General features: G+C 28.2%; 1 protein-coding gene across 2 annotated transcripts; it reads right to left on the reverse strand.

Annotated features, from left to right (window-relative positions):
* Window positions 1-13,092: 13,092 nt before the first annotated feature.
* LOC135957983 (transmembrane protein fend-like) lies at window positions 13,093-51,624 on the reverse strand. Of its 2 annotated transcripts, XM_065508833.1 has the most exons (5): window positions 51,088-51,624; window positions 30,787-30,834; window positions 21,618-21,674; window positions 17,445-17,696; window positions 13,093-15,602 (listed from the first exon to the last, which is right to left on the reverse strand). In XM_065508833.1, the coding sequence occupies exons 1-5, from the start codon at window positions 51,214-51,216 to the stop codon at window positions 14,991-14,993; spliced, it is 1,098 nt and encodes a 365-aa protein (XP_065364905.1). In that variant the 5' UTR covers window positions 51,217-51,624; the 3' UTR covers window positions 13,093-14,990. The 2 variants fall into 2 exon arrangements, with proteins under 2 accessions (XP_065364905.1, XP_065364906.1); XM_065508834.1 differs by lacking the exon at window positions 21,618-21,674 and having other exon boundaries at window positions 51,088-51,616.
* Between the last annotated feature and the right edge of the window lie 20,465 nt (window positions 51,625-72,089).

Genomic DNA, 72,089 nt, shown 5'->3' on the forward strand with positions numbered 1-72,089 from the left:
TGCACTAAAACCCCGAAGATATGCTACACGTTTCACCCTCAAATTTATATACGTTCCTTTCTTATAATTTTCGGGATTTTAGATTTCCCGAAAATTTTATTTGAATTTTATTTTATTTAGCTGAAAGGGTATTTTAGGGATAATGGTTGCTTAGCGGTAATGGCAGCCATTAAGTCTTTTGCGACAAACATCTATGAACATTGAAAAGTTTTCGCAAACATGACGTAACCATGTTATTTCTCTGAATGAACAAATAATAATACATTTAAAATTTTAACAGAAATGGTGTACTTAGCCTTCCTTTTCCTGTGGGTTACTTAAATTGTACAAAATAAACACTTGGTTATGGTGATGGAGGAGTATAGCACGCTATACATCTATGTATAAATGTTTAGGTAACTAAGAAAGGCTTTATACTTAAAATACAACTCCAAAAATGTATATATGATGGAGTATATACTCATATTTTATGTTAATTTAAATCTACATCTATTCTTCACTTCTTATTTTAATATTTGGTACTTTGTTCACCACATACTCCTTTTTCATTTTGTGAACTTTACCCAGCAAGCAACATACACACTCGTATAAAGCAATTTATTATCATTTGTGGTGTTATAAACATATTAAAGCAAAGAAGAAAAGAAAAAAACAAAATTAAATTCATTTAACAAATGAAATTATTAAAGAAAAGGGGTTGTGCCACTACTGTAAACATACAACATTTTCTTAACCTCACAATTTATCTTAAAGAAAATTACATTTCAACTAAATCGGAAGGATTTGAAATTTATATTCATTTGTGTTAATAGTCTCTAAAAGCAACCAACATTTTATTTCAATTTCTGAAGAAGATTGTAAAATGTTATCTCTCTGTCTCCCTCCACTGTGGCATACATTTTCAAATGAAATGCATGGGTATGTTGGTAGTTGAACAGGAGCGCATTTATGATTCTATGGAAAATGGAAGAAGGGGATATTTCTTATACTTAGACATCATGTTACTCCATAATTTGCTTGTACGCCCCTGAAATTCTACACAGCAAAATAAGACACATTAACAATTTCGTTTTTATTTATGTTAGGGACTATTATTTTGTATCACTGTAATGAAGTAAAAAAAAAGATGCACATAATTTTATTTCCATTTATCAACCGGAAACGGAAAGTTCATTTCTAGCCAACACAACCCCAACATATAACCAAAACACAAACAAAAACCAAACTTCTCTTGCTACTACTGACCAACCGACCGACCAATATTGTCGACAGGACAGTCCAGACCAGTAATAAACAACATACAATAAATATTACATAAATACTAATATAAGGATTCCTACATACATACAAGTACAACACAATATCCTTGCCCGAATACATTCTACTAAAACAGCAATTTGTCATAATTTAGTTTACGACAATTTACAACCAATGAAATCCAAGGCAAGGAAGGAGATCAGGCTTTTGTAGTCGTATTAATAGAATCAAGACAAACCTAAACAAAATAAAAACATTACAAGGCTTGCAGTTAGTGTTTGTTTTTTTTATTTCTCCATTTTTAAAAAGAAATATCCTGTGAAATACGCGTTTTATTTTTTTTCATTACACACTATTTGTGGTCGGAAAACGCAATGTCAGCTTATATTTTCATTACAGCATTGTTGGTTTGCTATGTTAGTATTTGTTGCTAACTAATGTTGACAATAGTTTTTTATTATTCTTTTATTTCACTGGATGTTCAATTGTAATGATGTTGTGTCATTTATCAAGTATGTTTGTTCAGTTAATTGGATGGGTCTGATCTATAGAATTTATGAAAGACATCATTAGTGTGATTTATATATAAACATTCATTTATTTTGTATAAATAAAAAAAAGTTTTGCTTAGCCGGCGAATATATGCATAACTTTCAATATGTAATTTATTCCTTATGAAATAAAGTATTAATTTTGTTAGTTGTTTTTACTAAAATCATCCTATATTATTGCTATTAATAAATTATTTTTTTCTCTGTTTTTTCTTTTAGGCGAAAAATAACATTGATATAAGTTACGCGAATAAAAAGATTCCTATTATCAGAAATGTTTTTTATGAAATTTTGATTATATAAAGAAAATCATTTTCCGTAATTCGTTAAACCTTGTTAAATTGTGGATCTATTGATAGGATGTTTTGATAGTTTGGGATATAATGAAATAGCCTCTCATATAAATGTACACTATTAGGGTATTCACAGGGTAGTCATAAAATAATAACACATAAAAATATGACTTCTGTTTGCAACCCTCATAAGTTGGTGTACTATCTCAAATTAGATTTAGGTGATAAAAGAAAAAAACAATTATAAATATTTTTTATATAAATGCCAAAAACAAGTGAAACATTTGAGAGTTATTTATATTCGGTTGTGCAGAATATTATATGCTCTTCACCAAAATTAAATTTTTTATATCCACACAAATCCTAATTTACAGTGTGAGGAAGACATAGATAGGACCGTTAATGACTTCACGTCACTGATTGTTTCGGCTCTGGAACACTCTAGGTGCCAGATCCCTCCAAAAACTAATACGCCTATTTCAAGTTCGGATATTGAAAGACTTCTTCTCGAAAAGAGAAGACTCAGAAGAGAATGGCAACATAATAGATCACCTGCTGCAAAGCAGAGGCTGTCCGCAGCAGTACGAAAACTGAAAAGAGCCCTTCATTTAGAGGAGGATCGCATAAACGAAAAATATATTAAAAGTTTGACGAGTACAAAATACACAAATTTCTCTCTTTGGAAGGCAACGAGGAACATTAAGCCACCGGTAGAGGCACAAAGCGCTTTAAGAAAAGCTGACGGAACCTGGGCACGAAGTGCTATAGAAAAAGCCTCAGTATTTGCTGAACATTTAAGTGAAGTATTTCAGCCCAACTCCACGGCAAATGAGTTTGAACTAGAAGAACTGCCAGCTTCAACAATGTCTAATGCAGCCCAATTCGATATTAGTCCTGAGGATGTTAATAGAGTAATTAAAAATAAATTAGACTTGAAAAAATCACCGGGATATGATTTAATAACGCCATCAATGATTAAGAACCTACCAAATGTGGCAATAATTGTGCTATCTATATTGTTTAATGCGATCTTGAAACTAGGAATTTATCCAAAAAATTGGAAAATTTCTCAAATAATAATGATACCTAAACCGGGTAAAGATTTAACCCTGCCATCTTCTTATAGACCTATTAGCCTACTCCCTTGTTTGTCGAAGTTATTCGAAAAAATATTCCAGGAAAAGATAATACCTTTTTTGAATGATGGAAACATTATCCCAGTACACCAATTTGGTTTCCGTGAACATCATGGCACCATTGAACAGGTCAATCGTTTAACTGGAGAGATTCGAAAATCTTTTGAATTAAAGAAATATTGTTCTGCCATCTTTTTAGACGTTGCTCAGGCTTTTGACAAGGTATGGCATAAGGGTCTAATACATAAAATCAAATGTTTACTACCACTATGTACTCATAAATTGCTGGAGTCTTATTTATCGAATAGACTTTTCAGAGTTAAGTACAATGATTATGTGACGAGAGAATGCAAGATTGGAGCTGGCGTTCCACAGGGAAGTGTACTAGGACCTACGCTATATTTGATTTACACCTCCGACCTCCCTACGTGCGATAAACTAACAATTTCAACATTTGCTGATGATACCGCCATTATTAGCTCAGACGAAAACCCACTCATGGCATCTAGTCAACTACAGAATTACCTCGTACGTGTGGAGTCATGGTTGAAAAACTGGCGAATAAAGGTAAATGAGCTGAAAAGTAAACATGTTACGTTCGCTCTAAGGAGAGGAAATTGCCCACCTGTCACACTCAACAACGTTAATATACCGCAGTCTGATTATGTCACCTACCTTGGTATTCATCTAGATAGACGGCTTACTTGGCGCCGACACATAGAAACCAAGAGACTTCACATGAAGTTAAAAGCCTCTAGCTTTCATTGGTTAATCAGTGACCAATCAAAATTAAGCCTTGAATATAAAGTCATCCTGTATAAGACCGTTTTAAAACCAATTTGGACATATGGAATTCAATTATGGGGAATGGCTAGCAACACCAGTATTGATCTTATACAGAGGGCCCAATCTAAAATTCTTAGGACCATGACGGGAGCACCATGGTACATAAGAAATGAAAACATCCACAGAGACTTAGAAGTGACATTGGTAAAGGAAGAGTTCGAGAAAGTCCGTGAGAAATATATTGTGAAGCTGCGAAACCATCCCAATTCCCTTGCAAGACAACTTGTGCAGACCCAAACCCGATCCAGGCTCCGTAGAGCAGATCTACCACCCCGCTAAGATGAGTGACAGTTTACCATAATGGCTCTCTTGCTGAAGAGCAAATAGTTTTAATTTTAGTTATAAGATTTAAATACTTATTGTAAGGTCAAAATAGACAGATTCAATAAATCAATAAAACGTTAAAAAAAAAAAAAAAAAAAAGATTTATTTTTTAATTTTTAAACCATTTAAATAGATTAATATTGAACAAATGTTTCAAAATAAAAGTTAAAAATTGTAAAAAAGAATCCCGCATTTTTAAGCAAAACTGATGAACATTTTCAGTTTTGCACTATTTCAAAATTTCCTCATATAAGCATTTTTTAAAAAAAAATCGCAAATTAAACAAGTCGGTAAAGTCCGACCTTATGATATTTTACTCTCAGTAAATGATCGAAGACCTCTTGCTCTTAAACTTTCAATAATTTATTTTCGTGAGTGAAATTCGGATCAATTATATTTCGATCGTCATAAAATTAGGTCGTGTAATTTATTTCTATATGAAATCTCTTTATATTAATTTTTATTTGGAAACCAAAAGTTTGAGGAGATTTATGCTCGTTAAAGTGATTATCGGAACAGTGCCTTGTATAGGAGCTATGATCAATTATGGACCGATTGCCATGAAATTAAGTCGTGTGATTTATTTCTATATGAACATTTTTTCAGTTAAATTTTATTTGGACACCAACATTTTTATGAGATTTATGATCGTTTAAGTGATTTTCGGAAGTGACCTTGTTTGGGAGCTATGACCAATTATAAGGGCTAGGGCCACTGGAGGCATATGAAAACTCTAAACTGGAATCTAATTTAATAATGTTCGTCTCCTTAATACTTAAAAGAAAATTATAGACGTTTTGTAAGTATTTTTATCTGATTCAAGTTTTGTTTAAAGACTTCAAATTGTTATTGTTAATTAAAGCAGAAAAATTTAATTTTTACTTTAATCCTTTTTATGTTCCCTGAATGTCCATGTTGTGGTACTTTAAATCTTTTTTTAGGTTTTACCATTAATACGCTTATCAAAGTAGATACAATTTGCAATTGTCCAGTTTTGTGCAATTGACAAAAACCAATTCTTTGAAAATTGTTAGAACTCGTATATAGGTTTTTTTTTCAAATGTTGTTTTGCCCGTATTAGTTAACAAAAGCTGTAAAAAAAATTAGAAAATTGGTTGAATACTACGTTACGTACACACAGATAGATTTTAGCGTGTTCTCGTATACATACATAATCGCCTCTATCTATGAATGTATCTATGTTCAACTGCTGCATATTGTTGTGTGCGTTCGTACGTTGTTGGTTGACAAATGCAAGTGGAGTTTGGAATGTTCAAATTTTTGTTATGCCGTTAAAATCTCGCGCATATTAGCAATTTCACATATCGAATTTGCAGTATTTGTTATTTTGCGTTGTAGGACGTTGTAGTAACATTTTAGTGTTTTTGGTTCTTATCAAACCGTCAACAGGCTTGATTTTTCTCCATTTTTTTTGTTTGATGTTTTTGTTAGTTTGCGTAGAGTCTGTGTGTGGATGTGTACAGGACATAGTTTTTGTTTTCTATGCTCGTATTTGTATTCGTTGTAGCCTGCCAGTGGACCTGGAAACAATTGTTATTTTTTCATTTACCCAAATGGCACATGAAATGGGCAAATTGTTTTCGTTTCGTCATTTATTTATTTTAAATTTTTTCGCGGCCGGTTTTTTTAATCTTTTTTTTATTTGGTGGAATAATAGCTGCAATGATGAAGGGAGTAGTAGCAACTGTAGATTTCGTGGGATTGAGGTTGCTGCGGTTGGTATTAATGCTTTTTTTCAATTTGAAAATTTTATTTTTGAATTTACGCTGCTGTTGCTGCTTCGTGCTTCCAATAACAGCTATGGGTAGGTAGGTAATAGGCTGGTCCTTATTGTTCTTCGTTATGTAAAAAGTGAGTTGAAAAGTTGAGCTAAATGGAATATGGTTTAGCGGTTGAAGATTTTATTTGAAGTTTCGAGTTTTGGGCTTTAAACAAATTTAAAAAATTAAATGTTGAACAAAATTCTAATTTAAAATAGCTTTTTTATTTCATATTTCATATTTCATATTTCATATTTCATATTTCATATTTCATATTTCATATTTCATATTTCATATTTCATATTTCATATTTCATATTTCATATTTCATATTTCATATTTCATATTTCATATTTCATATTTCATATTTCATATTTCATATTTCATATTTCATATTTCATATTTCATATTTCATATTTCATATTTCATATTTCATATTTCATATTTCATATTTCATATTTCATATTTCATATTTCATATTTCATATTTCATATTTCATATTTCATATTTCATATTTCATATTTCATATTTCATATTTCATATTTCATATTTCATATTTCATATTTCATATTTCATATTTCATATTTCATATTTCATATTTCATATTTCATATTTCATATTTCATATTTCATATTTCATATTTCATATTTCATATTTCATATTTCATATTTTTAATTTTTAATATATAAGCAAATCTATTTTAGGTTATGGGATCATAATCGCAACAAATTCAAAATAAATGCCGCCCTAGTTGGTGTACTATTTTGTCGTTTCTGTTAGTGCTGTTTATATTCTATTTGTTTTATTGTTTCGGATGTGCCTTGTCGATTTATTCAAATGCAAAATCCTGGAAAATCCCTCAAGGGCTAGTGTGTTGAAATACACGTCTAAAAACGATGAGTGGAGAAGAGTATACAAATGAATGAATAAACGGATGAATCCCCTGACACAATCCGAGCCATCGTCGAATTTGCGAAAGTACAATATACGTATATACAACATTTATTTATTTTTTAAAATTTGTTTGTTTGTCGCTGTTGTTGATGATGGTTTGGAGGTTTATAAAAACATTAACGCTACAATGAATGTTGGAGTGTTGAAGTGTTTTGCAAAAAAAAAAAAAAAACACAGAAAATAATAAAAACAAATTTAAATTAAAGAAAAATAGTCCCCAAACTCCCACGCATTATCAACAGCATCAATATTATCAACAGCAACAGTAGCTGCAGCAGCAACACCAGCAAAATATCTACTTTCCTAATCGTAATAATATAAACATTAGCCTTGGCAACGTCAACGATAACGATAACTATGCGAGCAAGTAATATCACAGCGCCATTGGCGTTCAATGAGTGGATCTGTGTATCCATCTATATCTATATTTTATAGTGTATATTTATGAGTTTTGATGACAAACACGCAAATGTTGCATACAACACAGAATTTCATGTCCTGTTGTTGTCATTTAGCTCGTCCGTTTCAACAATTTCATTTTATTAAATTCTTTTTTTCCAACTTCTGCTGCTGACATTGTTAACGTTCAGCAGCTTCTTTGTCATTCTCGTTTATTTGTTAATGCAATTGCGTAAATTGTTTTTAGAAGCTTTTTTATTGCGTTGTGAAGAGGTTTTAATGGCAGCGATTCCGCTACTTTGCTATTTTGATGATAACAAATAACACCATAATATGTACTAACGATACGACTGTAGAGACAAAAAGATTCATTGGCAACAGCTGCTGCAAATACTCTATATCTCTTGTTAATGGTTGTACGTACAGAAATTGATGGCAACGGCAACGAATATGACATTTTCGTATTGTTTTGTATAGATGTCATCATAAAATTTTATTTTTTTGCTATTTTAATAATTTTATTAAGTTTTTAATAAAAGAAAAAATATTTACAAAACCATAAACTTATTTTACTTATGTACTACAAAAGTTATTCAAAAATAAAAAATATTTATTAACATTTAAACAAAATCTTTATTTCTGGTAATCCATTCAAAACGCCTAATATCGAATAATATTTTCATAAATATATCTTCATCTTGCAGGAATACCTTATAAGTAATTGTTGTATAATTATTGAAATAAAATATTAATTAACAGGGAAACCAGAAATATTGATTGATATTGGAACTCATGATTAGATATTTACCAATTTCTGAAAAATTTTGACATCGAATGCATTTTGTTATGTTGTTTCTTTAAGAACATATTTATGCATATAATAGCATATTTTGTATATTACAAACAAATGTTTGCAATTGTCTAATTATAGTCTACATCTCCAAAGTGGGCATCGCCTAATCGATTAAGTCGATTAGGCGATGTCCATCCATCCATGGCTATGTCTGTCAGTCCATGTAATCACTTACAGGTCGCAACTTCAAAGATAATTAATTTGGCACAAACTTTTCCCAAAGGACGAAGTCTATTGAATTTCATTAGAATCAGTCCATTATTTATCATAGCCTCCATACAACTCGATCGGTCTATAATTATTGGTTTATACTCATCATATAATCTGGTTTGAACGACTATACTTTCTTACTTGTTTTACATTTAAATCTATTTTTTACTAGCTTTTCCGGTACCCGAGTCGTAGTAAAATAAAAACTATGCAAATATTTTCTAACAAATAATTTTATCCAGAAAATTTGTAATCAAAAAATCACTATATTAGAGTCAACGGAGACATATACAGTTATATACCAATAGATTCGTATTGACGTGCTCTTTCAGAATCTATGATCACAACTCCACAATTAACAGTTATTTTTTAACGTAAAAATAAAAGTCTGCGTGAAACTCTTAAAAAAGACTTTTAAATATCCGTCATAAAAAAAACTCATTTGAGGGCTTTTTTTCCGTCATAAAATAAAAGTCATTTGAAGAGTTCTATTTTTCCCGTCAGAAAATAAAACTCTTTTGGTTTATTTTCTACCTTTTTTCAGTATTTTTCATTATTGAATATATTTGATATAATGAGTGTAGTAATTTATTTGTTTAAGAAAGAAAAACAATAACAATTTAATAATAGGAATCACACAATAGCAAATAAAAATCCCACATGTTTTTATTTTAATGACAATTTATTCAATTGCAATGCAAGGTGCTTTAGAAATTGTAATGATCGGCAAGCTTTAGGTGTCAATTTACATAAAATTACTTTTATTTTCTGACGGGAAAAAAGTCATGAAATGACTTTTATTTTATGACGGAAAAAATAAAAGTCCTCAAATGAGTTTTTTTCTGGAGGAAAAAATAAAAGTCCTCAAATGAGTTTTTTTTATGACGGATATTTAAAACTCTTTTTTTAAGAGTTTCATGCAAACTTTTATTTTTACGTTGAAAAATATGGATTTTTATTTTTAAAGTCACAAAATAACTGTTATAAAATATCTTTTTTGGTATCACTTATAACCGTTACGGTCCCTGATAATTTGTTTTATTTAATAAATTTTTAATTTTTCATTTATCCTGCAATTTTCATCCATCTTGATATTTTACATATTACATTCAAAATTATCCATGTTATCACAGTTATCAAATATAAAACGATGCATTGTTCTGATTCCTTTTTTGATACTTATAAAAAGGTATCGTTAGAAGAAAAAGTACCAATTTAACTTTTTCCTCTTGAATACCCGTCAAATCCTAAATTTCAAAATACACCAATTTGATGAAATTTTTTGGCTCAAATTTGTTTTCGTGTGTTAAAGAAAAAAATTGCCGAAAAAAATTACATTTGTACACGAATACACCCTGTTTGTTAAACTTTACATGACTGCATGTTAAAACAAGTAAGAAAGTATGGTCGGTCAAGCCCGACCATATAATACCCTACACCTAGTAAATTAGTAAAAATATTTTTCTTTTAAAATATCAATAATTTATATTTTTGAGTGATTTTCGGAAGTGGGCCTTATATGGGGGCTATGACCAATTATGGACCGATCACCATAAAATTAGGTAGTGTGATTTATGTCTATATTAAAGTTAACTATGTTGAATTTTGTGTGTATACCAACATTTTTAAGCGATTTATGCACGTTAAAGTTATTTTCGGAAGCGGGTCTATATGGGAGCTATGACTAATTATGGACCGATCGTGACAAAATTTAGTGACATGAATTTTGTATATATAAAACTTATTTGGAGCGAAATTTGTGTAGATACATAGATAAATAAAACGATTATGACCGATAAAGTCCAATTTCGAGGGGACATTTGTATGGGGGCTAGGTGAAATAATGGACCGATTTCAGCCAGTTTCAATAGGATTGGTCCTTGGGCCGAAAAAGTAATATGTACCAAATTTGGTCGAAATATCTTCAAAATTGCGACCTGTACTCTGCGCACAAGGTTTACATGGACAGCCAGCCAGCCAACCAGACGGACGGACGGACGGACGGACATCGTTTAATCGACTCAGAAAGTGATTCTAAGTCGATCGGTATAATTTAAGGTGGGTGTTAGACTAATATTTTTGGGCGTTACAAACATCTGCACAAACGCATAATACCCTTCCCACTATGGTGGTGTAGGGTATAATTAAAACGTGGGTGGGTCAATAAGTTCGCTACTTTTTTAATTTCCCGATTCTTAACCTCCCGTAATTTCACTGCTGCTGTCAACAGGCATCTGTCAGTTGACTCCTGTCAAAACTTGAACTATCTGCGTCATTTAGTTTGTGATTGCTCGCCATTTATAGCAGACTACCTCGTGACTTGAGGAGTAATTGGAAAGAAGTGAATCGCGTGTGTTTTTTGTGGAAAAAACCATAACTCAAATAAAGCTTGACAAATACTATGGGAACACAGTTTACTGGTTTACTGACTGTTTACTGACTTTCGTTGTGGCCGTACAAGCACGGAATATGCCGAATGATATGGACACCCAGTAGAGATCTCTACATCCGAAACAATTGGAAAAATCAAGAAATGGTGTTGGCCAATCGGAGATGATCACTTGTAACTGTAAGCTTTTAAACACTTATCAACTTGAGGATAAAATAGAGTTCATGGATGTCAGTAGCTTAAAAATAGGTTCAGCCATTAATATGCGTTTAAATAAAATTATTATGCATATATATTAGAGTGTCCCTTAGAATTAAATTTTTTGAAATGTTGAAACGGTACCCGCTGAAAACTTTCGTAATGACCTAAAATACCACCAACAAAATTTTTAGCTTGTTCTAAGAAAGGCAACCCGTGCCGACTTTCAATCTAGTTTTGAGGTTCATTTACAAGGAGAAAAATGCATTTTTTTCAGTTTTTTTTTAAAAAAATTTGCAATTAAGTAATTACTTTCGCTATTTATTTTAAAAGAATCGAAATGTGTACGTAATTGTTTCCAATGAAATATAAAAGACAAAAATTGGTTAAAAAATGTTAAAGTTATTAAAAAATCGCCAGGCCATTAACGTGTCTCAGGCCACTAGAACAAGAAATGTAGGAACAAAATTAACATATTTTGAGAAATATTAAAACAAAAGTTTATTCTAACTTAAAATACATATATCCATATTTACTTGTATATGAGTTTTTATCTTCATAGGATACAGTTAACCTATTCGCAGGTATAACCAAAAAAAATATTTTTTTTAACGGCAGTTTCAAAACTCCAATTTCAAATTTTTAAACATTTTGTTAAACAAATTTCAGAATTTTTTGATCATCACTTGGAGATTTATTGACAACATAATAGGAAATAAAAATGTGAAAAAAGTATGTCAATACCTCCATAGTTTTTGCGTACCTGCGATTTAAATTTTGCGATTTTCGAGAAAACCTATTTTTTTGGCCATATTTTGGCGAATGAGCCGAATTTCCTTACTGTTATGATTTTTTATTTATTTGGTGAGTCAAAAAGGTCTTCCAGCTTATTTATATAGAAAAAATTAGGTTTGATTGGTCATAACTCTTAGTTGGCTTGATGGATGCCCATTACGTGAGTACTCATTGGAAGCCTATCGAAGTCAGCTATTTGACAAACTAAGATTCATTTGACTCTGTCTTATAGTTTAATGGTAATAAAACGATTTGCACTATATGACGCTTAAACATTCGCTTACGGTAAAGGTATTTATAGACGGCAATACTGAGTATTAATATTTGTCAAAAACTCAGGTATCATAATATAATTTCATCGTCTAAATAAAATTTGTATTAGATTTTCAAAAAATACGAATGATTTTTTTGATTTACGGTCGGTATTCAAAATTTGTTTAAAACAATTTAAAAACTATTTATTTTCATATATATCGGTATGTATTTATAAATACAAATAAAGCAAACAAAAATGTCAAGAAAATATAAAATAAAAATAAAGTTTGCAGAAAAATATCAACCAACAAAGAAATAAAATATTTGTAATAGTATCATGTAAACAATAAATGTTTTTTTCGAAACGATTTCTTGGCATACCGAATGCTTTCAATAATATTTTAATTTTGAAAAGTGTTAATACTCAGTACTGCCGTCTATAAATACCTTAAGCGCTTAAAAATTTGACAACTTGAGCAATAAGTAGAGTTGATTTGCCTTTCGTGGTTACCAACATCTTAACCGTTTAGAAGTTGAAAGCGTTTAATGTGTATAGTTATTATGCAATTTCAACCTACTACTCAATTATGTTCTCCTGGTACTACCAAATTTTTCTGCCAATATTTTTAAAGTTTTTAAAAAACAATCCAGTACATATTTACATGGAAACTACTATGTTTGAGTGGTCACAACTCTTACATGACTCGGCAGATTACCATGATATGGTTACTCATTGAAAGCGTATGGAATTCAGCTATTTGACTGACTTCAAATTTAAATTTTTAGCTTCTTTTTTACTTACCTTTGCTGTTTCATAGTTTTTTTAATTTCCATTAAATAAAAACATATTAATTTAAATTTTTTAAATTTCGCTTTATTTTTGTTTTTTATTTTATTTCTTTTTTATATATTTTTTTTGTTGTTTTGTTTTGTTTTGTTTGTTTTTAATATTTATAATATAACTACTAATTACAATTGTTTTGTTTTGTTTGCTGATGAAACATGAATAATGATTTATTTTAAATTTTCTGTTTGTTATATTTTTTTTTCTTTTTATTTTGTATTATTTAATTGTGTAGTTAATATAAATTAAGCCTATCTTAGCCTGAAAGCCAAGTCAATTAAGACATTTAAGCAAAATAACATAAAAATAAACATAAATTCAATAACAAATATTTTGTGGATCAATTTAGATTACAAAACTAAATAGAATATGGTACAATAGGAAAAGAAAGATAAATGGGAGGAGGGGATAGAAGGGGAAAGTAGAACAAATTAATAGTTAAGGATATCAGTCTTTAAACGTGTGCCTCCTTGGGGGAAATATATAGTAAAAAGAAGAAATCAAACGAACTTAAAAATTAAAGATGTTCGTTGTTTAAGAAATTCAACAGATTTTGTTTTAGTTACAGATTTGAATTATTTATTATAATTTTGTTTAGTTTTTGTTTTCTTATTTTATGTTGTTATTATTGATGATTGCTTGACTTTGTTTGAAACACACGCAGACATTTTATAAATAAATATTTTTGCTTTTTATTTTTTGTTTTATTAATTATTAAATTTTATATGCTAATTTGTATTTTTTGTTACAAAAGAGTTGCATTTTACCGTTTGTTTTGTATGGCTGATATTTACATGATTTAAAATTAATTGTCCTTAATTTATTTTATATTTAATATTATTTAAATTAAATATTTATATTTTTATATATAAACTGCTATAAATTTTATACTAATCTGATTATTTGTTTTGATATCTCTAGACAGTTGTTGGCTTATTTTACAATATTCTTCAATTTGCTTTTGACTGGAAGATATTTTTGATTTTTTTTCATGTGTTTATTGAGAAGTTTATACAATACAAACAAAAAGTTTTAGCTAATAAAAAAATCAAAAATTTCTAAAATCAAAAACGTTTTTTTTAAAAAGAAAAGAAAATCAACTAAAGATTTTTAACGAAATCAAGTATACAAATTTTTTACACTGGGAGTTTTTTTGTAAGCGTGTCTTAAAGAAAAACAATTTTGCTTGTTTTTCAAAGTTTATTGTTTAATTAAAAAAATAGATTTAAACATTTATTCGTTCACATTCATTCATTGATTCATCATTATATATTTCTTACACCAAAGGACTAGACATCTTACATGCTAGTTTCTAAACACATTTCTCAAATCTCACTCACATTAAGTTAAAAAAAATTGTTTTTATTTTATTGTGGTTGGTAATATTTTTAAACAAATACATATTATTATTGTTTAAAAATGTTTTAACTGAAGCATTTTGTATTATTTGTTGGTTTGTTTGTCTGTCTGTCTGTTTGCTTAAGTTTTGAAGACGATCTGACCTTGTTGTAGACTTAACTTTACATATTTAGACTTAAAAAATAAATCAACAAAAAGCTTTTGAAGTTTAAGCAAATAAATTAACACTGTCAGGTAAATTTGGCCAAATCGCTTTTATTTCTATTCTAAATTGAAATACAAAACTTCAGTTTTAGTCTATTTATTTATTTATTTACTTATATATTGCTAACATACACACTTTCACACGATTTAAGCTTAAAACGAAGTATTAAGCAAAATAAATATTTACACTGTGAGTTAAAAGTAAACTTACACGTATCGTTTAATTTTAATTTCTTACTATGCTGTATTTACACGATCACATACACTCGCAAAAAAGTGAGGAAAAAACCCTAATATTTATTTACACAATTATACAATTAGCCTTAAAAAATCACACCTAAATTTACACATGTAATGTGGCACGCTGATCATTGAGTGCTGATGATTTTGCTGCACTGTGTACAGACGCTGGATTCAGGGGCAATTGGCTGGGCAGCACTTCGGTTTGTATTAACATCTGCTTATCAATGACTGAAATTTGTTTGCGTGTAGGACGCATGATAAGGTACAAGATAATGATGCCAAAAAATAAGACTATTGAGCCGACCACAGCAAATACCATGGACTGGGTTAGAAAACTAGTGCTGGATTCGGACACTGCTGGCAGACCTACAAGCTTTGTACGTTTGACATTTAAGCTGGGTACTACTTCGTTTTCAGCTGGATTGGGTGTTTTAACTTTGATGGAGCTGCTGGTTTGGGTGGAGGCGGTTTTGGTATTAACATTGGGATTGTAGGGTGTCAAGAAATCTTTGGAACTATCCTTTAAGATGCGCATTCTGGAGTCGGCTTCACCAGATGAAGTGGGCACCGATTCGGCACCATAAATGTGGGGTAGATTTTTGCTGCCAAATGTGGAATCCATAGCAATGGCTTGCAAGCCGGTGGCCGAACTATCGCCTAGTTTATGAGTGTCCACAATCAATTTGAAAGATCTGCGCATGCCACCAGTTTCCTAAAAAAACCAAAGAGAGGGGAAATATTGGATTAGTAAAGTAATAAATATTAAATTTTTTATAATATGTAAAGAATGATTAATACAAGAAAACTATTTTTATTTACACAAAATTTCTTTAGTATGAAAAAAAATGTCGGTAAAAAAATCTGGAGAAAAAATATTTTTTCTTTTTTTAAGAAACTCTCATGGAATGTTGAATATTTTTGCCTGAATTCTTGGAACTTGTTTAAAAACTTTATTAAATTTTTATTTTTAACAAATCGCTATCGCTTTTATTCTGTTTTTATAGCAAGCTTTTCTTTATCTTCCAATTCCTTTAGTTATTGCTAACATATCAATTTAGAACTGACAAGATCAATTGATTGTTGCTTGTTATTATCATCAAATGTCAATACTAGTTTAACAAACCACCTGCAATATTAATATTGCCACAGTCGGTTTATTGTTTTTGTCTTTCTTTGTATTCTTTAAAACTACTAAATACCACAAAACATTGGAGTATGAAGACAAAGAAAAAACATCATTAATAACAAGGATTTCAAGAGTGTTCATATGGAGTGATACTTCTAAACCAAGTTTGCTGGTTGTTAGTAAATTATTTTATAAATTGTTGCGTGTTAATGTCAAAAACGTAGGCTCCAATAATCTTAGACACGCAAAATATATACGTTTAACAATATTGATAAAAAGAGACAGAGGCAGACAGACAAATATAAAAAAATACTCTTCACTTTTACAAAAAGAAAACCACAATAAATTGTACTTAAACTTTAAATGAACCAAAAAGCAAAAAGTATGAAGAAGAAACAAAAACTATAAAAATTAAAGCGAGTGCTATAATATTGAATGTTTGGTTTTGGTATACAATAATATGATTGCATGCTATCATGGAACCTGACACGCTATAAGGAGGACGACTAAAGTCATCATGCAACGTTTTTATGGCAAAAGCTTAATTTAAGTTTTTATATTTCTGTGCTGTTGCAAAAATCATGTTTGAAGTTTGTAACAAAATTGTCAACAGCTAGAAGAACATTGATGTAATTAGCCAATTACTATGGCTTTCACACCATACCCCATATAAAAAGCCTGAAGTTAGAGATTTTTTTTTAACAAACTCCAAAATGCATATGGTCAGTCACTAAAGAAACTTTTTTTTTCAAGAAAAACAAACAATTGGTGGTGGTGGTCTCGTGCAAGCTATGTATATTGAAAATAAAAATTGAATAATGGAATTTTTAAGCTTAATGTTGCAACATGATCATTCTTTCAGCTAAGAGAAAAATATCTCTGAAAAATTATGATGATCACGATCAACTTTTATGAAGAAGTTTTTTTTTGTTGTTTATGAACTTAAAGCAGAGGTAATGCATACAATAAAATTATATTGTTGTTGCTTTTGTTGTATTTTTAGTTTTTTGTTGTCTGTTTAAATGGCTATTCTTAACTCCCAGATGATGATCATGCTTTTGATATAGCTTTATTTTCTTATAAATTATACAACTGGCTGGTGGTTTACCATGACGATGGCTAAAGAAAATATAGAACACAGAGGAAATCAAGAGAAAAAGAAGATGTTTGCACTAATGAAGCCGCCATCACCAAAAACCACCATCAAACAAACTAAAGACTTGGCCAAGGTTAGATCATCATTATCATAATCATTAACTTGATGATGATGGCGCTTAGTTTAATGTTACCTTACCTAAAACTACAGTAGAGGCCAAAATAAGCTATAGCTATTTTTTTTTGGTTTTTAATTCCTTTCTTACAGAATCTTGCTAAAAACCATGTGGATTTTATTAAACTTTACTGTTTAGTAGTTGTTGAAAAACTTACCTTATGTTTGCACGTAACTTGTACGTGATATACTGTATCTGACCAGAGGGATAATTCAACAGTAGAACTATCAGTCAATAGGTTGCCCATTAGACCGCCTCCAGAGACCTCCCAAGTAACTAAACATTGCTTGGATGCATTCGTGATGGCTTGATCCCAGGCAATGTCTGTTATCACCAACGATCCTTGGCGCAAAGCTGAATTGATATTTAAAGGAAATGGACCCAATTGTTGATCACAATTATTCCAACACTAAAAAAGAAAATAATAATAAAAAAAAGCATTCATTAGTTTATTTATAAATTAAATAGAAATGTTATAAATATAATAAAGCAAATTATAAAGAAATTTTTATGAAAAAAAAATGGAAATGGGAAAACAAACAACTGCTTTTAAATAGGTAAGAATTGAATTAAATTTAATTTTAAAAAAGAAGCATTTTTTTTTAAATTCTCCACTGAAAAATTATTTTAAACTTAATTAACCTTTTATTTCAGTTTTGCAATTGCCACAAAAATCTCAAGAGTTCAGGCCAAAAACAGCTTTTAATTCCATAATTATCAGCTAAAGAAATTTAATTTAGTTGCTGTCTGTTGCCTGCTGTAGTAGATTGTAAAGAAAACTAATTTTATAACAATAGTTTTTGCGCTTTTAAACAATTTGTCGGCAAGAGTTTTTGTTGCGGCGATATTTTCAAAACTTTTAGTTGCTAAAAACACATACTCATAACAGGGATGGCATAGGAAGTATACAAATTGTACCAACTTTTATTAAAAATAGTACTTTTTGGGCTCTGATTGTACCAAGAAATATATTAAACAAATTGCACAAAATCTGCAAATATTTTTTAAACTTAATCTTTAATGAGCTTTAAGCTGATTATTTATTACCATTTTGCAAATCATTTGGAATCGTTTTTATAAAAATAGAGGTTTTTAATGTGATATTTAAAAAAGTTTGCATGAAAAATCACATCAAAAAAATCATGTCAAAAGACACTAAGCTATTAGGCGCGGATCCAGGCGGATAAAAAAAAAGAAATTTCGCCTTCCCTTCAAAAAACGGAAAATGTTTAATATCAAAAAGGAAAAATTAATTTTCAATTCTTCCACCTCCAAAAGGTTGAGCTGGATCAGCGTCTGATACTGTTATAATAATTGTACCAAATCCGTCATTGGAGTACTATTGTACATTTCAGTCATGAATTGTACCAAAATAAAGTACCATTTTAGCAACTTTGCCATCACACACTCTCATACTCATATTTTCGCCACAGAAAGATGTACATAAAAGAAAATGTCATCATTTTAAATGCACATAATTTGAAAATGGGAAAAACATACGGTTTAACATTATGGTGAAATAAAACAACAAATCCAGCAACAAAACCAACAACAACAAAAAACTGTATCTAAAATAATTTTTCGTGAGTAAGGGAAAATGAAAACACTTGATAACAAATTTAAAACCTATTAATTTTAGTATTTATATTTCAAAAATTTTCTAATTTGCAAAGAAATTAAACTAAGAATTTTAGGATCAAGTTTTCTGTTGACATTCAGCTGTTTCAGAGGCTAACTATACTTTTGTCTGCTGGGTGAAAATGTATTCGTTTAAAGTTTGTTAAATTTAATATTCCATGAGTTTGCAAATGTGTGAAAAAAAATCTTCACATAAAAAAAAAACTAAACAAAAATAACCCACAAAATGTGTCTGTAAAAGAAGGAAAATGTTGTTTAAAATGAACGTTTTGCCTCACATATGAGGAATGTTTTTGTAGTTAAAACGAAAAATATGTATAAATGGCGCATTTTCAAACCCCATGCCATGAAGTTTAACAAAACAAAAAACGACAAAGAAAAAGCCGGGAATACTAATGTTAAAACATAGAACATAAAAATGGCAAAGTTGTATTTAACAAGTTATTCATTCTTTTATTTTTTTATTTTTCTAAAAAGTACCACATATAAATATGTACTCAAACAGGCAGAGAAAAAAATAAACATTTACATGTTTACCAAAACCATTTCAAAGTATTTTAACAATATTATAGTCACAGTTATTATATATATTATTGCGGTAACCATAATATGTTTAAGATTACCATTCACATGATTGCAGTAATCATATATATGATTATTTGATATTGTGTTGTTTTTAGATTATGGTTATCATACGTTGAGAACCACATATTATGATTGAACATGATTGTCATAAAAATATATTTATTTACTACAATCATATATATGATTGCTACTAACATGTGAACTATAATTATATAAATAATTACAGTGACCATTATATTGCTAAAAAAAACTTGGAAAATTGTTGAAATTGTTATATTTTTTCTCGGGTGTACATACAAGTATAGAAGAGCGTTAACGTTATTTTGCCGAAATATGGCAACAGTTGTTTCAGGGAGCCCAACATTTTAAACAAAAAAAAAATAAATAAAACCAAGTATATGTCTTTTTACTTTATAATTGTTTGCAAAAAAAATGATAACATGTTTGAAAGTTCTTTTTTCAAAACTTTTTTTTTAAAGCAAATTGTTGTATTATTTTTGTTTTGCTATTTTAGCTGTATACAGCAAAACTGTAAAGGACTTTACAGTGAAAAAATTAAGTTTTTAATGAATTTCAAAAAGAAATATTCTTGTAACTTCATAAATGGCGCCATTTCCTACAAAAGTGAAAAATATATTTAATTTTTTTTACATAGAAACATGTTTTAGCTTCTATTTTTTCTGAAGAAAAATAAAAGGCAAAAGAAAATTCTAAACATATTTGTATAAAGTGTACAAGTATAACAAAGTTGTCTGAAATGTATGCATCTTTTATCCGTCATAGTCGTTACTTTTTATGACACCATTAGGATTGCGATTACTTTAAAATTCAATTGTAAGCTTATTTTTTTATTTTGAAATACGTTTATATGCATAACAAAAATTATATGTAGAAAATACACAACAGACTGCAAGAATTTTGTATGCATCAACAGCCATAAAAATGTTTTATAATATTTATCAAATTCCATGAAAAAAAATGAAAATATAAATATAATATATTTCTGAAAATCTTTTCTTTTAAAGTCGTTCTATACGAGAAACATGAAAGAGTTGAAAAAACATACAATTAAGATATTAGACATTCAAGTGACATGATATGACTGAAATAAATGAAACGGTTTTAGCAATAAAGGTTGAGAGAACTTTCTAATTAGAGGTAAAAGCAATAGTGATCTCTTTTAAATCAACATCATACATACATATGTATAAAACTTAATGATTTTTAAAGACTATTTTATTAAAAGCTATGTTTGTAGCTACATTTTAATGTTGCTAACAGTTTGTATACTTTTTTTTGTTTATAAACATTGTTGCTACAAACCAATACTTTGTAAGAACATTATTCCGTAATATCTTTAGAAATTAAAGAAAAATCATGAAACTTAAGCTTAGTTGCAACATTGTTGCTAAGCAATGTTGGGTATAAATATTATTAAGAACATTAAAAAACATGATTTATTGTTAAGAAGCATTACTTAAAAATCTAAAATAAAATTTGACAACATTTTGAATATTTTGAATTACAAATCTAAACTAAAATTAGCCCAAAAATTATTTAAGAAAACCTTATAGCTACACAATGTTGCTTTAAATATGTTGCCCAAACAAATTATAAAACTTAAAATTTCATGATTATTTTTAAATATATTTTTTTTTTTGCTTCATTAAAATAATTAGTAAAAATGTAGACTAAAGAATTTCAGGATATTTACAGCTATTTCATAATTATTTTTAAATATTTTTTTTTTGCTTAAAAATGTTGCTAAACAATGATGCTAAGCATTGAAAATGTAGCCTAAACAAATTTCAAAAGCTATAAAGCAATTTCTTGATTATTTATAAATATTTTATTAATTAAATTAAACATAAACCAAAAAGCAAAAACGCAACCATAAATTTAAAGAAATAATTTAAATGAAAATAAAACATAAAAAGCAGCAGTTGTTTTAAGGGAATGAAAGGATGGATGATCAAAATGAAGGATTAACAAAGATATGAGGAACGAGAGAAAAAAAAAAAAACAAAAAAGCCGTTTTAAACTTTTATGTAAGGATTTTGCACAAATAAAAAGCTTTTATTTAAATTCGGTTATTATTGGCACTCACCAGAAAACTGAATGCTTCTGGGATATAACTATTGATATTAGGTGGCGTGATGCACATCTGTAACGTAAAAAAGAAGATGTTTTGATTGTCTTTGAATTGAAATTATGCTTAATTGATATTATTTTATGGTTAAATGTTTATTTTTTTTTTGTATAAAACATCAAAAGAATATTATAAATAATGATATGCATGATTAAATAACAAACAAAACAAAAAAAAAAGTTGAATACAAAGAACACACACATTAAATGAAATTGCAGCAAATTATATTGTATTTATAAGTAGTGATTATGTATGTTTATAAGTTATATAAAAAAAATACATAAAACTAATTAAATAAAATGAATTAAAGGTAAACAGATAAAGTGCAGGACATAAATGGGAATTGCAATTAAATGAAAAAAATAAAAGACAAAACAAAGGCATGCAATAAAACTTTATAGAAAAAAAGCCTTAAGCAAAATGGCAAAGCTAAATTAGGGAGTGTTGTCTAGACTTAAGTTGTTGTTTTCATTACATAAAAAAAAACTATTTCTTAATAAATTTTAAATTTCAAAGATGAGCAACAACACAAATTTTAATATTGTCTAATTTTATTAAAATAATGCAGTTTTATTGCAACATAATGTGGCTGGCAACATGTTGCTTTTATTTTCGCCATATGTTCTTATGGAAATTTTTAAATTTTTTGTTAAAATTTAATATAAAAATTGTTTTATAAAACAATAGTACAATTAATATTTCTCAAAAACTATTTATAATTAAAAATAACTCAATTATATTCAGCAACATGTTGCTAGCAACATAAACTTTTTACTAATTATTTTTTAGGAAAATGGGTTCATAAATTAAACTTGTTATAAAATAATGCAGGTATTTTTTATTAAATAATGCAGGTATAATGCAACATAATATTCTGGCAAAATGTCGATTTAAGTTTTTCAACATGTTTTAATAGAAAAATTTTATTTAAAATTTAATTTAAAACACTATTTATAATTCAAAATAACAAAATGTTAAGCAACATGTAGCTGGAAACAAAAATGTTTGTAGGATAGAAAAATGGTTCGAATTATGTTAATATTATAAACAGTGTGCAAATATATTAATGTATAATGCTGCTGGCAACATGTTGAATTAAGCTTTCCTAAATATTTTAATTATTATTTTTGTTTCCAAAATCTATTTATAATTCAAAATAACTCAATAATGTTAAGCAATGTTGCTGGAAACAAAAATGTTTGTAGGATGAAATATTTTAGACATAGTGTTCCTGTTATGTTACAGTTATAATTGGTGCAGCTATATTAATGTATAATGTTGCTGGCAACATGTTGCTGGAAACAAGAATGTTCATAGGTTACATTATTTTAGAGAAATTGTTCGTTTTATGTTACTATTATAATCGGTGCAGCTATATTAATGTATAATATTGTTTTTATAAAAATTGTTCGTATTATGTTAATTATATAAATAGTGCAGCTACATATATTAATGTATAATGTTGCTGGCAAAATGTTGCTTTAAGCATTACAAAATATTTTAATTAAAATTTTGAAAATTAATTTAAATTTTGTCTCTTCTTTTTGAGGAAACTCAAATTTTATAAAAAAATATTTTAAATTATTTGGAAACCAAACTTTATTTCTTAGAAATATGTAGCTCTTACAACTATTATTCTAAAAAGATTACCGTTATTCTAATGTTGTTAAATTTAATAGCCCATTTCTTAATTTTTAATTATTTCAGTTTTCGATTGTATTGGAAAACAAACAGAATCAAATTTAAAATTTTCAAGCCAGCAGTAAATTAATACCTTTCAGTAATTATAACAGAAATCTACAAATGTTACCAATATTTTACCATGAATTTCAATAAGTTTTTCTCCATAAATTTGTAACTGTTTAATAGAAAACATGTGATCAAAACCGTTACAAATTAACTAGCAAACTACTAGACGACATCAAATATAATGGAAAACATTTAAAATTATTTGTAAAGAAATAAATTTTAGCTACAAAATAGCTATTTAAATTTGATCATTTTTTTACAACGAAAAATCCCCAAAAGACCTGAGTAACATTTGATAACATGATTTGTTTTAAATGAAAAACAAACAAAAATATATATGTAGATATGTTTTTGAACTCATAAATATTTAGTTTGAAAATTAAACATTGAAATACTGATAGTAAACTATACTATTTTATAGCTTGTACAACATGTCAACACGTTTTTCGATAAACATATTTGTTGGTAGGGAAACATTTATGCAAATCACAAAGACACCAGCCACTTACTACTGGCAGTTTAATCAAATGAAAACAGAAGAAACATAGAAAAAACATAATGAAATTGGAGGAGGATTGAATGATGATGATTAGTAAGTTACAAAATATCATGTAAAAATATTGAAAGAAAGAAAACACAAAAGTTTAAAATTTAATTTGTAACATTTTTTGGAAACAAAAACTTTTTTTTAAATTTTAAATTGAAATTAATGTTAAATAAATTAGGTTTGGTCTATTTGATTATTGTATTACTGTTTGAATATAGGTTATTTGGTTTTACTCTAATAATTTATGCAAATTTGATTGGGATTTGATCGCATTTTCTAATAATTAACAAGGTTGTTTTATTAGTTTAGGCTTTCAACCGCTAATACAGCATCTATACAACATTTGTTCAAATACCAAAATTCTATTATAAAATAAACACGCATAACTATATTGATTTTGGGGCATATACTTATTAGTAGTCTGGTTGTATACAATATTAACATACAAATGTGGATTTAAACATGATTGGCTGTTTATAATTTATACAAATATTGTTTATTACACCATTTAAATGGTTAATTAACAAACTAAGTATGCATAAATTAATGGTAAATAAAAAATTTATAAATTTTGTAAACAAGGTAAAATGTAATATGGTGGAAGCATCCAAACTAACAAAAAAAACACGATTACAAAATTTTGAAAATTAAATTTAAAAGAGATTGAATAAGAAAAATAAGATGGAAAGTAACACTGAATTTGATGAACAATAAACACTATGTGCTTTTTTTATTGAATGCGTGAAAGTCTCTTAAAAAAATACAGATTTTTACAATATTTTCAAATTAAATATACATATTTATCTAACCAGAGTACAACTAATTGACGGCAAAATTTTGCAAAAAAACATAAACTATGACTTCAAAAAATATAATTCTTTATCAAAATACCAATAGATGTCAATAAACTATGTTTTAAAGACTATAGAAAAGGTGGTTAGTAAAGTGACCACCTCAAAGAGTTTACACTGTTAGCTAAATCGTTGATATTTTAGAATTTCTGTTGAACCAAATGATTTTTTCAGTTGTAGCAACAGAAACTCTGTAACAATAATTGAATATTACAAAAACAAATCAATCCCACGGCAGCTGGTTCTACGTACCGGAAAGAGCCGAGTTCAAATAACCATTGTTAACTTTGGTTTGATTTGACTTAAAGTGTAGTCTTTCTGAATTAGTTAAATTGTTTTTATGTTAAAAATAATCAAAAGTATTAACTAATTGCTAGACTCTGCCTTCCAAATTATATCTATACTATGGTGCCCTCCTAATTTCTATATAAATATGAACAAATTGCACAAGACACTTTATTTTGATGTCAGCCAGCACAAGTGACCAACAAACCACATAATCTTTTCAGACATTTAATGCTTATTTGTGTCCTATAATGCTGACAAGACATTATTGTTGAATGTAGTATGTTTAAGTGAAAAAGAAAAAACCGAAAAAATATTACACATGTTATAGCCAAAGTCATATTGGACAATTTGTCAAAAACTAAACACAATTCATACACATTTCAACAAACAAATAGATACTTGTTATACAAAAAAAAAAAAAAACTATAAAAGAAAAAAACTTGAAGTAAATATTTTCAAGTGTTAGTTTTATGACCTAGAAGAGACTAAAATATCCCCATGTTCGAACCAATTTGTCATTTTGTATACAAAGTGCTAAACGACGTTTTCTGTTTTTTCTGCTCACATTCAAACAATTTTGAAATATTGGAAATACCAACATGTGGAGGAATACTTGTAGTTAGGAAATGAAAACATGAAAATTTAATTAAACCAAATGTTGCAGTATACAATGAAAATAAAAAGAAAAGAAAGAAAACAAAAGGATCTTAATCTTAAAAAACTAAATTTAAAAAAAATAAAAAAACCCACATGTTACAAAGTGTTTATATGCTCTAGATTTTAAATATAGATTTGAATGAAAAACTATAGACATATAGACATTTGATAGACATGTTGGGTTATCTGTTTCATATCACTATTGACTAAGGTTAATAAGTTCACTTAATTATTACTCAAAACTGACAGACATCTTCATATTAAACAAACAAAACACCACAAAATTAAACCCCCAAACAGCATTTAAAAGCTCATTAAGATTTCAAATTTTTCTTTATGAGGAAACCAAAACATGCACAATAATATTGATTAATATTTTAAACATAAATTTTCAAATTCTTGTGTTTTTTTCATGGAATGACTATTACCACAGTTTTAAAAAATCCCCATGGTGTTTGTACTTGTATTTAATGAGTTGTATGAACAAATGTTTATGCTTTAAAAAAACAAATGTTTAAGTATTTTACCCCTTGTCTACAGGATCCATAAATTTTAGAAACATACATATTTAATGATTACCAACAATTAGAAATAAAAGGGGGGACCCTCCACTTGCATTACTAATAATAAAGAATTTCAAAAATTCCAAGAAAATATTACAATATTTTTGTTTTCCCGCCTCTCCCCTTTCTAAACAATTGTGACACAAAACTCTATTAGTTACGATTTATATAAAAACATTTAGCCGTTTTCAATCAACACTTAAACAAATAAATTGAAAAAAGTATTAAAACATTTATAACACAACACAGCACAGCTAAAGTAATTATTTAATTTCATTGAACAAATTCCCCAAAAACTGAATTTTTGTTTACCCTAGTTTTTTCAATATTATTTAGATGATCTTTTAATTGTTTTTCAAGTGTGAAAACTATATAGATTTTGATTATTTATTAACATGCTGATGATGGATTTGTTGGGCTAACGAAAAATCAAATCAAATTTAGAATTTCTATGATGGAAAAAAGGGCTTAACATAAATAGAGTAAACATTGTCATCAGCTATCGACTGCAAATATTGACATGTTCGTCATATCAACCACATCAACTGTCAGAGAAAATTTGTAATAAAACTGAAAATGTTTTTGTATACTTTATTTAATATACTTTCATTTGTTTTCTCTTTTCGAAATTCCAAAATATCAACAACAAAAATTTATATTTATTCCTGTCATAGTATTGAATGAAGTGTTTATTTAATGCCACACACATATAGGCACAAATGCATATCAAAAACAATTGTTTAATTTAAGTAAATAATACTACGAATTTATTTAAAAATCCAAAACAATCTATACATATTTATAGGAAATATTTGAAATGTTGTGAAAGTAATAAATGTCATCTCATACATAGAGTATTAGTGGCTGTGTGTGGTTTGTAAGAGGAAGTATGACAAAAGTGTGGGTTAGTGTTGTAAACTAACGGGTACCTACTTGTTAAGAAAAGTAATCGGTTTTTTAGAAATGTGAATATTTGATAAAATTATTGAAATGTGTTCGAATTTTTAACTTTTTGCGGTTTAGTGGTCACTTTACTAACCACCTTTTCTACAGTCTTTAAAACATAGTTTATTGGCATCTATTGGCATGATTTTAAACTTATACACAAAAAAGCGCGACTGAAAGAGTTAGAGCTGTATTTTCCATAGAGAAATATGCATAGAGCGGAAAATAGTCAAAATCTGAATCACAAAAATTACTCAATATAATCACATGTACGAATGTTGGTTTTGTTTTAGTAGTTAGGTTTTTGAAAACTGAGTTAGGTCTTTAACAAGATAGTTTCCGATCTATGTGTGTTTATGAAATTTTCACAATATCAGTTTTAATGCAGATTCAATCAAAAATAGAAACTGCGGTTATTTTAAACTTTTGTCGTTCGTTTTTCGTTCGAGTAAAAAGCCGATTAGTGTTCGTGTCTTGAGGTTGTATTTAGTTCTCAGTGGTATTACGACAAAAAACTTAACTAAAATATAGAAGAGTAAAAAATCCGAATTACATTAATAAAGTAACCATTAACCTTAACAAACAATTTATTCATTTTGCCTTCTACTTTCAGAATCCTTTCCATAAAAAAGTAACCGATATTTTCTAAAGTTAAATTCTCCGTTTTGCCTTTACTTTGTACCCTGTTATTTAATATATCTTTAAATAATCGTTACTTTTTTCATTCGTTAATCGTGCAGCACTATTTTCCCCCTTTTTTTCTGTGATTATAAATTCCCATCATATACCATCATTAAGCATACATTTACACAGGGAAGAGTACAAAAAAAATTCAACTAACTAAACATCATGCAAGTATTCATTATCTCTGTGAGTTTTTTTTATTTGATGTTTGAGGGAAATAAAGGAAGTTTTATTGGTTAAATTTAAAATAAATATTTGTTAAATGTGACAAAAACCATGGTAAATTATTCCTCTTTATATAAGCCTTTTATTTAAAAAAAAATAAATAAAAAAATGAGGAAAAACAGTTACAGAAAAAAACTAATACATATATAGATTTCACTGATAAAACAAAAAAGAAGGAAGAAAAAATATTTGAATTAAAATCAATTTTCTGTATAAAAAGTCACGCGTCAGTATTATTGATAAATTAAAAAAAAGAAAGAAAAAAATACAAAAAGATAACACAATAAAGGGAGGTTAGACTAAAATGAACAACTATGGAGTTTTTTTCCCTTTAACTGTATAAATTTTTTTTAATATCAAACTTATACATACGTTTTTATCATGATTAAAATCTGATAGTACAGAGACACATGTTTGCTAAAGACTATTTGAGGAAATCTAAGATTTTCTTGTAGTTATTAATCAAAAAGCTTTAGGGGTGGTTATTTGAATCTAAGATTAGTTTTATATTGACATCCGATTTACATTTTGGCTAAAGTTATTTGATACTTTTTGTAATGTAATTGAAATATTGCCTTAAGTAATGATTTTTCATTAATTTTAAGAAATACAAGATTAGATTTGTAATGATAAGTTTTACAAAATAAATATACCAAATATTCAAGTTTAAGTGGAAAAGTTATTTAAACAAATTTAAAAAAAATATCAATACTCTACAAGCATCTTGTTTCAAATGTTCTCGAATGTTAGCTAATAGAACTATTAAGTATAGGAGCTGAATTACCACATTTGTGATCGAATGAGCTTTCGTATCGAAAAGCTCTGTACCATTTTAAAGAATTTCATTTGAATTTAAACCTATTTAAACTAAACATCTGATTAAAATTATGTTGATTTAAACAATAATCAGTCATTTTATCCTTCAATACATAATGTTCGTTCAGTATTAGTTAAAAACATTTTTTTTAAACATATTTAAACTCAAAATCTGCTTAACATTATATAAATTTAAATATAAAAAAAAACATATTCTCCTGAATTTGTGATTCTATATTTGGCCTGATAAGAGTCCTTTTGTCGCAGCAACAAACAACACATCCACAAATTCTAGTTACTAAGTTGAGTTTTGTAGTTTTAACCTTGTTTGTTTTTTTACGTTGTCTTGTTCATATTTTCATTTGCTCCAGATAGCAAAGGGAGCAGCACAGTGCTCGAAAAAACTAACAAAATAGTCACAGAGAAACAAACAAACAAAAAAATGATTTTGTATTTTATAGCTTCCTTTTTATGAACAAGAGCAAAAGGCCTTCCTGTTATTCTTTTGTGCATGGTAAAGTCATCTCTGTTTTTTTTCCTTGTTTTTTTTTTTGAAGGATTTTTGCTAAGTTTGCATGTAAAATTTTAAGGCTGTAAGGCCCTAGTTTGGTTTTTTATAGTTTTTTTTTGTATTTTCGGTTTTATCGATAAATTTTCAATTGACCCAATTCTATGTACTTGGGTACCATACAGTTTTTTTAGTTTTTTTTTTTGCTTTCTTATTATACTGTACTTTTTATAACAAAAACTACGACGACTACATCTATTGAAATGGCACTACCAATGAGCGGCTTTTGGGTAACACAATTGTAAATTTACTTTTTTTTTTGTTGTGTTTAATATTATTGCATTTCAATATCCATATAAATATGGCAGAAATATAGCAGAAATATAGAGAAAAAAATAGACAATGACTTTACCGTCAAATGCATTCATACATTTCATTTAAACACACTCGTTAAAGGAAAAAACCTATAGTTTATTATTGTTGCAACAAACAACAGCAACAAAAAACCAAACAGAATGAGTGCAGTTGCAAATATATTTATTGTATCTAGTCGGTGGTCTTGTTTGATCATGTATAAATGGATTTTTATTTTTCAGTTTTCAAAACTTTGTTTTTTGAGAAAAGGAAATGTGTTTCAAAGAATTTGTGTTGCTTTTTGTTTTCTTTTTCTTCGGTGAGGCATGCAATTGTTATAAAGGGGATTTATGATTTTATGTGTTTTCAACGCGGATGTCATTATAGGGAACAATTTATGGGTAGATGTGTAAGTATACTAGAAAATAAGGGCAAAAGTTGAAAGTTTATCAAAGGAAAAATAATAAAAAAATAGCCAATTTTCTTTTTTTAAAAAAAAAAATGAGATATAAAAAACTAGAACAATGTAGTTTGGCAAATTAAACATTTAGTTGCAAATTGATAAAAAAATATATCAGAAATTGGTTTATTTATTGAACTACAGGCTCAAATATTTAAACATTTTAATTTTATTACAATTATTTGAAATCTTTTATTTTAATTTGTACAATTTTTAACAATTTTCTTTTAAAACTAATATTTTTTCAAGGGAACTACTAGTTGGTGCTTGAGGAACATCTAGGTAAGAAAATCTGATATTTTATAGGGGTCACAAAATATTACAGATTTAATATGCCATGCTAACATTTAGGGGTCATATTTTATTTTAATAATACAGTGAGATATTTATAAAATATAGAAATTAAATAAAAAGAATAATAACTTAATAAAACAATAAACATTTAAGTATAAGTTTATTGTTGAACAAGGAAATACTTACATTTTTACAATCCTCGAAATCCATACAATGATGCCAATCTTGAACAAACTGCAATAAGAAGAAAAAAGAAAAATAAATTATTTAATTAATGAACTTTAAATGGTAAAAAAGCTTTAGATAGCTAAATATTTTAAAAATAGCTGAATATATGCTAGTTATCGCTAATCGAATGCTATAAAGCAGCGGTCGATAGATATAACCACCAGGAGCAGAACACGGTCGTCTAACGGGATGTACACCACACGAATGTAAGTGAAACATGTTAAAGTTATGAAAAAGGAAACAAATGGAGAGAGTATATTAAAAATACAATCAGACAATTTATTTTATACAATATTAGAAATGTTTACTAATGCGACGTGTTCGGCTTGTGCCGATCACTGCTCTAAAGTTATGAAGATCGATGCTAGAACACATTCACACTTATATTAATATTGTCATTACACTTCTGTGGATATTTTAAATATTTTAGTTCTAAAAACTACAACAAAAGCTTGATATAAGTCAATCGTCTCTAGTCGGCAGTTGTGGCTACGAGGGACCGACCACGACCGTTCTTATTTATATACACACAATAAGAACTAGAACGAAATACATTCAAAATACAATAAACTTTACAATATATTTACTAATGTGACGACTGCTTTCAAGTTATGAATTCAAACTACTAACAATATTTTAATTGTATTTCCTTGAATATTGGAAATATTCTAGAATCCAAAACAAATATTATTGGTTTCAAAAAACAATTTTAATGAATCTAGCTTCTATGAATATATTTCAAAACTAATTAAGCTACTAATTAATTATTTCAAATCCAAATAACATTAATTCAATTTAATAACAATTCAAATTTCAATTACCAACCAGATAATATTAATTTATTACTTAAGTTTTAAAAAGCCCTCATGGCAACTAATGTCCAGATAATTTAATTATTTTTAAATCCCTTAAAATTATTAACATTTCTAATTTATTATAAAACTAACTGTCTACATTATGTCTAACAATGGCCCCTAATGTTTACAAGCCATAAATCTTAAGCCGTATACTTATAAGTTTTTAAAATTTTCTTAAGTATTGAGTTGTTTATTACAATAATGATAAATATATCTTTCAATTTTAACATAAAAGAAAACCAAAAATATTTGAACAGCAACTGCAAAACCTAACAGCAAATAAACATGTTAAAAGTAGCCTTAATAAAGCTGAAAAAGCGACAACTATAAACTACAATTAATGATAGTTTCCCCTAGCCCCAGCAGCAGCCCCTTAACAACCACTGTTTTTATTTAAAAATAGCAAAACATCAACCCATAAATATTAAAACATAAATCATTTCATTTAGAACTATAAGACATCTTCTAACAAACACATTTTTAACATTTTCAAATAGATTTTTCTTTTACATATAACAATTCTGTTTATATGTATATTTAGAACAGAGAAAAAAAATAAAAATTAGAACAAAATAATATATTTGATATTAAAAGCTATATATTTTTTCTTTTGTGTGTTAATTTTGAAATATGTATATTCAAATAAAATTCTAAATGCAGGCATTATAGTCAGCATGTGCTGCTGTTTGCTGCTGGGTTCCCCCCTTTATGAAAGAGTGTTAATTTGAAACAAAAATATGTTTTTTGTTTTGGAATATTTTGTATATGAAATGAATCCATAACATTTTATTTATATTTGAGTTGTTGTTTTTTTTAATGTTTTTTTATGGCTAAGTTAATGTGGTGATTATTTAGCCTTTTAATTGGTTGAGAGCAAAACTGTTTTTATTTCAACGTTGATAATGCCACCCTGAATGTATAAAAATGCATGCTCCAAATGCTTTGAGTGCCTACAATTTGTTCTTTTTTAGCTGTTTTTCTAAGTTTTTTTTTTGCTTGCTAGTTTTGAAATATTGTAGAGCAGCAAACTGCAGTTGATGGGTGTTAAATACAAAATACAAATGCTAATACCACCTTCATTTAGTTAAGACCTGCTAACAACATCGTCAGCCTCATCATCATCAACATCAACCAGTTGACATTATTTATTGCAAGCAAAAGTTAGGAAAACATAAAAAATCGTATCGTATGCAAGAAAACTCAGGGGGCTTATAACATTTCGTAAGATTTCTATTTCTTTTTTAGCTTTTTTGTAAAACAGAAATAAATTCAAGACAAAGTAAAAAAAAAGAAAACAAACATGCTAGTGAACATAAACTGAAGAATTTATATCTTAATTATGTCAATGTTTCCGAAAACGAGAAATTAAAAACAGAAAGCTTTAAATATTAATACTATTATGTATGTAGTTAATTGCAGTTTTTATTAATTCATTAAACTCTTAAAATATTATTGTTAATAATTTGTTTAATGGGGGGGTAATAAAATGTGATTACTTCTTTTTAATGAATATGTTATAAACATGAATTTGTTTTCTAAAAATAAATGTTTTCGTTTTTTAGGGTACTATTTTAAAAATGTTGCAAAAAGATGCCTTTTTCGTAGAGAATCAAGATCTTTTTATCAGCTAATGCATCTGTGAAGCGGGCAATTAAAGTGCAAAATGTGCTAGAAAGTGTTGAAATTTAAAATTGATGAATTGAGATCATTTGATATCTTCAGTAGATTTATATTTGTATTGCACCCATTATCACAATGAAAGTGTCAGTGTTCATACAAAAATTATTTTAACAAGCAGTTCATATATAACCAGGCAAAATGTTAATGATTATTTGGAAAAAAAAGTTATATTTTGAATTGAATTTAAACTTGACAGGCCTAAGAGTGAATGTTAAAGACTATATTGCATGTCTGCCATTTAGAATATTGAAGAGAAATGCTCTTAAACGTAACCAATTCTGCATCTATCTTGTGTCGATCGCATTACCTCAATAAGACAAAACTGTGCCATTTCAATAAATCTGATAATCAGATTTATAGAAGAAAATGTCAGAAATTAATAGTTTATATCAGTATCCAGCAATTAATGTCACAGGGGCCTGAACTTGATCTGTAAATAACTGGAATGTCAACAAAATTCGTAAAAATTATTAAAAAACCAATGGATATCGCAATCAAACAGAGGAAGAAAATATTTAACTGGATATTAAATTTCAAGTTCTCTTTATGCCGACCACTGGTTTATATCAACAGTCCCTTGGTACGAATAGTAATCGGCTTTATACAAACACAACACGAACGCCAATAAAACTATCAATAAAGAGTTGAAAATAAAAATCCAATTCTTTCAGTAGCTCATAAGCTGTCGGAAAACAGGTTCGTGTGAGTTTATGAAACTTTCTCTCTTCTCTTATAAAACATTTCTCCTTTTGGTTTACTCTGGCTTATATAAAGTAAAAAGAGTTATTTTTCCTGTGATTATTTCAGCTTTTTTTGGAATTTTCGTTATGTATTTGAAAACGTTGGACATCTTGTGCGGTCACTGTGGGCATTTCTTGATCGTAAAGATTAGAGATCCTAGATATAGATAAAATTTTTGAAAAACTGTCATTGAATTTAAAAATTCATAAATAATAATTTTATTAAACAAACATTTTAAGACAGCTTGTTTTTAACCCTAGAACTCATATTCTTTCCTACAAAGACACCCAAAATTAGCATAAATATAAAATACCTTATTGTATTCTCCAAAATTAAATTAGACAAAAATCTTGCATATATTACAGCAATTATACAGCTGTTGCCCAAGAAGGGTTGTAAAAAGACGACACATATTGCAGGGTCTTTTTTTATTGTTTTTCACACTAATAATTTCCAAAGAAAAAAATAAAGAATATCTGATTTTCTTAGTTTCTATTGAACCTGAATTTCATTAATACTAATGGCAAATACAAAAGAAGTGTCATTGTTTTTTGAAAGAAAAAAAAAAACTAAAGACAAAAATCTTAGGATTATGTGCGGTAGGTCGTGGCATTTAGAGAAGACTGACTGACAAAAAAATTGATGACCTTTTGTTTTCACTTTTCAATTCTGAGGATTTTTGAAAGTTGATTGTTTATGTTTTCTTTGTAGAAAAAATTTATTGTCAAGCATTTCCGCACAGTCACTTTAGTCTTACAGGGTCTTTCTTTCAAATTAAATCAATTCAATTTATTATAATGTTAAATAATGCTTGAAAAACTTTAGTTCAAACTCTTTTATGTATTGTAAAGAAAAATATATATGGCATGTCATATTTTCTGTTTCTGTTACGGTCTTAAACAAAAGGACACCATTGGCTTAATTTTTGCTGCATACATTGAGTAGTGTTGCATGTAACTGCAGTAGTAGCTGTTATATATATGAGTTAAGGCAGTGTGGCATGAATGAATGGAGAAATGAATGAAAGTATGAATGGTTGAATGAACAATTGCAACAAACAACCCAAAGAAAGAATCAGTAGTTGGTTTACAAAAACTAAAAAATAAAAAATATGGCGTTTTTGTTTAACTACTAGGGGTTCCCAAGACTTTAATTGTTTTGTTTTCAATATTTTTAATTTTGCAAAAATATAACACACTTTCCTTAATTATTTGAAATTTTATTAATGTTATGGGGATGTTTTTCTATCTATATAATATATCATTTATAATTGTAGCAATTTTAAGGGATTTTCAGTGATTTTTCAATTTTATTTTATTTTAAATAGCAGCCCTTAAGCTAAATTTTATGCTAAAATATAAAATCTTTTTTTGTTTTGTTTTCAGCACATCAAATTAATCATTTGTTATGCCCTGCTAGTCATTTAATACAGCCTTATTTGTATTTTTTTCATTTCATTTTTTTTGTTTTAAAAAATATGCCTTCATAATTAATGGCTTGATAAGTCTTAATGTGTCAATTTTTTTGTTATACTTTTATTATATGAATATCATTGTTTTATTATAACGTTTTTTATGTCTTTTTTTCGTAATGTAATGTTCTTAATAGATATTAAAAACAATAACCCCAGGCTTAGTTAAGTAAATTGTTCAACAAAAAAACAACATATTGACAAATAACCATCATCAGTTAAAGACCAACAAAATATCTTTTTCAAACAAAAATAAAAAAACAAAAAAATTAATGTTTAAATATCAACAATGTGTATCAATGTAAAATACATTTTTCTTTTTCAGCAAATTAATCATATTTTTCTGTAGTTCAGTTCATTTGAATTTTTGTTACAAACTCGTTTAATGGTTTAAGGCTCTTATTTTTACGGTCAGCGTCATGTAAAATACCCAACATGTAAAATGATCCATGGTGTTATACATATGTATGTACTTATGTATAAGAGTGGAATACTCATTTTTACATAAATGTATCGAGTAGTTTTTTTTTCATATGACAATCTATATATTACCATATTCAAGTGGTCAAACATGTTTAAGAAAAAAAACACAAACGTTGACATTTGCTGTTGATGTTGCAGATGCAACAAAGCAACAATTAATTATATGAGAGTGCTGAACATCAGTCTCATCATTACAAGATATGTCATGTTTGTATGTACAATATTATATTTAAAGTAAAGACTATTCTGTGGACTTTTTTTGGTTTAAAAATAAAATTTCCAAAGATTTTTCAGACGACTCTGTCGTACATATTTTGTCGTCTAGTTGAACCAATTGCTTACAGCCAGACCCAGACCCAATCAATGTTAATTTGTTGTATGTTCATAAATTAAAAATTATTGCCATCAATTGTTTGCTTTTTTCTTATTTTTCTTATTTTTACTGTAGTTCAATTGATGCTTAACTAATAAAATATCCATAAGTTTCTTTGTATTTTGTTCTCGAAAATTTTATTAAAAATCCATAAAATTTATTGCGCAGTAATTTAAATGGGAAACAAATCTTAAATGATTTTTATTGTTCAATTTTATGTTAATTGCCAGGCAATTAGGTCGGGGGGTAACTGTTTAAAGAATATTTCATAATATCTTGAGAATTTATTTAATAAATTCTGGGGTAAATGAGAGAGGTAATTTAGATCAAAAAAATTAAATTCGTTCAGCTGCCAGGAGAATGGTAAATGAGTCAAATGTACCCAACATGAAAACAACTTACTAGGTAGCAAAAAAGAAGTAGAATTTACATTACGTATGCAGTGAATATAGTACAATTTTCAATAATTTTTTAGCTGGATATTGATTTATTGTTTATTAACAATTTTTAAAACATTAATGTCAAATGAGAGAAACAGCTTTAGATCTCAAAAAAGTCTTATTCTCTTTTTAAGGGCACATTAAGATCTAAATGATCAAAGAGAAGGAGATTGTGGAGCCCATAATTATAAATTATTATTTAAATATTAAATGAAAATCATAATTTTAATAATATAATCCCATTTTCTACAAAATATTAAAGGGGTTAAATGAATTTATTTCACAGTAGGCGTTGAGTTGAGAAAATTTTTATATATATTTAGCTGCTTACATCAAACAAGAATATAAAACTCTAATATAAAACTGAAAAACACTTTTGATATTTCTAAATATAAACTTAAGAACATTTACGATATAAAATATTCTATATTATAATTTGAATTTTATGATACACACAGCTGCGTTTTAAACAAAGAAAAAAAAACAAATACATTTTCTTTTAATAATACAAAATGAAAACAAAATGAAAAATTCTTCTTACATTAAGATTTATGTTATGGGAAATTTCTATAAGGTCAGTTTGCTGATGTGAAATAGCTTTAACTTTAATGATCTCTTGGCCATAATAAAATGTAACACAGTGTAAACAAAATACACATTCAGTCGTATATATGGTCAGCAAACAGATAAATAATTTATTTTTTATTATCTTTAATTTGTTAAAAACAAAAAAGAAAAAGTTTTTTTCTGATTTTGGCTGCTAATTAGTAATCGTAAATTTTGCGGTCATAAATTTTATATGAAAAAATGTGTTGAATAGACTTGAACAAAAACCAGATGAAAACACACAAATAGAAATAATTCACAACATGTATAATGCCATCATATAATCATAATAATAGTCATCATAAAATATCATAAAAAATAAGCTCAAAGGAATTAACATTTGGCAAATAAATTAAATGTAATAAAAAAAGTTTTTTTTGTGAAAATAATAAAAATGTATAGAAAAAGAAAACATGAAAAGTTAAATAAAATTTAAATAATTGCTTACAGTTTTAAATGCCAAGCTTTTCTACTTTTAAAATTTTCTGGAAATTTTACAATATTTACTTAATGTCACAGTTTTATCAATAATCAAATATTTAGAATTTGTTCGTTTTTTTTATAGGTTCTTCTAAACGATTTTAGATTATTAGTATTTACCTTGTGTTACCAATAATAATAATAATAATCATTATTAGGTTTATATGAAAAACATGTCATTGTAGATTGTTTGAAAAATTTAATTGGAAAAGGGTTTTTATTTCAAACATTCTTAACATTTTGAATTACCTTTAACAACAGCCATAGAGATAGACTTAAACAAATAACCAGCAGTCAAGTCAATTCAATAATATTCTAATAGATAACAATAATAACAACAATAATAGTAATAATAATAATAATAATATTATGAATGTATACCGTAAGTGCTGTTTTGTTTATTTAACCAGATAGTTAGTTATTTATTTATATAAAACTATGTAGATGTTTAGATATATTGTTAGATTGCTTAGATGGTCTTATACTTCTGTATAAATTTTATACATCACATGCATTAATACTTCATATAATAATAATAATATTTTCCTTGTTGTTGTTTGGTTTGGTTTTTTCTTTTTTTAATAAATAAAAACAAAAAAATAATAATAATGGTATTGTATTGTTTTTATATCTTTTAAGTAGTACGTGCTTAGAATTATAATGTCATGATATATAAACAAATATGAATACGTATAATTTGTTTTTATTATATTTTAACAAAATTATTAGGTTAGAGCAAAAGTTTACAATACAAAAAAGTATTGAAAAAATTTATAATTTCTAAAGATATTTTGAGTATTGAATCTAAAATCATCCCAGTCGTGAAAATAGTTTGATTTAAAAAAAAAATTAATTTAATACCAATGGATTTGTTAAAACTTGGTACACTAGTTCTATATAGAAATACAAAATTTGAAGTCGCTTTGGTTTGTCTTTTATCGAGGTTCAAAGTTTTAATTCCAATAAATTTGGGAAAGAAACCAACATTCTCGACATCGGACTTTACCCATTCCAAATTTATTAAAACTTTGTACACTAGTTCTATATAAAAATACAAAATTTGAAGTTACCCAAAAAAATTTTAAATTCGCTTTGGTTTGTCTTTTATAGAGGTTCAAAGTACAAATTTCAGTAGTACACCCAGATAAAAAATATAGTTGTACAGTTTACCATAAAAAATTAAAAATTTTTACAAACTTTTTAATAATGTTATGGTCACTGTGATTATGTATATGATAGTGATAGCTATAATATGTTTAAGTTACCATTTACATGATTGTAGCAATCAAAGTTTTCTTTTGATAACGGAATATTAAAGCAAAATATTGTCGTTGAGCAAAGGATATCTCAAAATATATATCTTGCATTTTCTAAAAATCTCACTCAATTATAAGTCATTGTGTGGTAAACCACACATACAAAATTCTGGCATATCTTTGTAATTAGTTGCAAAATTTTCTTATACTTAGCTTTATAGAAATCGCAGTTAATTCAATTTCTATAAATTGTTTAAATTTAATATAATTCCGATGTAAAAATTATAATAAATTTAAACAATCATATCTCTGAAACAATCACATACATGAGTACAATAAATTGATTCCTAAAATTATCGCATTATTTTGAATGTATTTATAGCTTATTATCGAAGCTAGTTTTTCAAGCAAAAAACTTTAAAAGTAAGCTTTTTCATATTTTACAAGCTTTTAGAAAAAAAAACATTTTTTGCTGAAACTTGTATAAATGTGCATATATATGTGTATATATTGGGTCCTCATGATACTTAAAGACGATCTAGGTATGTCCGTCAGTTTGTCTGTCTTGAAAGGAAAATAATATTTTTCTCATACAATTTGTTTTACAAAATTCTGTTTTTTTTTATATGTATGCAAAAAAATCGTTGTTAAAATAAAATAAATTTAAACTCTTAATTATGATTTTTTCCTGTGCATCTCCATGCCTTTTTATGAATATTTGTGTGCATATTTTCCCGTTTTACATTTTTCTGCTTATTAATAATATTATCTATCAAAATGGAAATATTCGTAGGCTTAGCTGTCATTTAGCTCAAGCCAATTTTTCATAACTACTAGAAAATCGTTTCTGGTTTTTGGTGTTATTTAATATTAAAAACTTTCCGGGAAATTCAGAGAATGAAAATATTTATTTACTATTTTCCAGGAATGGGAAAACCTCTAGTGTTCAGTTATAAAGGAAGATATATCTGTCCCCTAACCAATATGCAGCTCATTATAATAAACATTTTGAAAGTATATTAAAACCTACAGAGAGCGAGAGAGAAAAAAGCAAAACAACACTACTACAGCAGTAATTATTAATGTTAACAATCTTTTGCACGCTGCTGTTGTACTTGCAACACCCTTTTTAACCTCCTTTCATCAACTTTAGCTACACTTTGTGTGTTGTGTGTTTTTCTATACTAAGGGAAATGTTGTTAGTTTGTGCAAAAAACAAAAGTAACTTTAAAATGCTAACGCTCTCTAAAACAGTCACTACTACTCACTACAATAAAAAACAGCACGTTCTGTAATGCAACCCATTATTATGGAAACGAGTGTATTATAAAGTAGTAATAATATAGTTTTTTTTTCATACATTTTATTATTTATAAGTTTTGTAGCATTAGAATTTCCCTCATTTCCGTTGTTTGTATATAAACACAGGAAGTCAAGTACCGCCTGTTAAACTGACTTTTTCTTTTCTGTTTATTTCAACACTTATTGTTTGCAAATAAATGCCATGATATCAAAAATTATAAATATAAAAAAAAAACAAAAATATTATTAAACAAATATGTAGACAATAAAAGAAATCCTCTAACAACGTTTATGGCTTAAAAAAAGTTTGACTTTTTTGAGAAAAAAAAAAAAGAGGAACAAATAAGCAGCTTAAATGCCGCCGTTAAACTACCACAATCATATATTTTTGTTAGATATTTGCAGTTAACCAACACCCCTTAGCAAAACATCCCCGTTTACCAAATAATTTCAACAATTTTAATTTTGAAAATAGTAGAAAGCTAAACTACTGAAATTAAATGCAAATTCGTTGAACAATTTGTTAAAGAATTTTTGTTTTTGTTAAAAAAAAAACAGATTGTGTGTTATTTCGTTTTATTTAAAGATTTGCATAACTAATGAAACAATCGCTTATTTCTTGCCTTAACATGTTGTATGCGTAGTTTATTTCTTATACATACTGCATGAATAAATGTATGTATATTTTTTGGGGTGATTTTGTTTATGTTTGTTAAAGTTTTGGTACAAGAAGAATTCATTTAATGCTTAAATTAAAATTTCTTAAATTTTGTTTTTCTTAACTTTAACACAACAGCATAACGAATTCAATTTGTTTGGGGTTAATGTCTGCCTGCCAACTGACTGGCTGCATATGGTGGTGTATCTTATATGTTTTTTTGATAAACCACCTTAAAGGTATCATGGATGGCATCATCTTCTTATAAATAAAAAAGAGAAAAGCGTAACATGATTTCTTTTATTTTCTTCGTTTCCTTTATTCTGCTTTATAAACAGGAATTTAAATATTTGACATTAGCAAAGCAATTAAACAAAAGGGTTTCACAATTATAAACTAAAGCATGTGAAACATGTTTGAAATACTTTTTTTGGTTTTCTGTTTCTTATTTGGAATTTTGAAAACAATTTCTTTAAGTCTTTGAACATCTTGAAAAAGACATCTTTAAAGAAAAAATAGTGTAGCATAAATCTGGGTTTATGAAAAGGATTTTGTTGGAAATTGTATTTACAGCCAGAGAAAAGAAATGGTAAACTAGTTTACATAAATACAAGGGTAGAAGATAATTTATTAAATCATTTCATATATGATTGTGATTCAAAATCGAACGAGCCTAAGAAATCTAAAGTGATTTGAATAAGAATTGTTAAAAAATTAGTTTAATTAAAACAAAATTTCTTTTAAAATACTGAAAAACTCTAGCGAACATAATTGGACAGAAAATATTCAGCTCTATTGGGAAAAATGCCAGAGCTTTCATTTGTTTATCTTATAATGAGCATACATAATAGTTTAATGAATGGAAATTACAAAATAAGAGCAAAAAGCCAAGCTACAAGGAAAGCTCCCTTTCAATTCATTAGCGAACAAATTTTGTTACCAAAAACATTAATTTCTTCGGAACTGCTTTCACAGAAAATATTCAGCCCTATTCGGGAAATCATTAAATCACAAAAAGAGCATAACTTATCGTTAGTGAAGGGGAATTACAAAATAAGAGCCAAAATCCAAGCAACAAAGAATGCGCTCTTACAATTCATTCGCGAACGAATTTTGTTACCAAAAACTTCTTTTTTGGATTCCTTAAGATATATTCCTTTAGAGAATTTCATTAAATTTTAAACCCCCAACACTTTTCCCGTTGGAAAAGATTTCCAGGTTTTCAAAACAGGTTTCCAAAAATCTATAAGAAAATATTCAGCCCTATTCGGCGAAACGCCAGAGGACAAAAAAGTTTTACTCAGTGAAGGAAAATCACAAAATAAGAACAAAAATCCAAGCTACATAGAATGCTTCCTTAAATTCATTCGCGAACGAATTTGTCAACCAAAAACTTCCATTTCTTGGGAATTAATTTTTTCTACTGGATTCCTTAAAATCTTTGCCCTTAAAGACTTTAATTAAATTTGAAACCCCTCTACTTTTAACTAACTCTTTTTCCATTGGTGTATGTAATTAATTTGTAAAAGATTTCCAGAGAGTTTACAAAACAAAAAGGTTTCATTTCTATATTATTTAACAACTACTGTATACATTTGCATAAAAATAAATCTTATTTCTGCACACATGAGGCTGTTTCAGATGGATGAATACATAGGCAAACATATTTCTTAAAACTAAACCAAATAAACCACATTTAGAGGTAGTTTTGTAAAGTGTTTATGCTAAAAATAAAAACCAAATTGTAAGCCTTAAGGTGAAATAAACAGGGAAAGAGGAGCGCATAACTGCTATTCATCCCCAACAATAGTTTGACATATAAATTTGAATAAAAACCTAGCACAGCACTATTTCAAATAGACAAACATTTATACATTAGGGTATAGAAGTTTATATAGAAAAACCAAAGGAGAATTACCACAAAACACATATTTAAGCCAACCTCTACAAGAGTTAAAAATAAAAATTTTTTAAGGGCTAAAAATTAACAAAAAAAAAAAATAATACCATTTCTTCTTCATTTTATGTAGTTTATTGTTATTGCCAGGGAAAAACAAATACAAAACAGCTTAACAAACCATAGAATCAACCAACCATACAAACAGCCAAGCCATCTATTACACAAACATACTATAGTTGTTTTATTCATTTATTTTAAACAACTATAGTATGGTTAGGACAACTTGTTATATGCCAAATACTAGAGTTACCTTAATTTTTGTTTTTTTTTATTTGTATCTTTTTGTTTTTTCAACGTAAAAAAAGAAAGAAAAACTTAATAAGATTTTCAAGCATTTTACTTATTACATATGAAAGAAAAGTAGATTTGTAAATGGTGAATTGCTATACAACTACATTTATGTTATAAATGTAGTAAACCAGCAGTACTGAGGGACAGGCCTGAACTAGTGATTTTTGCAATCACCAGTGTTAACATAATTAGAGATAAATGACTCTCTAATAAATTACTAATTTCAAATGTGCTGTAAATAAAAAGTTTAAAGTGACTACATCCTTGACTACTTAGAGACAACGGATTGTATTATAGATTTGATGCCTGAGATGTATAAAGTAACAGACTTTGCACCTACTTTTCAACTGACCCAAAAATATATAAATTGGAGTCAGCCAAGTAATTATAAGTTTAAATTGAATACACCCTAGATTACTGAGAGACAATTGACTTCATTTTAGATTACCTGGGACGTATAAAGTAACCAGTTGTCAAAAATCAGGCAAATAATTAGACATTAGTAAAAAATACGGATTAAAAGCTTCTTGACTACTTCCAAAACTGCTGGGAAGTAAGTAGTAGTTAGTAGCTGGATATATGTGTGTGTCTATGCCAGTTACCTTTATTGTTAGTGGAAAAACTAATTTTCTTTTGTTGGTGTTTTATATGTTGTTTTTGCTGCTTTTGTTTTTGGCACTCACGTACAAATAAACGACTGCATACAACAATAATATTATTATAAATAAAATGCATAAAACAAAGTAAAACACATTTCAAAGGAAATATAGTTTTTCAACTGGCAAATATGTAGGTTACCTCAAAACATTAACAACAACAAATAAAAAAAAGCTTAAAAAACAACAATTACTGGTTTGAATTTAAACAACTTATTTCTATTAAAGTGATATTAAATATAACTAAACAAAAAACTATGATCAAATCAGCAACTAACTCCCTTTTAGAACTTGATCCACATTTTGTAATTAAGTGTTTAGAAATACAAATATAAAAAAAACTCATTTCCTGTTTTTTTTTGTGTTAAGACAGCAACAAGTGATCTTCTTTATTTTAACGCTAACTTGTGATTAACACAAACATTCATGATTATAAAACAAATAAAAAAACAAAAATTATTAAAATTCAATCAAGCAACAAATTATTTATTGTTTAGAAAAACGCAAAATGTTCATTATCAGTAAACAATTTTATCTAGATCAACATATGGTTGCAGCAACTACCAGCTATTGAATTCAACCAACCAACCAAATACCAGAATTGGAAAAAAAGGAGTCTAAATTACATATAAATTATAATGCTTGTAGCTTAAAGCTAAAATTAAGGTAAAATAGATACTGACAAATCAATTAAATAAATGTTTACATATTTTTTTTTTGTTTTTTTAGATTGTTGTAGTTGTTTTTATTTTTTTCAGAAAAAGAAACCAACAAACTATAATCAAGTAACTTAAAACCCATAAAATTTTCTGATGTTGTTGAAGTTTGTAAAGTGTTACAGACAAGGCTCAATTTTAAAGGGACATAGCATTAAATCTATACAAAATAAAACTGTTTTATTGTGACAACCGAATTTGTAGCTAAAACGGATCTTACTTAATTGCGATCGGCTTAGGTGATCTGTATACAGAGGAAACAGGTTTGTTGTGGCCACTGCATCAAACAAATCGTATGATTCGATTATATTCGAGATTTTTTTCGGTTCTAGCCACAGAAAGTCTCTTGATAAATAAAAATTATGATTGATTTGTTCACCCTAACCAAACTTTTGTAGCGACAACTGAAAAATTCGATTATTATGGAGGAATCATGCGATTCTAAACAAATTTTGTTGTTGCAAAGAAACTGTTTTCACAAAAAGTTCACAAGCAGTAAGTTTACAAAAATTATTATTCTTTTAGGGCCTGATTGAGAAACACGATCGGAAAAAATATTCAATTTTTTTTAAAGAAAATACTGAATTGCTGTTTTTCATTTAAAAAATTTCAAATTGTTTTGCCGTCGTGTTTCTGAATCAGGCTCTTTTAAGCTTTTAAACATAATGATTTAAATTTAAGTCCCGAAAGAAACAGTTTTCTCTGTCAGTTCACAATAACTAAAAAATAGCCTTTATTTAACTTAAACTTATTTTAAATAATGATTTAATTACAAGTCCCTTAAAATTTGGCCATTCCCTGTTCTTATAGCAGAGAAACTTTAGGCTAGAAAAACAACAGACAAAAAAAACATTTTCTAAAAGATCAAGTCAAAGTATTTGTTTAAGCTGGGTGGAAATGGAAAAAAAAACAACAGCAACAAAAATAAAGCAATAAAAACCAACAACTTCAAGAAAAAAATCAACAAAAAAAAAACTTGAATAAAATGATCACCAGTGGAGAGGAAAATTGCATTCGTGAGTTCGTTTTTTTCTTCTACTAGAGCTGTTTTGTGTAACTCCCTACTCTTAACATTTGTGTAGAGTTTTTCAAGTCACTATACATTTTTTTCGAAACAAGTAACAAACGGCACGCATGTTTAAATGTGGATAAATTTCTTGTTCTATTCCATGTAAAAAAAAATAATAATAAAAAATACTAGACCAAACTAAAGCTTAAAGCCAATAACCCGGGCAGATTTTAAAATTTAGTGCAGAAAGAAAAGCAATTTAATTTCAATACGCAGCTCAAAACCAAACTAATAATTGCACGCATTTTTTTTTTTAAATGATGGCAGCTTAAAAATAAAAACTGGCAGTTATAATAGTTTCAATTTGCCCGCAAAAAAAAAATAAACAGATAAAAAAAGAGAGAAATGAAATGAATAAAAACAATTATCTGTGTTTCGTCTTGTGTTAAACTAGATCTTCAGACTCCCACAGTGCTTCAAAATCTCTCGTGGTGGATCATTTCATTTCATTGCTGTTATATTTTTGAAGTTGATATTCAGTTTTAGTTTACACATGTTAAACTTTGAAATGACGTTGTATTAAAAATATGACATTAAATTATAAAATCCCATATAACGCAGTAGTAGTACTCGTATATTTCCTACAACAATAATTTGTTTACATCATATATGTTTTTGCAGTTAAATTAATTTTAATTTGTGTTTCAGTCTTATGACTTTACATGATTAAATATGCAAAATGCGTAAGGATTGAGGCATGATAATAATGATTCGTTATGGTTTGGTCTTTCTTGTTGGCAATGTCAATTTTATTGTATGTACGATCACCACGATCGTCACTATCAATTTTTTGTCTTTTTGTTTAGTTCTTTTTATAGTTACAGTATACTAAGGCAAAAATAAATTGTGGAAAAAAAAGAAAGGAAATGTCAATCATAATTTTTAAAATAAAATGGCAAAAATTTGCAATAAAACAAACGATCATGTGTTTGCTACATGATAAATTATTGATCGTAAATAAACGACTTATTAGGAATTTTAAGTTATAAGAAAAATGTTAGAAAATTTGAAAGCAAACAAGAAATAATAAATGAACAAAATTCTGAGAATATTTGAATTGAAAACATTTAAAAATATTAAACCATAAAAAGACAAAGTGCAGTGAATGACAAAGTGTGATCAATAATTGAATGTGTGGGATTTTATTTTAGTTAGCAAAGAGTTTTAAGTGGGGTTGGGTTTATGTACTGGGGCTTAATGTTAATTTGATGTTTAATGGTTATATATTTATTTGATATAATTAGAAAGCTTTATGAGCTACTTAACTTTAATTTAAGCGGTTAAACAATTATTTGAAGAATTTAGAAAATTGTTTACAAATTTTAAAGGAAAATAATTAAGGAACATAGTAATGTGCATTCAAATAGAAATTTAATTCGTTTTTATTTTCTGGAAGAAAATTTTGACCCCCAAATGGATAATTTTGGAGGTTGCAAATTTAAATATTTAAACCATTATTTCAAATTATTGCAATGAAATTAGGAAAGTGGATAGAATACATTTATACACATATATATTAATACACAAATTATATGCCGTTTTATTTTCGGTCAAAAAAATTTTGCACTTTTTCTGACCTCTTTTTCGATAAAAGCCACATGTTTTAAAATTTAAATATTTAAACGATTATTTAAAATTATTGTAAAGAGATTAGGAAAGTGGATAGAATACATTCATATACAAATGTACTCATACACAAATTGTATGCGGTTTTATTTCCGGGCAACAAATTTTGCACTTTTTCTGCCATCTTTTTCGAAAGAAGCTAATAATTAAAGTACTGGGATATAGAAAGTATCGAATGAAGAAACATTTCGAGATTTGTCACAATATTTATGGACTAGCATAATAAATAAAGGAAAATATTATAAAATTTTGAAATTTGCTCGAAAATAAAAATAAAAAAATATTGAAAAATTTCTTCAAAAAAATCAATATTTCCAAAATGTTTTTATATTATAGGACAGTTCTGCAAAATACATTTAATTTTACACAAAATTTATTTGCTATAGATATAAGCTATAAAATGTAAGCAAGGGACAGAAAAAGGGAAACATTTTTTTGCCAGAAAGAAAACAAAGGCACTTAGCCCTTTAAAAAGTAAAAGTATTTTATATTTTTTTTACATTTACACCCAAAGCCCCGAAAATTCAAGCACTTGAACATTTTTTTGGAATTTAACTTGACTGCAAATATAATTATGTTTTAAGCTTGAAAAATATTTGAAAAAATTAAAAATTTTTCAAACAAAAATAATATAATATGGCTTCAATTTTTGTTTTATTTTTACTGGAGAATGATAAAAAGTGTAATACAACTATAATTCAAATGCTTGGCTATAATTCAAGGCTTGACTTACACTTGCTTTCAACTTGAATTCCGCTAAAAATTAAGTATTTTTTTCTTTAGTGTTCAATAAACGATTTTGAAAGTCAAGCATTTTTAACAATTTAAGTAAAAAAACTTCATATCAACTTCAATTAATTCGGAAATAATTAAATTAAAGTTTTATAAATTGCAGCGCAAACTAAACTTATTAAAATAAATTTTGATTTCCATAAATAATTTTTTATTTTCTGTCAGTGGAAAGCCGAAAATAATTTCTTTATCAAAATTTCGTTTAAAGGGGTAAAATTTAATTTTTTATTAGGTCTTTAGAAAACAAATCTATTATTTTTAATTAAACAAAATTGTAAGTGTAACATGTTGCAACTAAAACGTCTTTCTTTGTTTAGAAATTCCATTGTATGCACCAGTTTAACTTTTTTAATTAACACTTTTATTTATGACCAAACAATAACTTTTTAACAAAAACTAACATTAGTTTTGTTGCACACAATAACAATTAATTAAATTCTATTATTTATATATAAATAATAACTTTAAATTTATTGTTTACTTAACTAAACATTAAACTCAATTATAAACACTAAAAAAAAAATATGCACAAAAACCGATAAAAATATGCTGACATAAATCATTAAAAAATTTGTCGTTTTAGAGTTTAGACTAAAACAAATATTAAATTTAGTAATTAAAAAAAAAAAAGATAACCTGAATAACAAACAATAAAAACAATATTGCTAAACTATTTTAATGCATATTTAAATAGCTATATTGACCCAAGTCATTATTTACAAAACCACAAGTTAAGCGCGCTTTTTATATTTGGCTGTTGGTTAACTAAATATAAGAGTAATTCAAATTTAAATTTTTCCATTTATGGTCAACAATATTTTCATAAAATTTTTATTTATATGAAAAGCAAAAAAGTAAACAAATAACCCAAAAACTAAAAACTCCATTTCAATATTTATTTAAAAACAATGAACGATTAAAAACTACTGAATGTCATACTGGTAGAGGAGGGGATGGAGTATGAATTAAACTGTGATATGATTGACATATTTGGTTAGTTTTATGGCAATTTTTTTTCTATATATGATGATGATGAACAGAACTGGCTAAAATAAACAAATAGTCCTATATTTTATGTGGTCATAAATAAAAACTTAACAGCAGAGAAAAAAAGAGTTGATTTGAAACTGGTAAATATTGGTAAGTTAGTTTATTTATTATTTTCTGCTGGTAAATATTTGTTTTATTGAAATCAACCTAAATAAATATACAAAAGTGTTATTTTTGAGTTTCTCAAAAAAAAAGATAACATTAGCAGAAGCTGATGAAAGTTAAACAAATTATTAACTAAACATTTAAACACAATTAAATATCACCAGCAATACCCGATACAGATATTCCTGGTGATCACTGTAAAAATGTTTATCGTAAATTATCAAAGGTTTTCAGTATTTATGACTCTGTTAAAGGTGGGGTTATAAAATTTTATGACTTCTACTTCTAGAAATGGTAGAAAAAGTTTTATATTTTGTCATTATTTAATGTGGCTTTTTTTATCAAAGTTTTATCACTATGCTCACATTTATGAGTTTTGTGGAAATATGTTGGCATTTTCATTGTTTTAGTTTTCCTAACCAATACTCTTCATTTGGTAATACAACCCCTAAACATGATATTGATTTTCTAGGGTTTTAATGTGTTTCAGTTTTGTTTATTTGCAACAAAGCTGTAGAACAAAAAAAGCTAAAAAAAAACACAACAGTAAAATGAAAATTACAAATTTCCACAACTTTTAACTACAACTGTCGTTTATTTGTACATATATATTGCGGATTTTATAGCCATAGTCATATTACGTCGGAGAATGTTATGGCTTTTTTCAAACATTAACTAATTTTATATGTACATATCGTCACATAAAATACAAAACAACATAACATCTGAAATACCAATATCACAAAAATAACCTTAACAAATAGTTAACACAAGTTTTTGTGCTGAAATAAGTTTGTGATTCTGTTTAAAGATCAATTACGATAAAACTAATTGTATTATCACTGATCTTTTTCATTTTGCAATGGTTTTATATCCCTTACTTTAAATATTATTGAAATGCTGTTATGTTGTTTTGCATTTTAGGTGACGATATGAAGATACAAACGTTTGCTAGTTTACCAAAGTGTGAGAGAGAGTAACAAAGATGTTAATGAGCATTTGATATTTTTTGTGTACAAAATTTAATTACCCACGCAAATGTTGACAACACTTGATGTAAAATCGTAATTGTACCATAAAATGAGATGTTGAACAAACATTAAATAAAAAAGAAAATATGAAACATTTTCAGTAATGACATCGTTTTTACATTTCTTTCTTTTTCGCTCTTTATATGACTGCTTGTCATTTTGTTTCTTCTTTTTTTTAACATGTAAAACTTTGTCGTTTTTTTCTTATTTCTTATATGTTTCAGTATAGTCATTATTTTGTCGATTTTTATGATGGTAGTAATAACCCCAAAATGTTGCTAAAGTCACGTGCAGATCATAATCTTTTACATGTTCATACTACTACTTCATAAATATATGTATGTTTCTTCAGATGTTTAAACGTATGTTATAACAAGCATATGTAGCTACAAAGAAAACATATTTATGTCTGTCTGTCTCTCTACACAAAGCTAAAAATTATATGCCTTAAACCTTAAGTTTTACTTTTACTTCTTTTTTTTTTAGAAAAAATCATTTTCTTTTTTCAACTCGTTGTTTCTTGCACACAACAAAAGACATTTTAATCCTTCTATTCAAATGTCACAAAGTCTTTTGTCTACAATTTTTATAGACATGTGTAGTTTTGAAAACCTACCTTTTGATAGCAACTTTGGCGGCATCTAAATAGATCCTTCGATCCAACTGCCTGGGCAGATATAAATCCAAATAAAGTAATGGCGGTAAAGGCCATGAGTTGAGTATTGATATTTTTACAGCACAGCATTTTGGTTTTTATTTTTCTCTTTTTATGTTGATCAAATTATTTAATTATAATTATTAAAAAAATATAATTTTTTTTTTAAACACAATTTTTTCTTTAAACCTTTTTATTTTTATAAGATTATTCCAATTTTTATTTCAATAAGGTTTTTATTTTGCACTTTTTTTTCAATAAATTTCCATATGTTTTAATATTAAACAATTTTTCATAGCAGTTGTTCGTTTAAACACTCATATTTTATATATATTTGTTTCGTTCTTGATTTCAACGTAAATTTGTCGTTTATTTTTTTTCTAATACAAGTTTCGTTATTCTCACAAACAACACAAAAAAATTCTGTTCTACCGTTTACACGACATTTATCCACAAAGACTTATTGAATACTAAATTTGTGTAATGCAAAGACAAAACATTTTAACATTATGTTGAAGTTGTTTTTCTTCAATATACAATTCAACAATATTGTATGTGTGGCAACATCGAACCCATAAAACTAAACAATACACACAACATCGAACTTTATCGAACCTCCATGAACTCAGTACATTTGCCTCAATAAGGTACAGTAATTTAAAGATACACAATTTGATGCAACCTAAAAATGTTTGAGATACAACAAGGTTTTATGCGGTTTGGTTGCATACAACTGAATTATTGTTGTTAAGAGACAAAGAAGCAATAATGGCCGGCTGGTTAGAGAAGATCATCTTTTAAAGCCATGTAGCAAAAAAAGGAAAAACAATTTATTAAACTGAATTTTCTATAGCTAAAATGAGAAAGATAAAAGTTAAAGGTTCCAACATGCAGCCTATAATGAGTTTGAAGTGGTCGCTCGGTTAAGTAAGAAAACTGAAAAAGTAACACAATGCAATGAATGTTGATGAAATAAACGTTTAAATTTGAAGAGGCAAATGAGTGGAGAACATAAATTTTTAAATTGAAATTTTTAATAAAGGCTTAATTTTTGGAAATCAATTAATATTAAGAAAATAAGCAGATAAAATATTTAAACAATGAAAATTGGAGAACAATTTGTGAAAAAAATAAAATCATTTTTTTTAAATATATTTTTTTTTAACAAAAATGTACAAATAAAATACTTTAAAGATCAATAATCAGGTTTTTATTTAAAAGTTAGTTTTCGAAAAAAAAAAAAAAAATTTTTTTTTTAAATTAAATTTTTATTAAAATTTTCGCTAACACACACAAAGAAAACAGATTCGTAATAGCAACTGAATTTGTTGCCAATCGAATTATTCGCTTGCTTACATAGAATTTTTCGATTCTAGCTACAGAAAATTAGTGTATAAAGAAGAATCTCGGATGAAGCAATCAAACTTTTATTACGACTTCTAAATTTTTATAAGCACTGTAAAATTCCGTCACTAAGGCAGGAAAGACGGGAAAAATAAGGTTTAATTTGGAAAATATTAGAATGTTTTGCTCCTCAGAATGTTATTCAAAATCAGTGTCTTTAGATGAACTCTATAGAGGAAGGAGTTAGAAGTAAAGTTTCTCGAGAATTCCCAAGAATATTTTTTAGAAATTCTCGAGACATAAGTTTTCTTATTTAAAGTTGCAGTATTATTTCAGCACAGATAGAACAGTTTCGTTGTGATATGTTGCCAAACAAATGATTAGATTATATCAATATCGACTAGCAACAGAAAATCAGTTGACTTAGATGAGTTATGTTTTTAAGAACTGAATTTATGTTACCTTAACTAAAATTTAGTCCCTTGGTAGGCAAATAGAGGCATTTAATTTGTGTGCATCAACAACAAACAACAGAATGAAATATTTGATTTTTACGCTCTATTGTTTACATTCGGGTTGTATAGTTTACACATTGAAAAATTGATGAAAATATGAACGCCTACCAATAATTTAGACTAAATCATTTGATTATTAATAAATTCGGTTATCACAACCAAAACTATATTATCTGTTTAACAAAAACTAAAAAAAAATTATTTACAACAGGAAAATATAGTTTTCTTTTTGGTCGACTTAATACAATTTGAAATTTTAAGTTCTTAAAGTAACTATTAAGATGCTGAACATTAAAGATTTTTATTATATTTATTTCTAGAGAAAATATTGACAATAATTCTGGTTTAGGAAATGATTTGAAAAAGTTTTTCAGATTTGGCTTTCAATACATTATTGAATTTTTGGAAAACTTTTACTGCACAGATTCGTAGCAGTTACTGAATTTGTTGCCAATCGAATGATTCGGTTGCACACACAGACATTTTCGGTTCTATAAACAGAAAATCAGTTGATAAAGTAAAATTTTCGCAAAAAAACTTTTGTTAATCCTGTGGTCACTAAGGCAGAAGGATTCGATTGGCTACAAATTAGGTTTCTAAAACAATTCTAGTTTCTCTGTGTGGTTTTTAGCATAATTTAGTATGAGATGGAATAGATTTTTTGATATATCTTCTGCAAAGTTCAGGGAAATTAGGATCGCTGATTAGAAGCTTAATATTTATATGTATATAATATTTATTTATTTTTATAGCCTTTATACCCACCAAGAGAAAAATTTCAACATATTTAAAAGTTTTTTTTGATTTACATACTTAAAAAATACTGCCGGCTATTTCAAAATTACTCTTAACATTACAACTCATTATGTGAAATTCAAATATAAATCCAATAATCTAAAACACAAATGTGAGAGCCTTTCAAACCATCTTCATTTTTAAATACCAATCTTTATTAAACGAGTTGTAAGTGCAAGTACGAAGCTGCTTCACATTTGCAGTAATTTTGCTTAAATTGTGAATTTTTTAAATTCAGAGTTGTAACATGTTGCATTTGGGGTTGCTTTAAAGCTTTTATTTTTACAACAAAATAAAAAAATAAAGCACGTGTAATTGTACAACACTTGGAAGTAATACGCAAGCGTTAGAAAATGTAAATAGAACAAGTTATAAGATGGAAGTAATTAGAAGCACCTAAAATGTGAAATAATAAAACAAAAGAAAAACTCAAACATAAACACAAAAAAATATACTTACAATATAAAAATAAAGCAAGTCTTTGTTGTTTACAAAATAATAAAAAAGACATAAATCTGCACAACAAACATGCAAAACAACATCGAACCGCAAGTAAGAAAAAAGTATCTGGAAGATGTGGCTTCATAAGCAACACAAAATATATAAAAACTGTATAAACAAGACGTAGATATACAACACGCGACATTCAAACAGGTTACAAACCAACAAAATTTGCAAGCAACACAAAATAAACCCATAGATACAGCTAAAAGTTGGAAGCATATGTTTAATACAACAGAAAGTATCTCAAAGATATAAAACACATCGAACTCAAACAATCTACAACCAAATTATAATATACAGAAACTGCTACAAAAGCATTTTCACTGACGAACTCGAACAAGTTGGCGGCCAACTCAAACTTGCGAATTCGAATGTTTGTTGGAAGGGGAAAATGCAATTTCGAAATTCATTCAAACAATTTGTTTGATTCATACATGTTGCAACATGTTGGCAATCAATTCTTCTAATAGATTTTTATCATTTTCCTCAAAATTATAAACATAAAGTTTGAAGGTCATTTAAAAAGATACCCAAAAAAACATACAACAAATTACAAATACTTACTCTGCCAACACTTGTATGAAAATAAAACAGACTGACTATTTTGGAAATACATAAAATAAGTGTGTACTTACAACATGCATAGTCTGAAAATGTGTTGGTCAACAAAAAAAATGTTTCAATCCAAAAACGCCTACAACTCTCAACTTGTTCCTGCGAAAAACACAACATACCACCATAAGCACGCAATGACATCGAGAAATCCCAAAAATATAGAAAAACAAGCACATATGTTAGACAAATTCTTCTTTTTTTTTGGTTTCTTCAATTTTAGGCGTCTCTAACAGTTGTACAAATAAAAACAAAAAAATAAAACTGTTTTATGCAATAGTTTTCAGTTCTTTTTTTACGGGAATAAAGCCAAACAAGGCGGTTTTCTATACCTGTTTTCTTCAAATTCATCAACTGAAATTTAGGACTGACACAAGCAAAACAAAATACTTACTTAATATGGTATAAAGACCTTAAGGCATTTCCCAAAATAAAAAAAAATATAAAAACTAAACTACCTGCTTGTCTTGATAGATGAAACTCTTGCTTAGAGATTGAAGTAAAAAGATACTCATTAAGCCGTATTTGTTTTATTATATTGTATTGACAGTCAAATTCAAAGAATTGTTTATGTTAGTCTTTTTTACGTAAATTTTATACATAGTTTTTTGTTAATGTTTGGCAATTTTTTTTGTTTAATATTGCAAATTTATGTAATAGCATTTTAAGTAGGATTTTAACAGGAATTTAGACTTTATTCTTATTTCACTAATTATCTAAAAACAACAAAATAAAGCCTAAGGTGAGGATAAGGTAACATTATATTGTAGAATAGTATTTTAAAAGATATGTCGGCATAAATGTATTTTAATGTAAATTGCAAACATAATTCATAAACAGGACATTGGAAAATGTTTTTATAAGAAAAGGTTTTACATGTAAAGATTTTCTTAGAAAAGGGGTTGTTTTTTTACAAATTCTTTAAGGTAAGTTTCTTATAGAAATTTACATGTTAAGGAATTTACTTCCTCTTTTAGAGCTTAAATCTCTTGCATAAAATGTTGCTTATCATTTCGGTAAAATCTTTATTTAGCAATAAACATGCCCCATATACATACATATTTGAGTATATAGGAAAATGCGATAAAAGCCTGTTCAAAGTTTTTAAAGTCTCTTAAAATTTTAAATTATATAACAATTTATTCTTTAAATTATAATTTTTAGCGGTAATTCTTATAATATAAGCCAACAATGTTAATGTTGCGGTCAATTGCAAGATGGTAAGCTAATGGTAACAACATGGAAAATCTGATTCATGCAACTATGAGGTTTTTGCTGCCCATCCTATACAGTCGTTCATAAGGATTTCAGCATTTTTGGATATTTTGCTCCTAAGAGAACCGTGAAAAGCATAATATGTATAGCGAAGTAGAATATCTCTGCGAAATTACATTGAGTTCGAAAGTGATGAGGCGAAAAGTACTTGCTTTTTGTGTATTTTAAAATATTATTTTAGATTATTTTCCAAAAATTTTGCATTTATATCATTTTATTTTCAAAAATTTGCATTTACAATCTCTAGAGCGATAAAGCAAGACACATACACCTGACCGAAAGAATTCGTATTGTCAGAGTTATATTTTATGTAGATCATTTTTGTATAAGATTTTAACCCTCTATCTCCTCCGTTAGCAAGTTGTTTTGATTTTATTCAGAATTTTATAGCATTGTATCTAATTCAGCAATTTATGATTGAAATAAATACAGATTCTTACCAATTGAGCCAAACGTGTAATTTTAACCAATTATTGTTAACATTACACGTTAGACTCAAAATTTTTCCTTATTAACCTCAAGTAAAGAAACAGTGTATAAAAAAGAGTATACAAATATATTTAGACAAAGTTCAAAATTATGCATATGGAAATGAGTTATATTACAAAATTTGAATATATAATCGCGTTTAATGAATTTTCCTGATATGAGCCTTATATATAATTAGGAACCCATAGTCACAAAATCAAGCTGTATGATTTCTGTCTACTTGAAACTAATTTCTGTGTAATTTTTTATCGATATTAATGTGTATATGCGTTAATGCATTTCTGGATTGTGGGACTTATATGAGAGCTATGACCTATTGTGATTCGATTTTCATAAAACATTTTTACGCGATGTCTATGTATTTTAATCGAATTTCATCTTAACAATAATTTTATGAGTATTCTAGTTATTATCGCAAGTGGAACGTGATTACTAAGTATTTGAGGGCCAATTTTGTAGAATTTCATTTAAACAACGCTATTACCAAGAGTGGACCATATGGACCGATATTTAAAAAGCTTTGCTGCGATTTTTATACATATATATTGAAATTTTTTGTTTTGAATTTCAACTTGATAACTATATTTTTAAGAAATTTATACATGTTTAGGCGATTTTCAGAAATGAAATACCACTTTTCTTTATTGACTATGTTGTAGTCGGCGTTGAGCTTATCAACTTTACTGAACACAACTTTGCGGTATTCGGACATTTAGTCAAAATACATGAAAAAGGCAAAAAAAATAAAACATTTTCCTATACGATACATACTAATTTCAAATCGATATATCTCGATTCGTAGACCTAACCCAACGAAAAGCCGGGAATCGTATAACTTTTTTTACCAATCTAATATTTCCTGGTGGACATAACCCCCGCCAATCACTGACCCTACTATTTGTAGCATAGTGTTATTAGATTTAATAAATGTATAAATGTATATTTTTTATGAAAAAACATATAATTTAGTTTTATTTGTTTAGAATTTTTTCATGTAGTAAATGCAAAATTTTTGGAAAATAATCTAAAATAATCAAAAGTAATCTTTGAAAATAGTCGGATTATTTTTTGATTACTTTTGATTATTTTTGATTATTTTCTCGTAATCGCAAGTAATCTTGATTATTTTTTGATTATTTGTAATCGTAATCAATTAGTAATCAGAAATTGTTCTGAACAGAATTATATAATCAATTAAATTATTTTTAAAAAGTAATCTAATTGATTACTAATCGTAATCAAAATTAACAGCTATGGTCCAGACCTTGCCCCGTCAGACTACTATTTATTTCGATCGATGCAGAGCGCTCTCTTCAGAACAGAGTGTCCGAAATGGGCTTGATTCGCTCTTAGTCTCAAAAGACGAGCTGTTCTTTTGGCTCGGAATACATATGCTGCAGAAAGATGGAAAAAGATCCTAGCTAACAATTGGCAATACTTACAATAAATTTATATTGTACAAATGTTGCAAAATAAAATCTAAAAATTTATAAAAATCCCGCATTTAAAAATGGACAAATTTATTATCTCTACATTTTGCAGAGACATGACTGCTGCATTGCGAATTCATATTTTGAAGCTGGATTTGTGTTCAGTTTAAAACATTATCTTTTCTCGCTTACGATTGATCGTCTATTCCTTTATACTACAGTATCTAAGAAGCGCCATATCAGAAGTGCAATGTTATACTGGGATACTTCAAATTAAATTTAAGAACTTCATGCATAGGATTCACAAAAAATTATTAAGTTATACTGTTATTCTTAAAAATGTTCAATACATTTCGTTCTGCTGAAAAAAACTTAATTGTGCAAGAATAATTAAAAAATAAAAAAGATACATTAAAATTGAAATGACTCAAACAAAAATCATTTATCATTTTAAATAAAAAGGATTCTTTTTATTTAATACTACCAGATTTATTAGTTCTATCCACCCAAAGATATAAAATTGGCTTCATTTCCTACTATTACAAAAAAAAAAACAAAGCTAATTAGTCATACACAAACAACATCCTATAGATATTTCCTGTTTTAACGCGATTCCCAAATTTCTTTTCTCTTCCACTTTTTATCACATTTGCAGCGTAACAAATTGATTAGGCAAGTTTCTCTAACGCTGCTAACAACTGTTCTAAGGAAAAATCATTTGCGAAATAGACATGTTCGGTGAACGCTTTTGCAGCATAAATATCCCTCTCAAATTTGTCGAAATATGCGCTGTGACAAATTTAAATTAGACTTCTAATAATGTGAAATGTATGGAAATAAATTGTTTTGGGTAAATTGTAGCTAATATTTTGTAAGATTAATATTCACCAACAAAAGAGAGAGAAATAAAATCGTTTAAAAAAATTTAACTACAGCACGAGCAAACTCACAATAACACATTCTTTGCTGCGTTTCAGTTTTGGGCATACGAGTGAGTGAGTATAAAATAAAGCACGCTTGCCATCCAGCCGTAACAAATGTAAACGGTTTAAGTTAGAAACGTACGCACAAAGATTTAAACGAATGTTCTGATATGTGTAACGAATTTTATACGTGTGTAGCCTTCAATTGAACTAACTCACTGTCTGTCGGTTTGTCTGGATCTAAACACACTACATACATATATGCCGGTTTGGCTAGATGACTGACAGTAACCCAACCAAGGTTTCTTGTTTGTGCGTTACAACAAGCTGTATAAGCTGTGATTTGGAACTTATGATTGTATTAGCAATAACATTTTTGTGATATGTGATGCAGGCGATTTAAATTGATTTTAAGGTGTTTCTATAAACCTTAAGAAATTCATACAAAAATTCAAATTTTAATGGGAGGGAAAAAGTCATCAATTTATGTATTAAATACTAAAGAAATCTTTTTTGTTTTTATATTTAAATGACTGCTATTAACTTCTAGAGATAACTTTTAACTCGTACCTGAGCAATAGGGGCAGAGGCAAACAGAGCACATACGCTGATGGTTGATTTTCATTTCACAGAGGCATTTTTTTCTTATTTTTGAAACATTACATTAATTCAAAATGGATTATGAAGCAGAATTAAGTTTTTAACGTGTATTTAAAATTATAATACAACAACGAAAAACAAACAAACAGCAGCAACAAAATAAATAGCTATGTATATGATGAAAATCAAAAATTTTGGAGAATGGTAGAAATTCAATTCCGTCAGATGGGTTAAGTTAAGTTTTTTAAATAATTTTTTAATTTAAAAGATATTGTAATTTGCAACAGTCTAATGTATATCTTGTTGATGCCTGATCATCAGGAATATATTGGGTGTATACCTTAAACATGCGGGATTTATCATAAATGGCGTATCTTTTGAATGCGGTTCTTGCATTACTCCATGAAGATTGTTATCAAACTCTACAAGACCTTGCTAAATCAGTTGGAGCTGCTCAAGCAGCAATTTCAAAATGCTTGTGTGCATCAGGATTCTTCCAAAAGCAGAAAAATTGGGTACCATACGAATTGAAGCCGAGAGATCTTAAAAGACGATTTCGCATGTCTGACATGATGTTTGAAAGCTATACAAGAAAATAATTTTTGCACCGAATCACTACTTACGATGAAAAATGGATCCATTACAATAACCCGAAGCGTAAGAGATCGTACGTGAAGCAAATACCCATGTCGCTAAGGTATTTGGTGAGAGCAAACGGTTCCCATCTATTATGAGCTGCCGAAATCTGACCAGACCATCACCTGGAAACTGTACCGAACGCAACTGATTCGTTTGAAGTGAGAATTTGCCGAAAATGTAAAAATCCATCATGACTACGCTCGGCTACATGTAGCAATACCTGTTAAAAACTATTTAGAATGAAGTGGTTGGTAAGTTTTGCCTCATCCTCCTTATAGTTCAGACCTTGCCCAGTCAGAATACTATATGTTTCTATCAATGGAAAATGCTCTCTCTGGGATACGCTTCAATTTGGAACAGAGTATCCCATACTGGCTGGATTCGATCTTGGTCTCAATAGAAAACAAGTAAGAAAGTATGGTCGGTCAAGCCCGACCATATAATACCCTTCACCAAGTAAATGAGTAAAAATATTTTTCTTTTAAAATTTCAATAATTTATATTCGTGAGTGATTTTTGGGAAGTGGGCCTTATATGGGAGCTATGACCAATTATGGACCGATCGCCATAAAATTAGGTCGTGTGCTTTATGTCTATATGGAAGTTATTTATGTTGAATTTTGTGTATATTCCAACATTTTTAAGTGATTTAAGCACGTTAAAGTGATTTTCGGAAGCGGGTCCTGTACTCTGCGCACAAGGTTTACATGGACAGCCAACCAGCCAGCCAGACGGACGAACATCGTTTAATCGACTCAGATTCTAAGTCGATCGGTATACTTTAAGGTGGGTGTTAGACCAATATTTTTGGGCGTTACACACATCTGCACAAACGCATTATACCCTCCCCACTATGGTTGTGTAGTGTATAATAACATCTCCAAGTTTAAAAAAATTCAAAAGGCAAAAGTTTAATGCAAAAGTTGAAAATTTTATTTTTGAAAATTTTCAACTTTCAACCAGCATAACTTTATTAACACGAACAGTTTTAGCATGCCTGAGAATCTGCGTATTCAACTACAAAATGGCGTTCGCAAATATTTTGAAAAATTTTTTTCAGAAAAATTCTAAAAATTTTTTGATTTTCCTCATATTTATATAATGATGATCAACCAACTCGAACCGTGATTCAGGGCGAATGGTGCTGATAGTGCAGCTAGCATGATGCTTTTAGTAGTGGTAGGTGTATCTATGTATGTGTGAGTGAGTGAGTGAGTGTGTACCTGTCAGTGGTAGAGGCAGAATGTTGAGCTTCCATTATGATTGTGCTATTGTAAGCAATATTTCTCACTCTAGGTGGCATGATTAATCTGTATTCCCATATATTTAAACAGCAACAACAACAATGACAACAACAACTACAATAGTAGCAGCACCACCAACCAACAACAAAATGATTTAACGTTGATTCCACTATATATTATAAATATGACCACAGTAGAGGGATTTGGTTTGGAATTTTTTTTGCTGCCCGTTATGGATGTTCTTCTGTGTTGCACAGTCATTCATAACTGTATTTTGTTGGTTAAAAAGGTATATCTGCATATTTTTTCTGTTGTTTTTTTCTGTATTTTTAGCCAATATCGGTAATTAAAAACATACCACTAGTGAACATCACCACGCACTTTACGCTTTAAATCCTATTAACTGGAAATTTATATCCCTGTTCAAATAACAACAGAACATTAAAAATCACAACATTTCCAACATTATCAAATACTCTTCACTATTTACGGGGGAAAAATAATAATTTGTAAATTTATGTACTAGTTTTTTAAGTAGTAATGTTACCAACTAAATAATTCGGGTGAAGTGAAATAAACAAATAAAGAAATAAAGGCGATAAATTCTAATGTTTTTATATTTACTAAAAAGTTCTAAAGTTTGTTATTTAAATCATGGGATTTTATAATTCCGTTTGTAAATTCTGCAATATTCACATGCGACCCTATAAAGTAAACATATTCATAATCCTTATAGATATTAAAGTTGATATAATGATGTTCATTTATCCGTCAGTCCGTATGCTAATTGAAACCAAATTTCCGAATGCCCCAGTGCACAATTTCGAAGGACTGAGTTTTAAAAGTGGATTAAATTTCCTAATATTTTCAATTCCATTAATATTTTGATACAAATTTCAGTTTTAGAAATTCAATAAATATGTAATATGTAATAAAATCATTATTCTAAATAAAAAAAAACTTGTCAAAAGTTCAAAGAAAATCCCGCAATTCCTAAAAATTGTAGCGATATTCCCAAAAATTTTATTTTTTACAATTTTGCCCATAGGGTCCACATTTCGTTCGGGGCTGGGAAAATACTTTGGGGATATCATCAAGATTTCGAAATCTGCTTTCCGTTTTCTGACTACAGCTTTGGAATTTTACAACATGTGGCCCAAAGTTGAAATTTTGATAAAAAAAATACGTCAAATTTAGAAGGGCGTAGTTGCGAGATATTCGTAAAATAGGACATGTTTATTATTCCAAAGTCTTCCCCGTAAAGATATCTTACAGAAAAGCATAAAATTGTTATATGTTCTTAAAAACAGCAAAAATCTACTATTTTTTGATTGAATATCGTTTATTTTTGGATCCATAATTGATGTTGCTGAAATCTTTTATATATTAATTGTAATTTAGTTGTCTAACTAACAAAAATTTCGAGACCATTCGGTCCAAAAATTTCGCACTATATTTTTCAAATGCCTATAACAAATAAATAGCACACGCTTTCCAAAAATATAAAAATATTTGAAATCGAATGGGAAACAAAAAAATGGCACCTGTTTAAAAATGTTACATGTCGAAGGTACCCTACTTTCAGCCCACATAGCTCAGCCCCTGCACCATTTTTAAAGTCCATTTTTATAACTCAAACTCGAATACTCCTTGGCTACGTGCACGTCCCGTTTTATCCCGATCTGATCAGCAGTTTAGAAATGCCAGATTTATTACCGAAAAATTTTAATTCTGCCCCACTGTGCAATTTTAATATATCAGATGTCAAAATAAAAATCGCAAACTGCGTAGCGTTTTGCTTGTCTGCATACATTTCCTTAGTCAGTGGTGGGAATCGAACCTGCAACCCTCAGATTGATAGACCAGGCCACTATCGTATAGTCTATTGCGGTATGAGAATTTTTGTATTGGAAATCAATAACGTCTACTTCGATTTTTTGCCCTTCACTATTAATGGTACCATTCCGATTGAAAGTTCTATAATTCAAACATGCGACCCCATAAATTACATATATATTCTAGATACGTTGATTTATCTATGTCCGTATTTTAATTGAAATCAACTTTCGGAAGGCTTCAGATATTTTACGGGCCGCTGACTATGTTGAATATATCATATATGTACATTAGAAAATTACGCTATTGGAAATAAGCAAAGTCTGTCTATAAATGCCTGAAATATGAGCACGACTACCTCGAGTTTTTACATTCCATCTATAATTATACCCTACACCACCATAGTGGGGAGGGTATTATGCGTTTGTGCAGATGTTTGTAACGCCCAAAAAAATTAGTCTAACACCCAGTATACCGATCGACTTAGAATCACTTTCTGAGTCGATTAAACGATGTCCGTCCATCCGTCTGGTTGGCTGGCTGTCCATGTAAACCTTGTGCGTAGAGTACAGGTCGCAATTTTGAAGATATTTCGATCAAATTTGATACATATTACTTTTTCGGCCCAAGTACCAAGCCTATTGAAACTGGCTGAAATCGGTCCATTATTTGACCTAGCCCCCATACAAATGTCCTTCCGAAATTGGACTTTATCGGTCATAAATGTTTAATTTATAAATGTATCTCCACAAATTGCACTCCAAATAAGTTTTATATAAACTAAATTCATGTCACCAAATTTTGTTACGATCGGTCCATAATTAGTCATAGCTCCCGTATAGACCCGCTTCCGAAAATCACTTTAACGTGCATAAATCGCTTAAAAATGCTAGTATACTCACAAAATTCAACATAGTAAAGTTTAATATATACATAAATAACACGATCTAATTTCATGGTGATCGGTCCATAATTGGTCATAGCCCCCATATAAGGCCCACTTCCGAAAATCACTCACGAAAATAAAGAATTGATATTTTAAAAGAAAAATGATTTTGCTCTTTTACTTAGTGTAGGGTATTGACCGACCATACTTTCTTACTTGTTTTCATTTACGAAAATTAGTTTTCACCAAATTTCTGCAATTTTTGTTTACCAAAATTATTTTCAAAGTTGGGAACATCGACACCTTATTTTTCCTGCATTCAAACGGGTCCACCCTAGTTTATATGTATACGATATCCCTCTTGTAACTTGTTTTATTTTAAAAAATATTTAGAGATTTATCTCGAATACTCAAATGATAAGTATTTAAAATGAAGAAATATTACATTCGCTACTACTATAAGAATGTCGAAAAGAACTTAATTTTTTAAGAATGTCGAAAACCTGGCAAGTTTTATATAAAATGTAAATATTAAAATGGAACCCCTCTTGTATGTAAACTAGTTCTTCTTTACTAAATTTAAATTTTTAGTCATAGAAATGGTTGAAAAACGTTTAATTCTAATTAGCATTACAGAACATTAAATAAAGGAAGTTAAAAAGATGAGAAATTTTTATACACTAAAATTTTTTTAATTAATTATTACCACGCACTTATACACTCATTTGTTAATGAAGTTATTAGTAACCGCTGGTATTTATACGAATCAATCATATGGACAGACACAAGAAATTCAGCTGGTCACATTAATTATAAAGCATTAATCATTATTGATCAGCTTGAGTTTTTTCTCCATACAGTTGTTTTGGTTTTATTTTTGTTTAATGCAATTAAACTTCAATGTCTAAATGCTGTAAAACATGGGATATTTACACACGTACAAATTTCATATGTACATGAATAATTTTTTCTGTTTATTGTTTTTTTTTTCTTTTTTTGGTTTTTGCAAACTTATTAATTAATTATGATTTGTGAGATATTAAAATTCTATAAGCATTATTTTACACACTCAAACACATGTGTGTGTGTGCATACACACACATTAACACGTAGATATTCACACAAATACATACATTCACATAGAGTCCTGGTATTTGAGTACAACTATAAATATACAATAGTTTATTGAGCATAATTATGTTTGTTAGCAAAATGGATAATAAGCAGATTTATACGATTAATTAATTGTATTTTTTTTTATCCTGTTGTATTTTGTATAAAAAGTGTATACATATTTAAGTTTTTATTTATTTGTTTATTTTTATATAAAGAAAAATGTATGTGTATTTGTAGATGTAATTGTTTAATTTAAAAACGCCATCCATTAACACACCTGGGTAAATGCTAAATAAATAAAAAACGCATTTATTTCACAGGATTCTGATCAGGTTAATTAAATGTATAGCTATAGTTACATACATATATAAATACTTTTATACACTAGGGTGGACCCAAAATAAACAGTAGCAGGCATTCCCAACTAAACAAATGCTTATTATACTCTATTATACCGATTCTCAAAATTTGTGTCCGACGTCAATATTTGGCGTGCTAGATCCAAGGTCCTTATTATCTTTTTTATGATTTTTTTTAAAGGGACTCTTTTTTTTCTAGATGCAGCCCATGACAAAAATTTTGAGAAAAGATTTCCTCAAACTAAATAAACTTTCATTTAATTTGGAATTATCGACACCTTATTTTTCATTTATAGAAAAGGGACCACCCTTATATACATATGTATATATATTGGCAGCTGTATTGGTGTTTGTATGGCTGTTTTTAATGTTGTGTAGTTGTGGTCAAAGCGTTTTATAATTTTAATGAAATTAAAGTAAATATTATGATGAACATTTCTGCCCACCAAAGTTTATTTTGTCTAGCCAAAGTTGATTACGAAAATCAGGACAAGGTTTACACGCGCTATCAAAATAATCAATATTCCATATACTGTCTATTTATTTAGTGCAATTTTGTATTGGTAACGGCGAAAGTTGGTTCATTAAAATTGAACATGAATTGAATATATTTGGCAAATATTTTTAAAATGAAATAAATATAAATGTTTAAATGATTCGACTTAAGCGGCTAAATCGCGATTATTGTAATGAAGAATTGTCGCTCTAAATTCTACATTAAATAAAAACAAGTAAGAAAGTACAGTCGGTCAAGCCCGACCATATGATATCCTGCGCCAATCTAATTATGGACCAATCGCTATAAAATAAGGTGGCATGAGTTTTAAATTCAATAGGCTTCGTCCTTGGGGAAATGGAAAAGCTGTTACCAAATTTGTTCGCATAATCTTTAAAATTGCGACCTGTAGTTTGATTACAAGTTTTATATGGACGGACAGACAGACTGATGGGCGGACATCACTTAATCGACTCAGAAAGTGATCCTGAGCAGATTGGAAAACTTTAAGGTGGGTACAAATTTCCCGGGAATTTTGCCAATTTTTCACTACCCGATTCCCGGGATTTTTAGTCGGGAATACCGGGAATCAAGTTAGAACTCTATTTTTTCACCAAAAAACAGTAAAAAGTTGTTTACAGTTTTTTGCTTATATCTCGGCAATAATAGACCGCTTGTTATTATTTATTTGGGGTTTTTCGTATGAAAATTTAAAAATAATTCTAATTTCTTTAAATCCATAACCAAATAGCTTCAAAAATTTATTAAATGATTAAATTTTTCTTCAATTCAAATCTAGTACAGGCTTAAGACAATTTTTTCAATTAATTTTGTAAATGATTTGATTTAACAAAAATTTAATCATTCAAAGTTTGAATAAATTCTGTTATTAACTTTAAAATTAATTCAGGGGGGTTACTCTATATTGCGATGTGAAAGAAAAACTGAACAATTGGTATCTTTAATGCATTTTCGCATCGAAAAAAATGTGTTTAAAATGTTTTTATTTAGAAGTTTTGACATTTCATTTCGCTATTGTTTTTTTGTGTAGCAGTGTTGCTTATTTTTCAACTTATTTTAAGAAAGCGTTTGCATATACGACACAGAGTACTAAAATGTATTCTTATCGCATTTACCTTTCGCATCGAACTTGTTTGCGCATCGCAATAGAGAGTAACCCCCCAGTTTAAAAAAGGCTTTGGAATCTAAAAAATTCAATATTATGAATAGATTTATGGAAAGAAAGGCTGACATTCTTTAATTACGGTTTAAGATTTTAGTGAATTAAGCTCAAATTTTATTAACTCGAAGCTCTGATATTTAATAATTACAACACTAAGTTTTTATATGAAATTTGGCTATAATATTCCTAATTTACAGTATCATTATATATTTCGGGAATAGCCGGGTACCCGGGAATTTAGAAAAAAATTAGATCTTTTAATAATTTTTCCCATTATGAACAATAGGGTCAATTTGTTCGGGAGTGAAAAAACGTGACAGGCGTATAGCAAAATCGGAATCTACACAAAAGAAAGAATGGGTCTTAAATCAAAACCTAGCTCCCGCTGAGAGACTTCAAAATACACGTTTAAGAAATTTCACTGTCCAACAAATTGTGACTTTTTGATAGGAACATAATAGCGACCCTATAATTCTGAAAGGGCAGATAATTTTTGTAGAATAAACTTATAGTTTAGCCGGTCTGAATTTGTTTACAGTGGGTCAAAGTTTTAATTTTTTGATCGAAGGGTGCATTATACTGAATAGAAGAATTCTTATTGTCAGAGTTATATAGTGGAATTTTATGGGGATAATTTTTGTGGAAGATATTAACCCTCTATCACCACTCTTTAGGGGTCAATTTGATCCTTTTTTGAGAAAATCAAAAAAAAAATGAAGTAAAGGACATTTAAGGATTAAATTATTCTACGAACATTTTTGACGGAAAATTTAAGTAAATCGTTGGCTTATATTTTAACGTGGATTTTGCTTTTAATAACTTGTATGTCATTTTGAAAGGTACATATCTGTCACTTATTGCACATTTGAAAATGTCGAATTTTGTACCAAAAAGCGTCATGTGCGATAAGTTTTGCTTTACTTCCTTAATTTGAAAAAAGGTGCCGCTGAAGCTCACCGATTGCTCTCCAAAGCTTATGGTGAATGTGTTCCATCGGTATTAATGAGTGAGAAATGGTTTCTGTTGTGCAGAAGTGGTGATTTTATATATATTGAAAACAAAGATCGCCCAGACCATTTTGACGACAAAGAATTGGAGGGATTACTCCATGAAAATTGTTGTAAAACTCAACAAATGCTCGGAAAATCATTGGGAGCTACTCAAAAAGCAATTTCAAAACATATGCGAGCAGCAGGATTCATCGAAAAGCACGAAAATTGGGTACCATACTAATTGTAGCCGAGAGAACTTGAAAAACTATTTTGCATGTCCGAAATGATGCTTAAACACTATAAAGGAAAATAATTTTAGCGCCCAATCTTTACTTGCGATTAAAAATGGATCCATTACGATAACTCGAAGTGTTAAAGATCGCAGGTGAAACCCGGCCAACCAGGAGAATCGACAGCAAAGCCAAATATCCATTACCTTATGGTAATGCTCTATAGTTAGTCTGAACAAAAGGGTCCTATCTATTGTGTACTGTTGAAGTCTGAACAGACCATTACAGGGAATCTGTACCGAACGCAACTGATTCGTATGAAGCGAGTATTGGCCGAAAAGCGTCTAGACATGAAGAATGAAGTGGTTGGGAAGTTTTGTCTCACCCGCTTTATAGTCCAGACCGTGATACGTCCGTCTACTATGTATTTCGATCGATGCAGAGCGCTCTCTCTGGGATCTGCTTCACTTCAGAACATAGTATCCGATATTAGCTTGATTCAAGCTTGACCGCAAAAGATGAGCAGTTCTTTTGGCTCGGAACCCATACATTGCCAGAAAGATGGGAAAAGGTCATTGCTAAAAATGGTAAAATACTTTGAATAATTTTATATTGTACAAATGTTTCAAAATAAAATTTTAAAAAAATCCGCATTTTTAAGTCATACATCCAATACATTTGAAAATTTATGGCTTTTTTAAATTTCTCACCTTTTAAAATGTAACACTAAAATAAATACTCGCATAAATTAAGAAAAGGAATACGGAAGAACCAATAATAAAATCAAATATTCATAGTTTATTGCTTTAGTTTTTATTAATCCCACTTATATTTCATACCATTTTAAAATTCATACAAAATTTGACAAATTTGTGATCATTCATAATTAGATTCACAAAAAAAATTTGAATTTTACAATCTCTATGAATTTGTTGTTTTGCTTTTTCTCACGCACTTTTCAAATAAAGTAAATTTGCCGTCGGCCTTAAGACTATTTAGAAGAGGAGAGACTTATTTTTATGAAAATTAACAAACCAATAAATTATTTCCTTTTATTGTTTTGTTTGGCTGTGAGTTGGCTGTGTAGTTGTTTTCTTTGTCTTGTTATTTATTAGTATTCTGCCATTTTAATTGAACCCTTAAATATGGCTGCTTACATTCACTTCCTTTGGCACTTTCAATAACTCTTGCGCAAAAACACCAAAAACTGGAATGAAAATAAAAACAACATTTGTACTCCAAGTCTTTGTCGTATGTTATAGATATTTATTCATTCCCTCGTTTTTTAAACAAACAGAAAATATGAAATAAAAAAAAATAATACAAATGGTACAAATAAGGTTCTGGTGACATTAATAAGGGCAAATTATGACAGAAGACATTGTGTAGTAGGGATATATTTTCCTTGAATTACAAACAACTTTTCAAAAGTCGTAACTCTTTTTTTTATGTTTTTGTTCTTGCTTTTTTCATATTTATGAAATTTGAAACTCCCTACTTATGGATTGGTGCGGTTGTTTTAAAGAATAATATTTTTTTTCTGCCTGAAATACTGATTGATTTGTGTGTATGTATGTGTAAAGGGGTCTAAATGAATGTGCAATTTATATTTGTAAGTAGTTGAGAGGCGTGGTTTTTCTCCCTCCCTTTTATTTTTATATTCAAAAGGTATTGTTGCATTCTAAAGTTATTAAATTGCATGTCGTGGTGAAAAAGTATTCATGAACAAAAAGGAGAAAAAAACGAGAATAATGTGTTTATTTGCAAATTCATTTCCGTTTTTTTATGTTTTTATAATAACGAAAAACAAAGCAAAAACATTATATATCTCAAATTTAGACATGTTACGCTTGAATCAATTTAGTCGTCATATTACTTATATGGTAAATTTGTATAATAAATTCGTCTATGAACTGTAGACACACCCTACAACAAACTGCAATATAAATTTGGTAATGTTTGCAACAAACAATTGACCTATTGGCCTAAATATGTATCTGTATCATGAGAAACTATTTTACCAATGGCTACTTAATGTCTTTCCCCTTTTTGTAATCATAGAAGTGTTATATATTTTATTTAAAATGTCGTTTATAATACCCATAAATATTATTATGTATTATTTAGAGAGACGTCTTTGAAAGCTTTTGTTTCAAGTTACTGATGTTTGTCATGATACCACCCATAATAATGACACAAACCAAAATCTATTGACCAACTTAATAAAATTTGAAATAATAAAAAATAAATAAAAACCAATAACAGCTTTTGCTTTTTTAAGCTCTTCATTGTTTTTGCTTTTAAAGTTCAGATTGTTTCTGGGTATTTGTTTATTTATATAATGCTAACTATTTGTTACAACCACCTACAACTTAAATGATTTTTTATTTGGCCACACCTGTTTAACTAATAAAAACAAGGTAAAAATAATCATCTTTAATGGTTAAACTAGATTCAACGCCATTTTATACAACAAGTTTTATTAAATAGATTATGTCGAGATTAGTAGTTTTCTAAGTAAAATAAACTTTAAAAGAAAAAACCTTAGTTTTTAAATTTATAAATTTACAAATGTGTTAAATCTTTGGATACAAGATCTTTATGATCGTACAAAATTTGAAGTGGCTCAAACATTTTCAATTCAATTCGCTTTGTTTTGTTTTTATTTAATTTTATATTACTTTATAACCGCTGATATAATTTGGTGTCATAGTAGTGTATCCTACTTACAAAATATTTTCCTAAAAATTCTTCAAAAAATTCAGAGTGGAACTGTGAGAGGATCTCGAGATAATAAACATTTAGTAAAAATTTCATATTTTGAACAATCTTTGTAATTAGTTGTCTGAAAACTTTGTCTTATATAAATTGTAGGGATTAGAGTTAGATATTCTGGGCATATCGTCAATAAATTTAAAAAAAATATTATTTTTGAACAAGGACGTTTTTAAATACATATCACTAAATTTTGTACATTATTTATTTTTTACCAATTAGGTCAAAAATTTAAATTGATACCATAAAATGTTTCTCAAAAATAACGTATTATTTTGAATGTCTTAAATGTCATTTCACTCAAGTCATTTCACTATGTATTGAACATTTAGTGTAAATAACAAGTTTTATTTTTGCTTCGAAAATGTCGAATATTGTACCAACAAAGCGTCATATGTGGGAAGTTTTGCTTTACTTCTTTATTTTGAAAAAAGTACCGCTGAAGTACACCCATCGCTCACCAAAGCTTATGGTGAATGCGTTGCATCAGTTTCAACGTGCGAGAAACTGTTTGTGCGGTTCAGTAGTGGTGATTTTGACATGAAAGACAGATATCGGCCAGCCAAAAATATTTGAAAAGCAACAATTGTAGGCATTACTCCATGAAGATTGTTGTAAAAAAAGAGCATTCAATATCATTGGGAGCTACTCAAACAGCAATTTTGCAACGTTTGTGAACAGCAGGATTCTTCCTAAAGCAGGAAAATTGGGTACCATACG

This window comes from Calliphora vicina, chromosome 4 (genome assembly GCF_958450345.1).
Source record: "Calliphora vicina chromosome 4, idCalVici1.1, whole genome shotgun sequence".
Classification (NCBI taxonomy): Eukaryota; Metazoa; Arthropoda; class Insecta; order Diptera; family Calliphoridae; genus Calliphora; species Calliphora vicina.

Coding starts and splice junctions, on each gene's coding strand:
- LOC135957983 (XM_065508833.1), bottom strand. CDS start 51,216: ATGCTGTGCTGTAAAAATATCAATACTCAACTCATGGCCTTTACCGCC. Junction 30,835..51,087: donor GCCAAAGTTGCTATCAAAAG/GTAGGTTTTCAA, acceptor TTCTTATTGCAG/TTTGTTCAAGATTGGCATCA. Junction 15,603..17,444: donor AAGTTACGTGCAAACATAAG/GTAAGTTTTTCA, acceptor TGGTTTTTTTAG/GAAACTGGTGGCATGCGCAG.